This window comes from Phlebotomus papatasi, chromosome 4, assembly GCF_024763615.1.
Source record: "Phlebotomus papatasi isolate M1 chromosome 4, Ppap_2.1, whole genome shotgun sequence".
NCBI classification, from domain to species: Eukaryota; Metazoa; Arthropoda; class Insecta; order Diptera; family Psychodidae; genus Phlebotomus; species Phlebotomus papatasi.
In genome coordinates, this window is record NC_077225.1 from 59,273 (window position 1) to 131,361 (window position 72,089).

Below are 72,089 nucleotides of genomic sequence, written 5' to 3' on the forward strand. Positions count from 1 at the left end.
TTGGCTGATTTGGAGCCGGTAGACTCAGTGGTCGGGGAGAAGGACTGGATCGCTACGGTCCCGGAAGTGGAGGGCTTTCAGGAACACTTGACAGAACTTCTTGTGGGAACAATGGATGTTCTAGATAAGAGTCAAGTTGAGAAAGTGCGCGCACTTCTTCAGAGCTATGCGGACGTGTTTTCGCGTGATTCTTGGGATATAGGACGCACTCAGATGGCCTTACACGAGATAGATACCGAAGACACGACCCCCATAAAGCAGCCAGCCCGTAGATTTCCTTTGGCCAAAGCAGAAGAAGTTGACAGGTTAGTGAACGACATGCTCCAGCAGGGGGTGATTGAGCCATCTAGTAGTCCTTGGGCCTCACCGGTAGTGCTGGTCAAGAAAAAAGATGGCAGCACTAGGTTCTGCGTGGACTATAGGCGCCTCAATTCTGTGACGAAGAAAGATTCCTTTCCGTTACCCCGTATCGATGATACTCTGGATGCCCTGTGGGGAGCAGCTTGGTTCTGCGTCCTGGATTTGTGCTCTGGTTACTGGCAGTGTGCCATGAGGCCTGCGGACAAAGAGAAGACGGCATTTACCACCGGCCGTGGCCTATATCAATGGGTGGTCATGAGCTTCGGCTTATGTAATGCTGTGGCCACATTTGAACGATTGATGACTGCCGCACTTGCCGGGCTCCAGTGGGATGTATGCCTAGTCTACCTAGACGATATTATCGTCCCCAGCCGTACTTTCGAAGAGGGAGTCAGTCGGTTGGGCCTAGTGCTGCAGCGGCTCCGAGCGGCCGGGTTGAAGGCGTCTCCACGCAAGTGCAAACTGTTTCGGCGTAAAGTGGAGTATCTTGGTCATGTGGTTTCGGGTGAAGGGATCCATGCTGCTCCTTCCAAAATAGAGGCTGTGTTAGGTTGGCCGGTGCCGCGTACGAAAACACATGTACGGCAATTTTTGGGGCTATGCTCCTATTATCGACGTTTTGTCCGAGGTTTTGCGGACATAGCTAGGCCTTTACATCGACTGACCGAAAAGGCCGCACGTTTTAGCTGGACCACCGAATGCCAGAATGGTTTTGACAGTCTCAAGAAAGCGTTAAGTACCGCTCCTGTACTAGCCTATCCTCGAGACGAGGGGGAGTATATTTTGGATTGCGATACGAGCGCTGTGGGGGTGGGAGCCGTACTCCAACAACGACAGGAAGGTGAGGAGAAGGTAATAGCCTACTACAGCCAGGCGTTATCCGGGGCAGAGAGAAACTATTGTGCGACCAGACGGGAGTTGTTAGCGGTGCTGAAGGCGATTAAGCACTTCCATCATTTCCTCTATGGGCGGAGATTTTTGGTACGTAGTGACCATGCTGCGCTGAGTTGGCTACTGACCATGAAGGGCCCTGAGGGACAGCTAGCGAGGTGGATGGAAAAGCTTAGTCAATACGACTTCGTGTTGCAGCACCGAGCTGGAAGGGTACACCAAAATGCGGATGCGCTATCTCGAAGACCCTGTGCGGTAACGGATTGTAATCATTGCGACAAGGTGGATGGCCGTCAGGAGTTGGAAGGGAGTGACGCTGAAGGGGGGCTTTCCGAGGAGACCGCTGCTTTGGTGCGTAGTGTGGCCGTCACCCCTACGATGTTACAAAATTTGGCTGAAGCTACCTGTCGGGATCCCGTGTTGGGTAGAGTAAAGACTTGGGTTGAGAGTGCGACCCGTCCTCCTTGGGAGGAAATATCCCATGAGAGTGGCCGACTGAAGAGGTTTTGGGGGCTATACGAATCTCTTAGTGTGAGTCAGGGCGTGTTGGCCTATAGATGGGAAACGGGTCACCCTGGGGATTCCCGGAGTCTGTGGGTACTTCCGGACTCTTGCATGGTAGAGGTATTACAAGAATTGCATTCTACACCATCTGGGGGCCACTTCGGCATCGCTCGAACACTAGAAAGACTAAAAGAGCGTTTCTACACTATCAATGGTCGCGCAGCTGTGGAAAGTTTCTGTCGCAGTTGTGATGCGTGTGCCTCTCGAAAGGGCCCTGGTCGGAGGATCATAGCCCCTTTGCGGCCCATGGTTTCAGGGGAACCATTTGAAAGAATAGCCACTGACGCATTAGGTCCCTTACCTACGACAAATAGAGGGAACCGGTACATAGTCCTTTTTGTTGATTATTTTGCAAAATGACCAGAAGCTGCGGCCGTGCCAGATCAGACGGCTCAAACTATCACGTCAGCTCTGATGGAACAGGTCGTGAGTCGGTACGGGGTGCCGCGGGAATTACACTCCGACCAAGGGCGAAATTATGAGTCCGAAGTATTCCGAAAGGCTTTGGATATACTGGGATCTGCGAAAACTCGCACCACACCGTTGCATCCGCAATCCGACGGTATGGTCGAGCGGCTAAATCAAACACTGCTGGATTACCTTGCTAAATTAGTTAATGACCATCAGAGTGACTGGGACGACTTGTTACCCTTGTTTTTGCTTGCCTATCGCAGCGCGATTCACAAGGCAACAGGCCACTCTCCAGCGCAAATGGTTCTAGGACGAGACTTGCGCTTATCCCTTGATCTTCGCTGCGGGAGGCCTCCAGATAATAGGTCAGAACTTCCCTATGTGGAGGATTTGCAAAGAAAATTGCAGAAAATTCACGAGGCGGGAAGAGGGCAACTACTGTTGGCATCAAAAACAGCTAAGGATTATTACGACCGACAGCAGCGTCTTCTGGTCTTCTCAGAGGGACAATCGGTGTGGTTGTATAACCCCCAAAGAAAAAAAGGGCGCTCACCAAAGTTGCAGAGTGATTGGGAGGGTCCCTATCAAGTGATGCAGCGGATCAATGATGTGGTATATCGTTTGAGAAAGGCGTCCCGCGGACGCCCAAGGATTGTTCGTGTCAACCGTTTGGCTCCGTACTTGGGGTCCGCTGTTGACCGGGACGGTCAACTCTAGGAGGAGGGCCGTGTTGTGCCCAATCCTTCTGGGGATGGGAGATTGGGCGCATACTTTGTGGAGGAAGTCTTGGCAGGGATCTTGTGGACGGGCCGGGATATACTTCGGGAGGACAACACATATGCCTGGGACCTAAAGCATTCGGTGATTGTTGAATGGGCAGCTTTTGTTGGCTAAAAACCGCTACAGCCATTCAGTCGCCTTGTGGATTGCGAGACCTGAAACCCAAAAGTAAGTTAAGGTCAAGCTATTTGGCGGGAAACTGAGTCGAGCGCAGCAACAGCCTTCCCAGACAAGCGCCGAGGCAATTTTGCCCCCTTCTCTGGTTGACTGGGCTAGCCAGTTGCGCACGCCCCTGAAGCGCTACTTACCCTTTTTGCCCTCCTGTATATTTGCAGTGACGGGGCAGAAGAAAGCAGCTCGGGATAGTTCCCTCTTCCCTCGGCCTCCGGAGCCACGGCAGTGGGCCAACTCATTTGAAGTACAGCTGGGCATTACTTCCCGCCTGAATTCCCTGCGCTTGGTCAGGGAATCCCTTCGCATCCGGAGACATCGCCTCACGCTCCCCAGAGGGGAACATCAGGAGGAAGTGCGGCGTCGTGTAGAGGGAGTGATAGCAGTCACTGTTCCGGGGGCTGTTCTTACCCCCTCCCTGTCCGCTTTGCTGAGCTGTGCACAGCCGGGGGTTATCGCGGCTACCATCGAGGCCTTGGACGTTATCCGGGCTACGGCTAGTGGGGTCCCTGAAGATCAAATCAGGGGATCTCAGAGTCCAAATACCCCGGAAAGGCCATCCAGGAGATCTCGTCGTCGTACCCGCCGGCAGCATCGATCCGGGAGACGTGTGCAGGCACGACGTCTCCGGCAAGAGAGTCTGGCCACCATTAGGGGCCAGGAGCCTTCGAACAAAGCCTCTGGATTGGGCAAACTCCCCGTTTATCTCGAACGCCTGCATCCTCCCTTGAGTACTCATCCCGTCGAGTAGTGAAGCCCCAGGCGCCTTCTCAAAGGAGGGTAGTCCTGAAAACGAAGTGACATCAATCCCGGCTGCTGCACCTGGCCCACTCACCTGCTTTGCACGTCCCAGTACCATCCGCCTGCCCAGGAAAACTGCCACTGAATCCCCACATCAAAAAATAAACAAACACTGACAACCCAATACAACTGTCATTGACCCCATAAATTCCCCAAATTAAGTCACCCCACACACGCGAGAAAAATATTGAAGAAAATATTGAAGAATTTATTATTTAATAAACAGAAGTATAAAGTGAATTAAAATTTGCCGAGTGTTTTCTTCGTCCTTCTTCTTCCTCCCTCTTCGTCTATCCACAACAATATCATTAGTTGAATTTTTTTTTGGAAAAATTCCCACCAAAAATCATCATGACCCCACCCTTGGGAGTTTTTTAATTTTATTTTTCAACAACGATTTATTTCTAAATAATATTGATAACATTACTGTGGAGAATTACCTGTGGTAAACAATAATTTCTCTGTGATAGGATTCTGTGATATCTAATACCCTCTTCTTCCTGCCCAGTTTACCTATAAATATATTGTGGTGTTATAAATCTGTCAGGGACTGTGTGTTTCTTGGGCTTCCTTCTACCGTTTGTGATATTCACGTACCTGGAAATATATATTCCTTTATTAAATATCTTCAACAGTGATCCGGAACGTAGGCGGCTGGATTTTCCAGAAGACGTTTCCTCGATGACTGCCAAATGCCCTTCACCAAATCCACTGAGGCAGTGAAACACACTTTTCACCTTCACCAATTATTTTATTTACAAATATTCTCCTCTTAGATTGAACTGAACACGTTTAACTCTACGTCACGTAAATTTTTCTGTAGTTTGAACTAATATTTAATTTATAATTCACAAAATAAACTAATAACTTTTCTCTCCTCACGTCTCTTTGCAAAAATCAAGTCTCTTACGTAACTCCCTGACTCGTTCCCCCTCATTCCCCTACTTTCTTTCCAGCTGATCTTATTCACCACTTTTTCCTCCTTCTCTCTCCCACCATGCATATTCAAAATCCAACCGTCTTTTGTCTCTTATTTTTAAGAGATCTCCAATCAATGGAAATTCTATACAATTACAAAATTTTTAACAATAAAATTAGTGTTCAGTGTTACTACACTTTTCAACTTTATACAATATTCAAAAGTTTTAACATGAATTTTACAAGATTTTATTTATAAAAATAGTGAAGAAGAAAATTAGGAATAAAAACTTCATAAACTGTATTCTTATAAGAATTAAGACGAGGTGGAGTCCATAACCATAAGATTTTGTATAATAGGGTGCGCACTACTGTGACATATTTCCTGAAAAGTCGTTGAAATTTTGACAACGAGATGATCAATAGTTTCGATTTTTGCTATTTCGTGTAGCCAATGTGTAGGAGTGAAAATAGGTAAATTTAGTATTAATCTCAAAAATTTGTTTTGTACAATTTGAAGTTTAGAGATGTGTGTCTTAGCACAATTTCCCCAAACTGGGCAACCATATAAGAGGAATGCTCTGACAATGGCTGTTAGAACAAGCATTTTATTTTTCTCTGAAAGTTTAGATTTTCTATGAATTAAAGGATAAAAAATTTTGATGCATTTTATCGCTTTTTCCTGGGAATGGTGGATATGCTCTTTCCAAGTTAAAGTTGGATCAAAAACAAGGCCAAGATATTTAAAACTACAGGACCATTGGATATTTTTATTTTGAAAAGTTATTGGGCGTTCTGGCTTAAATTTGGCAGATTTCCTTTTTGTAAAGAAGATTGACTGCGTTTTGTGGGCATTTAACTTTAGTTTCCACTTGCTGCAATAATCAGCAAATTTCTCAGCATTAAGGGTTAGCAAATTTATGATTTTGTTTGGATTCTTCGAAGAATATAAAATTGCCGTATCATCTGCGAAAAGAGAAACATGGCAATTCTTGAATATAGATGGTAAATCATGTACAAAAATGTTGAATAAGGTAAGACTGAGGGTACTCCCTTGAGGAACACCTGCTGGAATTAGTTGCTTAGACGATAGGGAATCTCGAACTTTAACTTGAAAAGAACGATCAATAAGAAAAGAATGGATAATTTTGATTAAATAAAAAGGAATTTTGAGCTTAGACATTTTATAGATCAGGCCTTCATGCCATATCGTGTCGAAACACTTTTCCAAATCGAATGACAACATTCCTGTAGACTTCTTATCTCGGAAAGATTTCGAAATTATATTTTTCACTCGAGTTAACTGGTGAACAGTGGAATGATTGGGCCTAAATCCAAACTGTTCCTTGGGAATAATATCTTTGCTATCAAGAATTAGCCTTAGGCGATTAAGTAAGACTTTTTCAAAGAGTTTACCTAAAGAACTTAACAAACTGATTGGTCTATAACTAGTTGGATTTGAAAGATCCTTCCCAGGCTTTGGGATAGGTACAACCCGAGCTTCTTTCCATGCTACTGGAAAATATCCCAATGAAATTCAAGAACAAAAAATTGAAGTTAGGAAATTTATGGCATTCAAAGGTAGATTTTTGATCATTTTGGGAAAAATACTGTCTGGACCTGGAGCTTTTCTGGGTTTAAGTTCCTTTATAAGTTCACGGAGCTCATTGGTGGTAGGTAAGTCAATTTCAGATGGATAAGATTTTATAAAATCTATCATTTTAGCATTCGCTTGGACCATATTTTCGAGCCCAGGATCAGTTTTGGAATTTGATGTTAAATTGTGTGCACTGGCGAACTGTTTACCTAAAATTTTGGCTTTATCTGCATCATCTAAAATGCAGGTGTTGTCAACTTTTAATGGCGCAATTTGAGAGTTCCGGTTCTTAAGAGATTTGGTAATTTTCCAGAAATCTCTGCTGTTGTTTTTAAGTTTGAACAATCGGTGGTTCCATTGCTTATTTCTATGTTCTCTAACTTCATTTTTGATAAAACAATTCCATTGATTTAATTGTTGCTTAAGAAAAGGATCACGAGTTCTTTGCCAACGAACACGCAAAGAATTTTTGTAAGAAATGTAATTTAAAATATGATTCGGCAAGGGTGAATGAAATGATTTACTATTATTAACAAAAGGAATGGTTTCTTTAGAAGCTGACAGGACTATATCAGTGAACGAATTATTTTTAAGGTTTATATCATTTTGCGTAGAGATAAGACCAATCTTAGAAGGAAACTTCTATTGAACTTCAGAACATATAATTTTACGAAATTTACGCCAATTGGCTTTATCGAAATTGAAGCTGTTAGTGCTGGTAGTTGGATTAGGGTTTAGTCCGTAGGAGTTTAGAAATATTACAGGACGATGATCAGATGATAAATCTTGAGCGGTTTGAATATTTTGGACAAGCTCTGGATTATTTGTTAGACATAGATCCAACGTAGAATTAGGATTTTTGTTAGCCTGGTGAGGAAAAAAGGTAGGGGTTGATGGAAATAAAATAAAGAAGTTCCGGTCAATCATCTCCTTGTACAAAATATTTCCAGCGTTATTAGCTCGAAAACAATTCCAATAGCAATGCTTAGAATTAAAGTCTCCGCATATAATATAATCCCCCCGAGTCGAGGTCAGTAATTGAATATATCTTTTAAAATCTGTCAATTTCTGAGGAGACAACTGAGTCCCAGGAAAATATGCAACATAAATTGTAAATATCTTATGCCCAAAAATTTGAATTCCAAGTACCTCTATAACTTTAGTGTTAGGCACAGGTAATACTTTATGTCTTATGCCTTCTTTAAGAATAGCAGCAACGCCACCACCAATCTTCAAATCTCTATCATTCCTATAAAGGGACAGATAATCCTAACCGGCTTATGTAGGTGAGATTCTTAACGTGAGCTAACTCGGAGTGCATGCAAATTCGATTTAGAGCTGAAGTTGGGAGACGCCATTCAGTTATCTTGAATAAAATTCGTGAAATTATACAAATTTTGTATTTAAACCAAAAACGTGAGCTAACTCGAAGTGCTTGCAAATTTGATTTGAAACTAAAGATGACAGATATTATACAGCAGTTTGGAATCAAATTTCTGAAAAACACCAAACTTTTTATTTAAATCAAAATCTATACAAATGTTCCATGGAAAATGACGCTGCATTCCATTGAATGTTCGAATTTCCATGGTATGCAACAATTCCAATGGAATTTCCTAGGAAAAATTCCATATAAGACTAAAGAAATTTTGCGTCAAATTCCATGGAATGATAGGGGAATTTTACGATAAATTTCCAATGTCATTTCCGCATCCGTTTGCTATGGGGTAACTTTAATTTTTGGCTTGTAAACGTCGTGCGTGAGTGAACAAGTTTCAATATCGTTTGGAGAAAATGGAGAGATGCATCGAGGATGAGATTCGCGAGACGCTTGAGGAATTGAAAATTGTGCATCAGAATTTGGCCGAAAAGGCGACAGCACTCCGGCTTGACTTACTGGAATTCCTGAGTAGGATTGACGAAAATCAATATCTCTCCGAGATATGTAAGTAAAAATTACAGTAGACTGTCAAATTCGGGCAATAGGCCGAAATGTCATACGGAATATAGAGAAATTCGGACGTGAAGCTATTTGAAATGCAACGCTTTTTTTTATTCATCTTCATATTATATTTATACATATTTAACTATTATGAATTCCACGAACAACACTCAATAATGAAAAATCACCACAAAATCAAGAAAAATCACAGCAAATTTGAGCTTTACTTCTTCATTCGACAATCACAATCAAAAACATATTAATGTCAATAAGCTTTCTCACATGTAACTGCTGCCCGAAGTTAAAAGAACTGAATTTGAGAGTCTACTGCACTTCAAATAACGTAATAATGGTTAATTTTTTTCCCTTACAGCTAAAAAAAAGCTGAAAAAGGAGACGAAAAGAAAAATACAGAAAGTAAAGAAGTCAATTTCTTAATTTACTTTGGGGAATAAAAATTAAAGAACTGAAAAAATTTATTTTCAATTCAAATCGATTTCTTTCTCCTCAAATTATGCTTGGCTGCGGCTGCCTACCAACTTCACTACCGATTCGCCTCCATGGCTGCAACTCCTGGAAAGAGATTAATAATTAAAAAAAATCAAATTTTAAGACTCTTTTCTCCTCACCTTCAGGAGCTCTTTCCACTTTTGCCTTCTTTATGATCTCCCTTTGTAGTAACTGCAACTGTTGATACTTGATGGAGTAGGCTTTAATTTCTCTCTCCATTTCTGCGTATTTTTTTTTTTTTTTTGGATTTCTTTGTGGGTTTTCCAGAACTCGTTTTGGTTGTCGTTATCCATGTCGCCTCTCTCGTAGCTGCAGCACAATTGAGAATTTATTCCACAAAATCTACCACTCACCCTGTAAAAAAATGTCTCTGAAATAGTCAAATTTATTCGTCTAAATTTAAACGAATTTAGACGAAAAAGTTTGATTATTTTTCAGACATTTTTTTATAGGGTGAGTGGTCGATTTTGTGGAATAAATACTCAATTCTGCTGCAGCTACAAGAGAGGCGACATCGGCGACATGGATAAGAACGACAACCAAAACGAGTTCTGGAAAACCTACAAAGAAATCCAAAAAAAATATGCAGAAATTGAGAGAGAAATTAAAGCCTACTCCATCAAGTATCAACAGTTGCAGTTACTACAAAGGGAGATCATAAAGAAGGCAAAAGTGGAAAGAGCTCCTGAAGGTGAGGAGAAAAGAGTCTTAAAATTTGATTTTTTTTTTTAATTATTAATCTTTTTCCAGAAGTGGCAGCCATGGAGGCGAAGTATAGGGGGATCCTCCATTTCTATGGAAAACTAATCCTAAAGGACTAGAAAAAAAGAATAAAAAATATCCAAGAATTTATTTTTATTTATTTATTTATTGTTCTTCCACTCGAGTCCTTAGGTATAGCTGAATTCCTTCGTCAGAAACTGCTCCTCATCCTCCGGAAAGTGGAGTAGTTATTCTCAGTCGAATCCACGATAAAGCTAGAGTCTCTGACAGCTCTTATGAGTGTACGTCTCATGCATAAGGAGTTTACTGGATGTATGACAAGGAACTGCAGATGCTATTGGCAATAAAGGATCACATGAATGACCTGAGATTTGATCAATTCGGCTGGATGCTCGCATGCAGCATACTTTATAGGCACAGCTGAATTCCTTCATTAGAAACTGCTCCTCATCCTCCGGAAAGTGGAGTAGTTATTCTCAGTCGAATCCACGGTAAAGCTAAAGTCTCTGACAGCTCTTATGAGTGTACGTCTCATGCATAAGGAGTTTACTGGATGTATGACAAGGAACTGCAGATGCTATTGGCAATAAAGGATCTCATGAATGACCTGAGATTTGATCAATTCGGCTGGATGCTCGCATGCAGCATACTTTACAGGCACAGCTGAATTCCTTCATTAGAAACTGCTCCTCATCCTCCGGAAAGTGGAGTAGTTATTCTCAGTCGAATCCACGGTAAAGCTAAAGTCTCTGACAGCTCTTATGAGTGTACGTCTCATGCATAAGGCGTTTACTGGATGTATGACAAGGAACTGCAGATGCTATTGGCAATAAAGGATCTCATGAATGACCTGAGATTTGATCAATTCGGCTGGATGCTCGCATGCAGCATACTTTACAGGCACAGCTGAATTCCTTCATTAGAAACTGCTCCTCATCCTCCGGAAAGTGGAGTAGTTATTCTCAGTCGAATCCACGGTAAAGCTAAAGTCTCTGACAGCTCTTATAAGTGTACGTCTCATGCATAAGGCGTTTACTGGATGTATGACAAGGAACTGCAGATGCTATTGGCAATAAAGGATCACATGAATGACCTGAGATTTGATCAATTCGGCTGGATGCTCGCATGCAGCATACTTTACAGGCACAGCTGAATTCCTTCATTAGAAACTGCTCCTCATCCTCCGGAAAGTGGAGTAGTTATTCTCAGTCGAATCCACGGTAAAGCTAAAGTCTCTGACAGCTCTTATGAGTGTACGTCTCATGCATAAGGCGTTTACTGGATGTATGACAAGGAACTGCAGATGCTATTGGCAATAAAGGATCACATGAATGACCTGAGATTTGATCAATTCGGCTGGATGCTCGCATGCAGCATACTTTATAGGCACAGCTGAATTCCTTCATTAGAAACTGCTCCTCATCCTCCGGAAAGTGGAGTAGTTATTCTCAGTCGAATCCACGATAAAGCTAGAGTCTCTGACAGCTCTTATGAGTGTACGTCTCATGCATAAGGAGTTTACTGGATGTATGACAAGGAACTGCAGGTGCTATTGGCAATAAAGGATCTCATGAATGACCTGAGATTTGATCAATTCGGCTGGATGCTCGCATGCAGCATACTTTACAGGCACAGCTGAATTCCTTCATCAGAAACTGCTCTTCATCCTCCGGAAAGTGGAGTAGTTATTCTCAGCCGAATCCACGGTAAAGCTAAAGTCTCTTAAACCCATTCAGTCAATGTGCCAGAAATACTTGAAATAGAATGTTCATTTTTTGGAATTATTTTCTTACGGATTAAGAGATGATTTTTTTGAAAAGTAAGCATTTTTATCTATTATGGGGGCCGGGGAAGCCCTTGTCAAACATGCACTGAATTTAAATTCTGTGCATTAATTAAATACAAACTTGATTGATTTAGATAGAGTAACCATCCAAGAACACAAATTGGCAACCAGAATTCAAATCAGGAAAGAGGATGAAGACCAATTTTAACAAATTCGACAGCATGTCAAATTTTCCATTCCCCATTTTGTGCAAAAATTTTGCATGACTTTCCGTGAAGCGAGAAAAGAACAACAAAACGTATTTTCATCTCTGTCTGACTATTTTTTCCAAGTAATTGAAGGACTAAAGTGACTATAAATCCATTCCCGACAGAAATTCGGATATCCATTGCCCAAGAATAAATCATCTGAAATTACTCAATTTGCGTATGATGTATAATACCACGGAAAGGAATGGGTTAATAACATCTCTTATGAGGTTACGTTTCATGCACAAGGAGTTTACAGTACGTATGACAGGAAAGAAGTGTCTAAAAGATCCGGACAAATTTCTTAGAGGAAAATCGTGCATTAAAATAGTTTTTATGGTTTTTTTTTATTTCAAATCTGTTTTAAATCATTGTTGAATTAATTAATTGTCGTCAGTTTTTGAATTTTCTTCATTATCTCTTTTTTTTATTGAAAGTTTTCCTGAAAAGAAATTAAAATTAATTAGATTTGATTTGTGTTTTGTAATATAAGGTGAGCTTCTTGATCATCTCACTATTTTTATTACCAAACTCCGACAGTGAAGCCTTTTCAATTTCTTCCAGAAATTCTGATAATTCCAGCCTAAGAACCGTGGCTCTTTCTGAGATCCTTGAGTGGAGCTCCTTAAGAGCTTCCAACTTTTGGAAAAACTCTTTCTCCATATCCTCCATGTTTTTCAGCGGTGTTGTCGATCCGTGGTTTATTTTCGGGAACTTCACGCAAAATTCAAGTTCTTAATTTGACGTCTACAATCTTGTAAGTAAAGTTGACTACAGATTGACAATAAACCAATTTCAAAGTGAAGTTGCTTTACGATCAATTTGTAGGCAACTTCACAAATATAATTTTAAATTTCAAATAATATTAACCCATTCAGTCAATGTACCAGAAATACTTCAGATAGAATATTCATATTTTGAAATTAGATTCATACAGATTAATAGATGATTTTTTTGAAAAGATTTTTTTTTATCTATTATTATTATCTTAAAAAATGAAATTAGTAGCAAGATTCATAAGTTGAGGAATCTTCGTATAGATTCTGTTTTCCTAATTTTTGTGTTTGTTCATTAAAAAAAAAATAGAATACCCCAAACATTTTTTTTAAATTAAAAAATTAAAAAATATTCATTTAACCAACACTGAAGCTAATTAGGCAAGCTATTGCAAAATTTAGAGCTTTCAGCCCTGTGGAGCAATAAGCGCAAAATTGTTAATCCAGAAATTTCGTTTCTATTGTTAATTTCTCCAAAAGATCCACTCCACACCATGACCGTTGGAAAACTCTTGTAGGAAAGATCTGTCAAATAATTTCTGTACCACATCCCAACTTAATTACTCTGATCTTAACATCCATTAACGCAAGCTGAGTCAAATTTTTCTATGACAATTGTTAGTATAACATTGAAGGCTCTATCTAATTACATGTCAGCTGTGAAATTGGAAATTGCCAACATTGTAATTTTCCAAGCGACCAAAAATTTTTTCTAGTCCTGAACCCATTTTAAATATTATGCGGGTTCTCGACGATGCTTTGATAGATGCTTTGACGATGCTGTTCTACTAATGTGATGCAGCAATCCCATATCATCTCAGATATCAGCATAATCATATCATCAACTATTTTTTTCAACAGATAAAAAACAGATAGGCACTAAGATTCACAAATTTAGGACAATTAACTCCCTCTAGATTCATCTTCCCTGATTTTTGTACTCAAACAAGAACACAATAAAAGTGAAAACATAATTATCTCAATAACATTTTTAAATATGAAATTTAGATTTATTCCAATTCTGTTTTTGCCAAGATATATACATTACGTTTGTCGTCTTTAGTCCTAAATATAATTTAAAGCTATTTCGATTTAGCTAAGAAACTAACATACAATAAAGTTATTTAGATTAAATGTTTTTGTCAAATTAATTCTTCGGTGTTGAAAATCACAGCTGCGTTGATATAGTCATGTAAGCGCTTATGTAAAGATTATCGAGACTTGCAAGTCATTATAATGGGTTGTCAGCCTTTTTAGGCGGACCTTGGAGAAGGTAGCTGTAGAAATATCCTAATCTTGTTTGAAATTGGATCCGAACACTTTCCTGAAGTACCAAAAGATCAAGATGTGTGGAAGATATCTCTAAGTTTCCTAAGCCCAAGATCTCATCCGGTATTAAGTGTTGAAAATCACTGAAATGAATGAATGGAATAAATAAAACTACTCAAGAAACAGTAAATGTTAATAAAATACTTTTTTTTTTTTTTGAAAGTGATTGAACAGAATTCTGTTCGCTTGGTACGTAATCCCAAGAATTGTGTTTATGCACAGAGAGCGACAATCAGAACAAGTGACTCCCAACCACAATTTTAACCAAAGTAGAGACTGGAAAAAATCCTGTCTCCACCCGGGATCGAACTGGGGTCTTTTCGCTGTCTGAGCATTCGCCTAGACAGCGAAAAGACCCCAGTTCGATCCCGGGTGGAGACAGGATTTTTTCCAGTCTCTACTTGGGTTAAAATTGTGGTTGGGAGTCACTTGTTCTGATTGTCGCTCTCTGTGCATAAACACAATTCTTGGGATTACGTACCAAGCGAACAGAATTCTGTTCAATCACTTTCAAAATAAATTAATTATCCATGGAAAACATGGGCTGCTGATTTAATTGTACGCATCCCAAGCGGCACAAAATAACCTTACCAAAATTTATCGTTGTATCAACGTTAAAAATTGGTTATTGGAATTTTTAAAATAACGTTAAGAGACAACTGAGAAATAACTTTGCGGCTTTAAGTGTTCATCGATATTACTTAAAAATAACTGAAAAATAACCATTTGACAACAATCAGGATGTTTATAACGCAAAAGAAGGCCAAAAAAAAGACAAATTTGTGTGAATTTAGGAAATAATTGTGTTTATTGATAAATTTCCAATGACTACAGAACTTACAGGTTATGTTTGCTCTGCGCGCTCCGCACTAGGGATCTCAAATGAATGCCGCGTGGATAATTTCATGAAGGGGCAACTAATTGGTAAAAAGTTGGTCCCATTAAAAAAAAATAATTTTAGATAGAGTATGCGCAGATATACTCAATGGAAAGTATTAAATAAAAATTAAGAATTCTTGAATTGCCTTGAAAAGCTGTTTATCTGACTATTATTGAATCTATCACTGCGCATTTAGATGTTTCATTGGCTAATTTTATTTTATTTCTATCCATTGACTGACTGCAAATTTAATGATTATTTAAATAAAGAAATTTCACTGTTGAGACAATCCCCGTCTGACCAAATAAGCGTGGATTATAACCTGAATTAACCCCTATTTTTCACACCTTACTTTTAAGAAGTTCTCACACAAAATACCTCTTTCCAAATATATGTGAAGAACACTGTTTTGCGCTCCTGGAAGTGAGGATTGGAACTACAAAAGATATGTTTCCAGCCGTTGTGTTCAGCTGTCAGTGACAAGATGGAATATTTTGCAAAATATTTTATTTGTTTTTAAACACAAAGATTCACAGTAATTATAGTATTTTTTCTTTAATAATAATAAGTGTGCGTATGTACTTTTCATATAGAGAAAAGTGTGGGGATAACTATAAACAAATTTCCAACCTTGAAATACGTGTTTTTATTTCCTTTGGGGGTATTTTTTATAAGACAATTGTTTACAATTAGTTTTTGCTTTTCTAAAGTGTTAAATCGTTCATCCTGGTTAAATAAAGCATATCCCTAACTTTGCAGCTTCTATCATTTGAATAAAATTCGAAGGTGAAAACAGGATGTTCAATTGTCAGTTTTATTCCACCGCTATGATGTACGTGGCGAGATTCAGTCCTTAATTTGTGCCTACCACTCAGATCTTGCAGATGAGGGCTAAAATGGTGCCTAAAGCTGTGTGTTAATTGATGGTTCAACGCTAGGTCCCCTTACGCTGTGTCAGATGAGTCTTTCCGATGGCATCATTTACTTTCGCTGTATTCAGTTTCACCCTAGAAAAGAAAACAAAACAAATCCAAAAAATTGAACTTAAATTGAATATTAATCTAATACTATCTATATCGATATATATTACTCTTCTGTCACACTAGGGTTTACCAATTTGTAAATTCATATCAATTTTCATATTAATTGCTTTTATGCGTTATTTTGAATTAAAAATCATTCGAAGTGATAGATTTTTACTAATTTATTGTAACATGGTGCTTGGTCCACAAAACAAGTTTAAATATACTAAAACGCATAATTATGGTTGCTCAAACTAATTTTAATTCAGTGTTTAAATTTTACATTTTCTAAATATTTTATTGCAGTTAAAGGGTAAGAGAATACGCGTTACCTTCGGACGTGTCAAGCTTCGAACAACTCACTTTTTCAATACGTTTTTAATGAATTTAACCCATTATAAAATTAATTTGAAATGCTTAGTTTCATGCCTCATATTTCCTGAAAAGCATGGGTCAAATCTATTAAGAACATAGAAAAGGAATTAAGTTGTCCGAAGCTTTAGCGGTCTGAGAGTAACGAGCTTTCCCCTCAATGTTAAAAATTTGAAAGGTATAGGGTCAAACATAATAAGTTTTTTTTTTCATAATTAATGTATTTAAGTATATAAAAATACAAGATTTTAACTATATTTTCTCAAATTTTCATTTAAAAATCTCAAAAATTTAGCCGTTGTGGTCTGATTTTCGGCAATCTTTTTTGAAAAAAAAAACTTTTCGGTGGACAAGATTTCTTAGATTATATTCATCGTGGCAAAAAACTAAATATTTCCTGTTAGCTAATGACTTTAACTCCAGCTTGAACATTTTTTAATGAAATTTAGATTTGTGGGAGAATTTTATATAAATAATACACGTTTCAAGGTTCCTTAGAAAAGCTATGCAAACTATTGTGAGGAGACCTTGACTTCGGGGCAGATCTAGGACAAGGTAGCTGAATCAAATTCAGGATATTGCCTTAGAGCGCCTTGGGATTTATTAAAAAGATTAAAAAAAAAAAAGAATTTTTTTAAAAAAAAGGTTATTTTGTAAAAATTTTATAAAGTTTTTTTTAATAAAAAATATTACTATTAAATATTACTATAAATACTATGCAAAAGTAGAAGAAAAACTATACACCAAATTAACTGATAATTTTTACCTGAGTATTTAGAATTCGCTGGACTGTTTTCTTCTAAGACGTCTGGTGTTCCCCAAATATTATTTTCCGTTCAGTGTCCCTTTGAAGGTTTTCTTTTCTTTCCAAAAAAAAAACATGATTATTAATTGTACAATATACTTTTTTTTTGCAATGTTTATGCCAAATGGTAAAAATTTAACTAAAAACAAAGTATATAAATATTCTTGTAGTTGCAGTTTTTATAAAAAAGACACCAATAGCAACCAAAATAAAAATTATGTATTGAATGAAAAAACTTACAGTGTTTTATAATAAAAAAAGAACAATAAATTAAATAAAATTTATTTCAAGTTCCACGATTTTTGCAATTATTAGCCCCTACAATGGTGGAAAGAGAGAGAGAAAGAGCTATGATTTTTTTTTCAGTGTGTTAAGACAACATTTATTTTCCTCTATTTTTCCTTCTACATCCACGAGTTCCACAATAACCAACCAAGGAGGTTCCTTTCCTATCCTTTCCTTTCCTTCTCCTTTATCCCGTTCTTCCTTCCTTCGATTCCAACGAGTGGGGGCGACGGGCGATGCCCATCCAGCCCCTGCGCTTCCGGATGGAGCGCTCCCACGGCGGTCGAGGTCTGGGATTTGGGAGAAGGTGCTGCGAAGATCTCTGGTGGCCTTTGAGGTAGTGGCAGAGGCTGTATTGCCGGGTGGCTGGTGGCACTGGGCTGGTGACTCTGGTGGTGATGGGTGAGTTGATGGGAAGCTGGTGGAGGTTGCCGAGAGTGATGTGCACTCTCCGACGGCCGGTGATGAAAGAGGCAGAGGTGATCTTGTCCTCTTATCAATTGCACCACTTTTCCCTCCAACTCCTCGTCGCCTCCAGCGACCTCATCGCCTCAACAGAGCACCACTTCCAATACACTCAGAAAAATGGTTGCACACGCAACACATACCCCGGGGTTGCCAAAAAAAAGAGAAAAAAAAGAGTTTCAACCCGCGAGGGGCGATAAGCCACAGAATCAAAACAAATAACAATAAAGTGGATAAACAATTAATAGATATTATAAATGCAAAAGAAAAATGAGTATTATCAGTGAGCAACTTTTGTTCAAGAGAAAAAAAAAATTAAAATTTTTAAATCTCTGAAAATTTTTGAGCATTAAGGATTTTGCAATAAAGGCCGACCTAATTTCTTAGCGCCTGCAAAATGGCTTAATAATAAATTTGTAATAAATAGAATTTTATAAGATATTCGAAAGTTTATCAAGGATCACCTAAATTCGATTATGAAGAAGGGATCTAATAAGGTCCTCAAAAAAAACTTTGAAAGCAATGGTCATGATTCTGTTCCCAATTATCCCGTCTCAGCACCATTATAGTTCGGACAGGCATTCAGCTATTTCGCCGAAAATTACACCGCGGGCCCGCTTCAAAGCGGAAAGGGGAGCCTCGGCCGAATTACAGTGTTGGGGAAAAAGAACGCCTGAAGGGCAAAGAAAAAACCCCTTTTTCCACCGACACTGCCCTAACTACCTCGAACAAAATTACAATTAGTACGATTTATTCGAAATTTACCACCTGTCCAAAAAAGTGTGGCTGCCTGCAACTGCGGATCCGGGAAACCAATCAAAACCGTTAAATTCATCATGATTGAAAATAAAATAAAAATAACAATCGAATAAAGGTGTCTTAATTATTACGTGACGTCAGATGACGAAGGAGGATAAGGAAATGAGTGTTGGCCGTAAAAAGTTGAAAGGCACTGTTCAACGGACAGTTACAATTCAAAATTGCTGTAGCATGAAGTGCTACTACAAGAAACTTCCCAAAGGACACTGCATGCAAGGTGTCAAAAAAAAATGGGATATAAATGGTGATAACCGAAATAGACGAACGATGTTCGATACAGCTTTAAGCTGATTCTATGTATAACGATTATCTTCGATCATGGCGAACACCTGAGAGGTGAATGATTCTACTTTGAAAGCAAATCAATCCGTTCTGATCGAAGGCCTACCCAACACATCCTCCATTCACGGAAAAGAAAAAAAATAATTGTTGAATTTTTAAAATAAAAATATCTCTGAACGTTACTCGCTAATATACCCTCACATATTTTAAACTACGTTACTTTACAAAAAGAATATCCGATGACATTGCCCAAGTCGTTACCATAAATCCATCCCGACACAAAAAATCCCTTCAACCAGGTTTGATGTCCTTCCTATGGAACACCGCCTTCCGCCCGGTGTTCAAGTCCTCAAGTTCATAGGTTTGACCTTGAACCGACACCACCTTACTTTTTACCCAGGGACAGAATTTTGCCTGGATTTTCCTATTGGCATCTGACAAGGCAAAGGAACGCCTGAACACTACATCGCCCACAGAGAACTTGCCCGGCTTCTTACGCAAGTCGTACCGTTTCTTAGAGGACTCGTGAGATTTTTTGGATCTCTCTAAAGCCTTTTGTCTAGCCAACTTTAAGGTTTTCAGCCTATCCTCAACAGATGGAGCCGTATTCGCATCCACATGCACATACTCTTCCCCGTGCGAAATCATATCCTGCCCAAAGTTTAGGTAATAGGGAGAGAATTGAGTGGTCTCATGCACTGAGGATCGCATGGCCATCCCAATCTCAGCCAAATGTTTCGGCCAATTGGTGTGTTTGGACCCTATATACGACCTAATAGCGGTGATTATCGTCCTGTTTGCCCTCTCAGTGGGATTTGCTTGAGGAGTGTACCCGGAGGTAAACCACTGAGTGACACCAAGGTTTTTCAGGAAGGACTGAAGTTGTGTGGCCTTAAAACCGCTACCGTTATCGGTCAATATAACACGGGGAACGCCGAATTGGGGAAAGACATTTTGGGACAGGACTTTAATAACCGAATTCGCAGTAGAATTCCGAAGGGGATACAGCAGAACATATTTGGTCAGCTTATCAATTATGACTAAGATGAAACGGTGACCCATAGTACTAGGTACCAAAGGTCCTATAAAGTCAGCGGACAAATGTTCCCAAGGACGTGTGGCTACTACATGACTGCCCATCGGGGGTGTTAGGTCATAGTTCGGGGCTTTAGACTTTTTACAGGTTTCGCATTTCCGGAGGTAATCGCGCACATCAGTACGAAGACGAGGCCAGTAAAAGAACTCCGTGATTTTGCGAAAGGTCTTGAAAAACCCGAAGTGAGCCGAAGTGGGGTCATCATGGTACTTTTGCAGTATGGCTTGACGTTCACCCTTAGGGACACAACATCTCCACCTAAAACTATACGAACCCAAGGGAGTTTTATAGCGGATGTATTTATAGAGCCGGCCGTCTTCTATTTTATACTCCGGAAGGGTGCTCGGGGATTTCGAGACTTGGTCATATAGGGACGCATACCATTTATCTTCCCGGGTCGAAATGGTATTAACGTTCCTTGAAAGGAAATCAGCTATCACATTACTTTTACCGGGACGGTGGACTATGTCAAAGTCAAATTGCTGAAATTCCAACAACCATCTTCCTATACGACCACGGGCTTGCTTCTGGGATAAGATCCACTGGAGTGCAGAATGATCTGTCTCCAAAGTGAACTTGGTGTGAAGCAAGAACTGCGAAAACCTTCGAAGACAAAAAAGACAGGCCAAGGCTTCTTTCTCTGTTGTGGAGTATTTCTGCTCAGCCGCCGTAAACTTTCGCGAAATGTAACATATCACACCCTCTTCATCACCCGCACCCTGAACAAGGACTCCCCCCGCCCCAACATCACTAGCGTCAGCACGCACTATGAAGGGTTGGGAGTAGTTAGGGAGTTTTAAGATAGGGGCAGATACGAGGAGATGTTTTAATTCCGCAAAGCCACGATCGGCTTCCTGTGACCATTCAATCCGTACAGGATTTCCTTTTAAGAGGTCGGTTAAAGGAGCCGAAATACTCGCGAAGTTAGGAATGAAACGTCTAAACCATCCCGCCATACCAAGGAATTGACGCAATGCCTTAGGGGTTTTGGGAACTGGGATGTTACATATGGCCTGGACTTTGCCATCATTAGTACTAAGACCCTGTGTACTTAAGGTATATCCTAAATAATCAAGTTCAGACATACAGAACTTTGATTTTTCTAGGTTAATGGAAAGATTGGCCTTCCTTAATCGACGCGCGACCTCATCTAAAACTTCTAAGTGGGATTTAAAATCTTGAGTAAGAATTATGATATCGTCCAAAAAGCAGAATACATGGGGTTCTAGGTCGCATCCAATTACCACATCCATAAGTCTCGCCATCGTCATTGGACTGTTAACAAGACCGAAAGGCATTCTTTTATAACAATACATTTTCCGTCCTGGGATGGCAAAACTTGTCTTGATTTGAGACTCTTCATCCAGCGGAATTTGAAGGAATGCGTCGCTCAAATCAATGGATGATAAATACTTGGAGCTTTCAATTCTGTTAATAATACTTTCAAGGTTTGGGATAGCATAAGCATCTCTAATAGTTACTTTATTAAGACCTCGAGCATCAATACAAATACGAATTTTGCCCGATTTTTTCATTTGGATATTGGGAGGCGAGTTCCATGGCGAAAATGAGACTTCCCGTAGTACTCCCATCCTAACCAATCTTTGGATTTCTTTATCCACTTCAGGAAGTAGATGGTAAGGAACGGGATAAGATGGCTTCCTAACGGGTGGGTTGTCTCCAGTATCAATCGTGTGCTTAAGAATATTAGTGCAACCGAAAAAGTCTTCAGTAGTGATCAAGAATTTTTGGATGGATTTGTCTAACTCCAGTCGTTCTGACTGGGAGAGCAGAATTTGATTTTCTTGAGTCTCAGGGACTGTTGAAAGTGCATTCAACAAAACGGGTTGTATGCCAAATGCATGCCAAAAATCCATCCCTAAGGTAAAGGGTATGGAAATTTCAGGGACCAATAAGGTGGGAATCAATTCTGTTCTACCATTGAAAGTTATCATTAGATCAACTACTTTGGTAGATAAATAAGTTGACCCATCGGCTACACGCACAACGATATTTGAGGTTCTTGGAACTAATTTTAAGAGCTTTACTAAATTCATGCAACCACATCCCAATATGCTCTGAGACGCTCCGCTATCCAAAAGACCCATGGCTTGCTCTATGTCAAAAATTTTTACGTTAACATACGGACGATTTTCCCCATTGGGATAAATAATAAGGGATTCCACCTCTGAAGGAGGATGAGAATCATAAAGATTTAAGGATTCGGTATCTGACTCAAAATTGATTAAATTGCCCACTGCTTGTGAATAATTATCTAAAACTATACTATCTGCAAATGAGATGAGATCACGGTCCTGGGAATCATCCACAGAGAGATTTTGTGAAGATCCCGCGACCTCAGACTCTCTAATAATTACTGGGTCGCAGGTGCTTCCCCCTGATTAGGGTTACACACCGGACAAAGGCCATAAATAGTTCCCACTTTACCGCATTTAAAACAAATGTACTTGGGCCTAGTAGGACAACTTCTCACGTTGTGAGAATTATTCTTACAATAAACGCAAGGTTTTTTACCAGATTGTGAGTTCGTGTCATTGGACTGGGAACCACCACCTGCACCATTGGGTGGATTACTCCCCCCTCCCTGGTCCTGATGGATCCTCTGATTTGCTGAGGAAGCGTTTGCACTTCTCCCCCCACGTCGCCCATTGCCCCTTGAAGAGGAGTTTCTCCCCCCACCCCTTCCAGAATGACTGGAATTAACCAAGGTAGAGGAAGATGTCCCCCCACTCTGCCCATCATGGTCAGATGTTCTGCCCCCTGATCCCGTATGGTCGGAGGATGCTTCCTGAGAGCCCACTGCATTGAATCTCGCGTTTTTAGGGCGATCCAGAAAAGCATAAGAACGATTTCTTTCAATGAGTTTGAGCTTCATTGAGAGTTCCGCCATGGTGGGAATTTCATAAAGGAGGAGAGCGTTGGAGAGAGAATAGTGAAGGTTCCTGCGGATTAGACGGACTTTTTCTGACTCCGAAATTTCCTCATCCAATTCCTCGAAGAGGGATAACATCGACGCCAAGAATACCTCCGCGTTCTCCCCCACCCCTTGCTTCCTGTCCTCAATTTTTTTCCTTATTGCGAAATCGCTTTCTAAATTGCAAAATGCACTAAGAAATTTTTCGCGAAACTCCTCCCACGAACAGCTTAGCAAATACTCGGAGAAAGAGTCGTACCATGTTTGGGCTCCATCGGTCAATAAAAGTCTCATCGACCAGACAACCTCCTGCAATGAAACACCCTGGATCATTGCCATCCTCTCCACATCCCGCAAGAAAATCTTAGCCTTTTTCCCCTTGCGGTCTCCAGAAAAGCTGACTCCCCAGTCCTTTAATTGCAGGGGTTTTAATCTGCGTGGTGCAGGTGTGGGAAAAGGGTTGGAACGTGGCAAATTTGGGGGTTGGGTATCCACAAACTGAACAGCGTCATCAGAATTTGATACACCTGGAACTTGGGACCTTCCTCCGGATTGAACGAGCTTTAATTGCTCCAAGGAGTCATTAATGTTTTTTAAAATGGACTCAAGACCTTTGATTTGAGCACTCTGGGCATTAAATTGCTCGATCGTGACAAACTGGGATCTATTATCCGATTGAGGCACCATGGATCCAGTATTTGGGATGCCAAAAGTTTGTCTACGATTTTGCGAAGATTCCAGGTGCGGAAAATCAAGGTTACGCGGAACAAACGGTTCACTCGCGGCGGAAAGTATAGGAATGGTCTTTTCTAATTGTGGTGGTGCTGTTCCCCCCTCCTGAACATAAATGTCCGAAAAAAGGGATTTCTTTGGACTTTTGGAACGTTTCGGATTTTGAGTGGGCGTAAGAGGACATGCAGAAGCACCCGATACCTTTCCAGAAGCTACATACTTCTTCAATTGCTCTTTAAATTGATGGCGAACTTTTTTCAATTCCGTAAGGGCGGATCCCAAAAGGGTATTTTTAGGGTCGCGAGGGTCCGAAGTATATCTCATTTTATTCTCTATGTGTTGGAAAATCGTAGAGATCTGAACTGACTTCGCATAAAATGCCTCACCTTCCCCTATTTGAGCTCTAAATTGCTTAATAATTTCTAGAGTCTCATCCCTAATTTGCGCGGAATCACCTTCTATAGGGAATAATGGGACACCATCACTAATAGCATTCTGCAAAATATCACGAGCCTTGTCTATAGTTGCTGGCCATTTGATTCCCCTGGCCATCAATTCCCAATCCAATTGCGCTTCAGCAAGAAATTTCGGATCAAAATCCTCCATTTATTAAAGAAACTTCCCCAAAAGGAGTAAAATTTGTCCAAAGAAATAAACAAAAAAAAATGGGAAAAAACAACGAAACTCACTCACTATTCTCGCCGAGGACTAAAAAAAACCCCGAAAAAAAGGATAAATTGAAACAAAAATCCTCAACGAGAAAAAAAACCAACGGAAAATTTAAATTAAATTACACAGATAAATTACGCAAAGAGAACACGTAAAAAAAAGCACTCTTATCACGGCGCCAATTTTTATCACCGCCACCGTTAATCCCTCCCAATCGTCTCGCCCAACTGCCTAATTTTGCACTAGTTTAAAGAGCCGGTCAATGAACTCTTGGGAAAATGAACTTGGATACTCACGGTTTCCATTTGCATCGGGCGCCAAAATGTTAAGACAACATTTATTTTCCTCTATTTTTCCTTCTACATCCACGAGTTCCACAATAACCAACCAAGGAGGTTCCTTTTCTATCCTTTCCTTTCCTTCTCTTTCCTTTTCCTTTCCTTTCCTTTCTTAGAGCGCCTTGGGATTTATTAAAAAGATTAAAAAAAAAAAAGAATTTTTTTAAAAAAAAGGTTATTTTGTAAAAATTTTATAAAGTTTTTTTTAATAAAAAATATTACTATTAAATATTACTATAAATACTATGCAAAAGTAGAAGAAAAACTATACACCAAATTAACTGATAATTTTTACCTGAGTATTTAGAATTCGCTGGACTGTTTTCTTCTAAGACGTCTGGTGTTCCCCAAATATTATTTTCCGTTCAGTGTCCCTTTGAAGGTTTTCTTTTCTTTCCAAAAAAAAAACATGATTATTAATTGTACAATATACTTTTTTTTTGCAATGTTTATGCCAAATGGTAAAAATTTAACTAAAAACAAAGTATATAAATATTCTTGTAGTTGCAGTTTTTATAAAAAAGACACCAATAGCAACCAAAATAAAAATTATGTATTGAATGAAAAAACTTACAGTGTTTTATAATAAAAAAAGAACAATAAATTAAATAAAATTTATTTCAAGTTCCACGATTTTTGCAATTATTAGCCCCTACAATGGTGGAAAGAGAGAGAGAAAGAGCTATGATTTTTTTTTCAGTGTCTCATATCGAAAATTTAACACTAAAGGGACAGATAATCCTAACCGGCTTATGTAGGTGAGATTCTTAACGTGAGCTAACTCGGAGTGCATGCAAATTCGATTTAGAGCTGAAGTTGGGAGACGCCATTCAGTTATCTTGAATAAAATTCGTGAAATTATACAAATTTTGTATTTAAACCAAAATATCAAGGATTTGGATGAACTGACAGAAAAGTGTTATATGGGTGAAATGTAGACCAGAATGTTCTCTATAATTTTTCCATAGAACATGATCTCATCGATTACTCAGAAGCCAAGATAAGCGAGGTTTTTTGTTTCTTAACTCGTTTTTTCATCCAGAGTGCCCCAAGTAGTCATTTGTTGAACTTCAACTATATCAAAGAATTGTTGTCTTTTGTGGGACTTTCCATTTAAAACCCTATTTTAAGTGTCTTGGTGGAGTAGAGGCAGTCAAATTGGCATCTGAGTGATTTCAAAGCGTTATTATGAGAAAAATCAATTTTTTCACACTTAAACGGCAAAATCTGAGTGATAGCTTAGTCTGAGTGGAAAATGATGTATGGACGAAATGTAGAGACAAATGTGCTCTACAATTATGTCGAAGTAATCATCAAAATCGGTTCAGCGACAGTCGAGATAATTGAGGTTATGTGATATTGAAATTGGTTTTTCGACTGTGGCGCCCCTGGTGTTGGTCCCACGAAGTTCAAATGTTCTAGAAAGTTGTAGTATTTGGTGAGATCTTTCGTTTAAGCCCTCATTCATCAAAATCGGTCACATAGAACCGGAGATATGATTTTTTAAATTTTGTGAACTTTGACCCCTCATATCTCCGGTTCTATTAAAACCACAGCGCACATACGCACCATTTTGGAAACGTCCTAGACTGGACTACAACATACTAAAATTTCATTAACTTGCACAATGCCGTTTTTGAGAAAAGTGACTTTGAATTTCGATGAATTTTGACGCTATCACAGCGCCACCTGTAGTGACTTTTTGAACTTCCATCTGAAAGTGCTCATCGAGACGAAACCAAAAAGGTAAAATTTATGTCGATATGTTAATTAGAACCGGAGATAGAGGCCGGTCAATGTTCGAACTTTGACCCCTTATAGCTCGGGTCAGGGGTTATGGATCGACTTAAGAGGATCGAAAAGCCAGAAAATGGCGTCTCCATACAAAAACCCAAAATTAAAAGTATATCAAGTCTTACAATTTTTGAGATATTTCCTTGAAAATTTAACTGAGGGTAGTTTTTTATATTATCTTTGAATTCCCTGTTTTAATTTTTTGAAAAACTGTTTTGCTTTCGTAATATAATTTTCCAAACATTCGTATACTCCTAAAACATGCCACAAAGAAGCTGCATTATCTCCTAGAATATGAAAGATAGAGAGGTATATTTTTTTTTAATTTTGTTCCTAAAGACATGCTCTACAAAATGCCTGTTTCACTTCTTTCACTTTTCATACAAATTTTCCAAGTATTTTTCAATTGAAAATTGTCCAAAAAATGACAGTTTTCATTGCATCTTTGTACCGAGAATATCATTTTTTCCGAATTAATAATTATTTTTGTACCAATTTACATTTCATTAGCTTTCAAATGGTACATTAGAATTGGAGAAACTCCTAATAGTTTTTTTCAAGGGGAAAACAACTGACCAAAATTACATGTCGTAGAATCAATATTCACAAAATATTCACAATTTTATATGGGAAGAAGAAAATATTCGAATATTTTTCAAAATATTCGCAATATTCAGAACTTTTAGCAAATATTCGCGATATTCACAAATTTTGAAAAATATTCGCGATATTCACAAATTCTTAAAAATATTCATATTACTAAAACATTACTTGTAATGGGTTTGTGTATTGTATTACATGTTTTAATTACAATCAAACTCCGTTTCAAGTAATCGCTTTGTTGATAATAGTGAAGTAATTACATTAAATAGATCGCCAACCAATAATAATAATGTTGTTTAGGAAAAATGATTTTTTAAATAATTTTTTTTATTGTACAAAGTGTTAATTCGTTATTGCTGGTTTAGTAGAACATATTGTAATCCTCGTAATCTTTGCTATTTCTTTAATATTCGGAAGTAAAATCATGAGGTGCATGTGACAGCTTCATTTTTTCTCCATTTTATTTTGGTGGAAAAATCCACATAAATTACACGAGAATTTCCATGGATGTATTCTATATGAAAAAAAATCCAGCATAAATCCATTAAATTTTCCTTGGAATGTATTATGGAAAATTCCTATGGAATTTTTTTTAAGGAAAATAGTGGAAAATTCTGAGGATTTTTCGCTTGTTATTCCTATTCCGCTCTTTTGCTATGGGGTTGTTTTCGTATTTTCTTGTCAAATTTGTCCCACTTTCAAATAGTGTCACACGTCACACCAAGCAGGCTCAAATAAAAAATGTCAGCAGCAGCGTGAGCAGCAAGTGGAATGCCAAAAAAAAAAACGCGAAGAAAGGTAAAAATTCTATGATTAAATTCCCATTATTTTTCCCAGTTTTCTCATGCGAATGTCTTCCACAGAAAAATGTCTGAGATGTCTCAACTGGTCGTTGAAGAAGTCCCTGCTGGGGCCGAAGCCGAGCCGGTAAGTTTTCTATTTCCTTCAATTGACATTTAAGTTTCATTTAAGTTTGAAATTTAAATAAATTGTTCAATTTCTATTTTAGGTGCTTGAGTTCAACTTTGAGATGATGGTGTCCAATCCATACGTGAAAAATCGCGATTTTGTAGAATTACTGAAGAGCATGGAATCCAGCGTGGGACCCATACCAAGGCACGTGAAAAACATCTTTCACTTGTGCGGATTCACCACAACATCCATTATTAGTAGCATTGGAGAAAAAGAACTCAGGGAGTGCCAGGAGTATATAATACAGGCGGACAGAGAATTGGCTCCAGCAGTAGAGGAGATATACTCTACGTATTATGCATGTCCGGAGAAATTTCGATTCACGCCTGGGGATATCATTATTATAAACAAAATGATCCAGTACTCCAAGGAAGGTTTCAGGCCCGAAACAAAACCTTACACTCCTCGGGATTGTTTGAAAGCTAGTACCAATGAGACACAAGATATGCTTCGACAAAAAATAGTGTCTTGGTTGAAGGAACATGAATTCCATTTCACAGACGTGATAGTTACTATATCTAAAAATGCCAATACTGATTCAGGAGCTACAGGACTAATAGTTTGTCCAATATGTGGCAAAACAATAAAACTTTCCTCATCAACTGGAAAAAAAAAGAGATGGATTATTTCAAATTTTACGAAACATATTCTCAGCCTACACATGAACCCAGAAGTCAATTCTTGTGAAGATGAAAATGAAGTTGATGATTGTGGCAACATTGTTGAGAAAAAGAAAACTATGATCCAACCAACGTTGAAGCAATGCATCTCCAAGCAGAATAATACTAGTGAAGACAATATGATGTGATTTTTCCTTTACATTTATTAAAAGTGTAAAATATGAAAATAATGGTCCTAGTTGAAATCCCAGAACTATTTTTGTGATACTTTAATGTGAGTTAGTTTATAATTTAATTTTCCTTATCTTGATTTTTTAAGGAAATGAACATGACTGATGAATAATTTAATAATACAGTTAGTGATAAAAATAAAAAGAATTATTTGAGAAAAAAATAAAGGAATTTCAATGAAAAATCAATGGCAGTAAAAGAGGTCAGAAAGTGACTTAAAAAGGGAAAATTGGTACATTTTGAAAAAAAAGGTTGATTCGTGTAATAGCCAACTTGTTAACTTTTAGCCTTCACTGATTAAAAAGCGGCCAGGCACCAAGACCACTTTTTAACACTGTTCCATAAGGAGTTCTTTCCTTTGGACCTCCAAATTACAGTAGAGTCTTCCAAATTCGAACGCTTGGGAGGGGGCTATTTTTTTGATATTCCTCATCTCCCAAATTCGAACGATATTTTCAAAAGTAATACAATTTATGTGAGATTAAATTCTACTTTGAATCAAATGCCCGTATTTTCTGACAAATATTCGTAGTGACGAACTTCCTTTTAATTTTATTCACTCATATTGCACCAATTCACAAATCACTCAATAGATGACAACGATAACAATAAAATAATATATTATTATTATTAACAAAAAAATAAAATTTGTTGCAAGTTAAGAAGCTAAATCGTGTCCCGTATTTAAGTCCAAGTTTTCTACAATTAAGTTAGTCACAATAGCAATGGAGTTTTGTTTTGAATATTTTTTGCCGTTTCAAGAGAATTTCGTCATCTTTTTATTTCTGAAAAAAAAAAAAATTGAAAAAGGTTGTGTTTTGACTGAGAAAAGTGATAAAAATGGAGAACCTGCGCAAATTGATCGTGGACAAGTATCTAAAGAATTCAAAAGCGAGCTATTCTTAAATCGGAAGGATCACCGGATAGTGTCCATCTATGGTGTGAAGGGTTATATTACGCTTCAAGGAACTCAAGACTTTTTCGAAAGCCAGGATGTGGCAGAAAACCTGAAGCTGTAGACAAGATGATTGAGAAGAGAGTGTTGGCGCTTTTACAGAAGCAATCTTGCCTTGCAGTCAGAAATGTTGGCAAAAAGCTGGGTATCTCTAAAAGCTTAGTGTAGAGAATCAAAGAGAATAACAGATTGATAACGTACAAAGCTCAATCTGCTCCCCATCGCAAGGACAAGCAGAGGCAAAAAGCAGAGAAATCTGAGGAATCGAGTTTTGAAAGGCTTTCAAGGATGCATTTTGATGGACGACGAAACTGTCGTAAAAGGTGATTTTACTCAGTTGCCCGGCCAACAGTTTTACACGGCGAAGACTCGTACGGGTGTAGCCAGCAAGTACAGGCTCAAAGAGTACAACAAGTTCCCGAAAAAATATGTGGTTTGGATGGCAATCTGATCTTGTAAAAATAATCTATAAAATATAAATAATTTAATTTAATAATTTAATAAATATAAAATAATTAATAAAAATATCCGAAAGTGCAAAATCTCTAAGAATAATCTGTTTTGTGATATATCTCTCATGTGAATAAGTTTAAGAATAATTTTTTTCGTATATTGAAAGAAGAAAAAGAGGAAATCATTTTTTAAATTCAGTTTATTTCCCCAGTACTTTTTTAGGAGTGATTCTTACATAATCATACCTATTCTATTCCAACTATAATTTTTCTTTTTTATCGCATAGTGGCATAAACAAGGAGTAATAGAGGATTTTTCGAATATTACAAAATTAAACAGAAAATTTCATGTACTTTTTAAATTCAGTTTTATCTTAAAAATTTTTTGTACTGAAGATTTTTTTCAATTTAAAATTTTCCACACCCTTGTTTACTGCATACATGGCATTATCCCATTAAAAAAAAAAATCTACTTTAACGCCGCTGTGTGATGTGGAATCTTTGCAGTCTGTCGCAACTGATATGCTTATGCCCATCGGTACATAGCCATACAAACGAACTCTTTTTAATGAGCATATTTTTGCCATTAACAACAACTTTGAAGAAGGATTTGCCAATTCGATTGTCACCTATAAGAATTAACCTTTGTTGATATTAGATCATTTAAAATTGCTGAACTTCAACTTTTACCTTTAATACTGGAAAAATCTGTTAGGCACAAAGTTGTGCCCACTGTCTTCATTATTTTTCGGATATCATTTTCAGATTCTTGGTCGTCCTCATTTGCAAGTTCCAAAATTTGGTCACCTGTGCTCTCATCATCTTCGTCATCAACTCCTGTCTCGACATTGCTCTTACTTGGTAACAGGCGGTCCATTTTAAAATTTATAGTTTGCATACCCAGTTCTGATAATTTCTTTAGAGCGTCTTGCCTGCTAATACAAATAATTTTCTCAATGACATCATTTGATGGTAGAACGTCGATTTGCGGAGTTTGTGGTTGATCTTTCATTCGTGGAAGTATAATTTGATTTTTAATTTTGAATGAGAGGATTTCCTGTGTGTTAATTCTCTTGGCTTTTTGCAGGAAATCCCTCATTGTAAAGTTAATTACTGTGCTCTGCGTCGTCGAAAGTGATCGTGCTGTCCTAAAATAACTTTCGCAGGATTGCGAATTGTGATATTCGGGCAAAAAATATTTGCCCTCGTACTGGTCCCGGCAGTTTATGAGAGCCGCAATATATGAGTGAGCATTCAGTTCGATACATTCATAAGTGTTACTACTTATGAAGTGTTTGAGAGGTTTTTTGATTTTAATTAACCAGTTTCGCCAACCTCTAACAAAGAAACATATAAACCACCACTTTCTTAATCGCTCTGTTGATGTGAGACTACTCTCACACAACTCATATAACTGTTGCATTATTTCGACATACGCAATAGTTCCAGCAGAGTTTTCGACATTTTGTTTAAGGCAAGTAGACACTTTCGGAGATGAAATTCTCTTTCCAGCTTTGTAGTTCATTGTGCTCGACGGATCTAGGTCACTTGAGGTCAGGCAATGTTGATCTTTCGATATTTTTGCAGTCATTTCGAGAAGATGTTCTCTCGTCGCAACAAATTTGCCTTAAAAATATATACATAAAATGAAATATTTCACATCCTTTGACATATTTAAAGAAACTTATTTAACTTACCGATAATTATATCAGATGGAGGGTAATTCGGTTTAGTTCTCATTAGACGATTTTTGAGTTTATTTGTAATATGTAAACAATCTTGCACACATGGGGTTCCAGATATGTTAGCTCTCTACCATTCAGACCAATGTTTGGGAATTTTCGTCATTGATTTCCTTTTACGTTCTTCAAACAATTCTGTTTTAATTTTCATACTTTTCAATAAGCGTGGGTCACCGTCTGACGAAAATCCACAAATCGTTATTCCCTGATCTTGCAGTAATTTTTCAGTTTGACTCCATCGTGCCAGTATATCTTCACAACTAAAGCGATTATCTGTTCCAAACAGCATCAAAAGAAAAGGTGCAGCATTTCTTTTCATCGGTGTAGCAAGAACTATATAGACATAGTCTGATTTTTCTTCATTATTTATCCATTCCTTAACTGTTTTTGGATCTTTGCATGCATATTTACCAATTTTCGGCAAACCATTGTTCAATGGTGGTACCAAACCTGAAAGAGTAGTGTAGAAGAATTTTCTTACTTTTGTTGTTCAATATCACATTCTATCGATAGAATGACAACACGTAAACAGCAGAACGCTGTGACGCTCGCCTTTATGAAACTCACAGCTTTATGAAATGCTTAAATGTTATGGTACGAAGGCCAACATGAGGAAAGGAATTCACTAAAGACTTCAAATATCTATTTCTAATCGTTCGAGACTTACCAGTAAGTTGATCTTCTTTCGCATAATATTGTATTTTGGGGACAACTCTTGTTGCATCCTCGGATATCCATACAAATAACGGGTAGTTGTGTTTTAACAAATACGTTTTCAACTCTTGTGCCATAATAACACTTTCGGTAATGCTTGGCATTTGTTCCAAGTGATTGTGAATTGTCGATGGGGAAGGAAGATCGAGATTTTTTGAAAGTATCTCGTATCCGTAAAGCCCGCAAATAATATAAAGGTATGATGCAATGTTTTTCACTTTCTCATCATATCGCCTGGCATGTTTATTAAGTGAACTATTTTGCTCTGCCAAATCCACCAACATTTGAAGTAATTGGAGAATATTTTGCTGGAGATGGTCACATGTAGCCTCTTCTGGGATTCCAGCGAAAGTTTGAACGTGGTGTAGAATTTCTGGCTCCTCGCGAATAAACGCAGAGGCTTTGTTTGTTAAAGTGTTAAAGAACTCTTTTACAGACTTTTGTGCCAAGTCTACAACGCAAGCATTTTGCAATCTGTAGTTAATCGCACGGTCTATGACATTCGCCTTTGTTTCTACACTTTGACATATCTTCTTTGTCGTTTGTGTACGCAAATCATGCAAAAACATCATGCATGTGCATATTTTTAAAATGCTTCGTAACATTTCTCATAACCCATTTCAAGGTTTCAAAATGCTTAAGGTTGCTTTTCTTTACAGATAATTTTATATCTTTTGAACAGAATCCACATGTGTAGGACCCAATCCATGTTTCATCTAATTTTTCAACGTGTACCTTTAGAAAAAATAGAGAGAGTTAAACATGAGAAACCCTTCTATCATATTCTATAAGAAAACATTAAATAAAAATCGATGATGAACCCATATAAGCTTATGGTAGCTGAGATTCTTTACAAGCGACATCGGAATGTCTAAAGCTTTTAATGCGTGCAAAAATGATTATGGGTTGATTTTTGATGGTAATGAAACACATTTAGCAAACTGTATTGAATTTATAATTTCTTAACGGATTGAATTGAAAACAACAAAACACAATTTGAGATTTTTTACAATTTTCAATAGTTATTATTAGAGAATTTAATGTACTTTTTCTGAATCTTGTGTTAACTTGATAAGTTTGTATTGAAGATTTTAGATTTTTTTTTAGAATTTTTATTTCATCTCTTCCTTTTCTTTTAACCTACCCCAAGTGCGGCCATCGCCGTCTTAGCGTGGACATTTTCCACTATTTTAAATTTTTCAAATCCTTATACCGATTCCAATCGAGCTGACCACAATTTACATAACGATAATTTGCTAATAAAGAACAAAAAATAATTTTCTTTTAATTATAATATTATATATAAAAAGTGTTCTTGAACTAATATATTCAATTTTCACTTTTGTTAAAATCTAAGTTAAATCCCAAGAAGTTTTAAGTATTAAAGGACATTTTATAAGAATAAGAGTGGGCATAAGAGAGCATACTTTTACTCAAAATCTTAAAGGTTTTACTAAAATTTCTTTTTATTGCATAGAGAATAAAAATCGATTTTTTGATTAACCGGTACTTCTATAAATATTTATATTTGAACGTGAGAAGAACATAGAGCAAATCAGAAAAGCGAATGATAAGCCTAGATCAGCTTATAGTAGGTGAGATTCTTAGCATGAACTAACTCGGAATGTACGCAAATTCGATTTAGAGCTGAAGTTGGGGTATGCCATTCAGTTATCTTGAATCAAATTCGTGAAATTATACAAATTTTGTATTTAAACCAAAATATCAAGGATTTGGATGGAGTGACAGAAAAGTGATATATGGGTGAAATGTAGAACAGAATGTTCTCTATAATTTTGCCGTAGAACTTGATCTCATTGATTAATCAGAAGCCAAGATAAGCGAGGTTTTTCGTTTCTGAACTCGTTTTTTTCATCCAGAGCGCCCCAAGTAGTCATTTGATGAACTTCAGCTATATCAAAGAATTGTTGTATTTTGTGAGACTTTCCGTTTAAAACCTTATTTTAAGTGTTTTGGTGGAGTAGAAGCAGTCAAATTGGCACCTGAGTGGTTTCAAGCGCTATTATGGGGAAAGTCATTTTTTAACATTTAAGCGGCAAAATCGGACATATCGCATTATTTGCTCAAAAAACGATGTATGGACGAAATGTAGAGACAAATGTCCTCTACAATTATGTCGAAGTAATCATCAAAATCGGTTCAGCGACAGTCATGATAATTGAGGATGTGTGATATTGAAATTGGTTTTTCGACTGTGGCGCCCTTGGTGTTGGTCCCACGAAGTTCAAATATTCTAGAAAGTTATAGCATTTGGTGAGATCTTTCGTTTAAGCCCTCACGCATCAAAATCGGTCACAAAGAACCGGAGATATGATTTTTTGAATTTCGTGAACTTTGACCCCTCACATCTCCGGTTCTATTAAAACCACAGCGCACTTACGCACCATTTTGGAAACGTCCTAGAGTGGACAATAACACTCTATAATATCACTCTTATAACTCGGGTCAGGGTGGTCTGGGAACCTTAAGTTTGGTATTGATGGAAAGCTCTAAGGCTCAGCTATAACATACTAAAATTTGAGCCCGATCGATGCCATAGGGGCGGAGCTATTGAGAAAACAAAAAAAAGGGGGGTCTTGAAAATGGCGGAAGGAGGGGTGGGGGGGTGGGGGGTCAATGCACCAAGTTGCAATTTGTATACGATAACCTTTGCCGAAAACCGCAAGTCGATATCTCTTTTAGTTTAGGAGCTATTAAGCTCCAAAGAGCGGACGGACGGACGGGAACGGTTTTTAGCCATCCATATATTCGTGATCAGGAAGTGTCAAAACACATTCTGGCAAATTTTGGGACCGATCGGAGGACATGAGATTTTGTTAGGATTATAGTAGGTGAGATTGTTAGGAATCTCACCTAATATGCTCAGAATGTGATATTTCACTAACTTGTGAGTCAAATTAAGTGTAAAAATGAAACTTTAGATATAACACAGTAGAAATTATATAATGAATGCATCATTAGTAAAAGGTTCGACTTGAAAAAAAATATTCTTAAGTTGATATGTGAAAAAAAATAAGTTAATGTTTGAGCTCCTATCTCTAAACAAACAAATCCTCATATTGCGATATATAAATAAGAAAACTTGTTTCTATACTTACATTGAAGTTCTTTTGCACATCCATTCTGTTTTCATAAGAAATGTGAAGTTGCATCCAAGAAACTACAGCTGCTTTCAGTGATCTTACAGCAGTAGAGTTTTCTTCACACTTTGCTTCCTCACGTGGAATCTGTGGCTCTGATTTGCACAATTGGACCATTTTGTTTATAATAATGATATCCCCAGGCGTGAATCGAAATTTCTCCGGACATGCATAATACGTAGAGTATATCTCCTCTACTGCTGGAGCCAATTCTCTGTCCGCCTGTATTATATACTCCTGGCACTCCCTGAGTTCTTTTTCTCCAATGCTACTAATAATGGATGTTGTGGTGAATCCGCACAAGTGAAAGATGTTTTTCACGTGCCTTGGTATGGGTCCCACGCTGGATTCCATGCTCTTCAGTAATTCTACAAAATCGCGATTTTTCACGTATGGATTGGACACCATCATCTCAAAGTTGAACTCAAGCACCTAAAATAGAAATTGAACAATTTATTTAAATTTCAAACTTAAATGAAACTTAAATGTCAATTGAAGGAAATAGAAAACTTACCGGCTCGGCTTCGGCCCCAGCAGGGACTTCTTCAACGACCAGTTGAGACATCTCAGACATTTTTCTGTGGAAGACATTCGCATGAGAAAACTGGGAAAAATAATGGGAATTTAATCATAGAATTTTTACCTTTCTTCGCGTTTTTTTTTTGGCATTCCACTTGCTGCTCACGCTGCTGCTGACATTTTTTATTTGAGCCTGCTTGGTGTGACGTGTGACACTATTTGAAAGTGGGACAAATTTGACAAGAAAATACGAAAACAACCCCATAGCAAAAGAGCGGAATAGGAATAACAAGCGAAAAATCCTCAGAATTTTCCACTATTTTCCTTAAAAAAAATTCCATAGGAATTTTCCATAATACATTCCAAGGAAAATTTAATGGATTTATGCTGGATTTTTTTTCATATAGAATACATCCATGGAAATTCTCGTGTAATTTATGTGGATTTTTCCACCAAAATAAAATGGAGAAAAAATGAAGCTGTCACATGCACCTCATGATTTTACTTCCGAATATTAAAGAAATAGCAAAGATTACGAGGATTACAATATGTTCTACTAAACCAGCAATAACGAATTAACACTTTGTACAATAAAAAAAAAATTATTAAAAAAAATCATTTTTCCTAAACAACATTATTATTATTGGTTGGCGATCTATTTAATGTAATCACTTCACTATTATCTACACGAAACGCAGTGTCTCATAATTTATTATATTATAGTAATTGCCACATGAATCACTAAAAATGTTTGCGGCAGGATACTTCGGTAATAATTCTATCGATACGGCATGATCGTGCCACTGTTGTGGCTTTTGAGATTCCCTAAAATTCCGCCATAAAGGGATGTGCTTCTAAACTTCTTTTACTATTTTTATCATGAGAGAGCACAACTATCCTCAGAAATGGAAATTTTCTCCTACCATAAAATCACTTAAAGTCCTCAAAATTCCACGTAAATCGCATCACATCAATCAGCTCAACACACAATCTCGGAAGTTATTATTAAGTGCAAATTGTATTGAGAGTTTTTGAAATGAAAATATTATGTATGAGTATTGTAGTTTCAATGCCCAAAAGAGTTTTGTTTTTAAAAAAAAATTGTAATATTTTTTTTTAATACGGGCATTGTGAGCTGAAGATAGATTAGAACTTCGTTCAGATAGTTCTCCAAACCAGCTTTTTTCTTCTTCACAATGGCAGGAGTACTATTCATTGACAAAGGACGTGTTACACAGGTCCGGCAAAAAATAAATTGTTAAAAATAATGGAAAGGCCTAAGAAAGATAATGAAGTCAAAGAAATAGTTGAAGCATGGTATTTTTATTTGACATTTTCCAAAAAATATTCATAATATTCGCGAAATATTCGCAATATTCACGATATTCGCAATATTCAGGGATTATTCGCGATATTCGCAGTATTCAGGAATTATTCGCGATATTCGCAATATTCATAAAAAAATGCCAATATTCGCGATATTCACGTTGGTAGATGTCGTAGACTCGCGAGTTGTTTTCCCCTTGGTTTTTTTGCAATTAAATTTTAAACAACATGCTCCAAATTGAAAATTTTCATGAGCTTTTGATAGCTTTCCGAGCTTCCGAGAAATTCTACTCAAAATTGTTCAGCAATTCGCCACAAGATTACGCGTCGCATTTTTCACCATGTCTTTCCTTTTCTCTCTGACCTTCAGCACGCCTGCAGTTTTTTGCGATCAGGCGGAGGAGAAAAAAGAATACAAAACAACAAAACTCATCCCCTGTGTGAGAAATCTTATGAATTACAGCTGAGCGAATTTTTATGATTTTCACGATCAATCTCGTTGTTTCAAAAAATTGTAGAAAATCGTAAAAATTATGAATCGTCAATCGTCATGGGCATTTCACAAAACCAGCTAATATCGGTCACTACATAATATGCGGATATAATTTTTCTCTGAGAAGAAAAAAGTCAGTGATAAGCCTAAATGGGCTTATGCTATGTGTGATTCTTTCATTGCAGATTCGAATTGGGGGCAAAATCGAAGTCCAGATGACCTTATGCTAGCTGAGATTTATTACAGTAAACCTCGAAATGCGTGCAACTCGAGGTCGTTGAAAATTGAAAAGTGCAAATTCGATTGTTAGAAATGCACAAAAATACATGTAAAACTTTAATGCCGAAATGGCTCAAAAACTATTCCGCAATCCGCGAGTAATACTGCGATCTTCAAAAATCCGCGAAAAAATCCACGGTCCGGGAAAATCCACAATAAATTCTGCCGGCTGCGTAAATCCATCAGAAATTCTTCGGTCCGCAAAAGATTCCGCGATCCGCGAGAAATTTCTCGGTTCGCGAAAATTCGTGAACGATTCCGCGATCCGAGAAAATCCGGGAGCAACACCGCGATCCACGCAAATACACGAAAAATTCCGCGGCCCACTAAAATCCACGAACACACCGCGATCCGCGAAGTTACAAAATAAACCTAAAAGTAGCGAAAAAGCATAACATGATTTCGAGATTACAATAGAAGAAAACCCGATTTTGAAATGGAACTTTTGTGAAGGAGAGAAAAAATGAGACATGCATGTTTTACGTATATCTTTGTCTCTAAAAATTGATAAAAAAAAAATTAAATTTTCAAGTGACAAAATTTCTATTTTTGTTTTCTTCATAGTCCAAAATTTCTATTTCTTCAAAGAACACGTGCATTTGACACATTTAAAAGATAGGGGGAAACAGGTTTATTTTTTGGCCTTTTTTGGTACGGGAAAGTACTCTCCTTTCGAATGTTCATGCCTTGGAATAATGGGAATTTTCTTTTATTTTTCGTATGAGACTTATACACATTTCTATTAAATATTAGTTAGCTTATCATCAATATTTATGATTATGTGATAATTATTTATAAGTCTCTTAGGAAAAATAAAAGAAAAATCACGCTATTCGCAGGCATGAACGTTCGAAAGGACAGTTCTTTCCCCTAACCCTTACGATTCGAAATTTAAAAACTTTACAATCTTGGCAGGTCAAACTAATAAATAATTAAAATGACCTTTATTTTTCCTCCATTCTTTCCAAAAATTATGTTCTTCTTGGGAATCTTTAAAAACGCATCCTGCGATTTTTTTTATTTTTAAATATGTTTTAGAGGCCGACTCGATGATAATTTCATATAAGAAAATACTGTTGAATCAAAGATTTTTCAAGGTCAAAGGTTAAAAATGCTCTAGAGAGCGTATTTTTAAACCGAATAGGGTGACATTTGGTATAGTTCCAATGATTATGCAATTTCTTACAATTCTGAAAAGGGTATAATTTTTTATGAATCCATATAATAAACCAGTTTGTACCCTCAAGGAGTAACAAAAAGATTTTCAATATTAGTGACTAATTTGTTCCGAAAGTCACCATCGCAGCAAGAAGGACGTTAAATTTGTGGCATTTTTCAAGCTATAATATTTACGGTTTCACTTTTTTTTTAATTCGAGATTGGCGATATTTTTCTCCTCCTGCTACCAGCACTGGCACCTTAACTATAGACCTTAACTGTTAGACGAAACGGACGAGATCTTTAAAATTGTATTAATTTGTTCCCGATAATTGGAACAAAATGTCTATATTTCGTCGGTTGCCTCAGCAACTGTGCTAACTGCATTTGCTTTGTGTCAGCATTCGTTGTAAGCAACGCATCGCTGCGCGGCGTTTGCAATGAATACAGACACAAAGCAGATGTAGTTAGCACAGTTGCTGAGGCAACTGACGATTTGGTTCCGACTTTTAGCAACAAATTTGTACTTTTTAAGAGAGGCAAAAGGATTCCCCATATTAGTAACGATTTTTGTTCCAAAAATTAAATCGTCCACGGATACCGAAAATTTTTGAAACGAATATGTTACAAATGTAGGGATAGTATTTTTATAAAAAAAATCTACAAATTTGTTCCTGACAGTGGGAACAAAACAGTAGAGCGCAACAAAATTCTATTCCAACTCACAGATCAAATTTGTATAAAACGAAATCTACTGAAATTTGTAGGTATTCCACCGTATCGAAACGGTTCTAAAAGAAAACTTTTACACAAGTGTCACTATTCTTAACAAAACCGTAAAGAAAAAAAAATATTGGAACGAATAAATATCTTTTTTAGGTACATATTTGTTCTGTAACAAATTGTTCTAAAGAAAATTTTTACCAATATTTTGGTCAGTGTCCAAAAGTTTTTACTGTGATTGTGCAATTTGCTAACAATACTACAATTGGACTTCAGATTAAAATTAGTTATAGTTTCATAACTGGTTTATTATATGGATTCATAAAAAATTATACCCTTTTCAGAATTGTAAAAAATTGCATGACCTTTGGAACTATACCAAATGTCACCCTATTCGGTTTAAAAATACGCTCTCTATAGAGCATTTTTAACCTTTGACCTTGAAAAATCTTTGATTCAACAGTATTTTCTTATATGAAATTATCACCGAGTCGGCCTCTAAATCATATTTAAAAATAAAAAAATCGCAGGATGCGTTTTTAAAGATTCCCAAGAAGAACATGTTTTTTGGAAAGAATGGAGGAAAAATAAAGGTCACGTTAATTATTTATTAGTTTGACTTTCCCGTACCAAAAAAAAGGCCAAAAAACAAACCTGTTTCCCCCTATCTTTCAAATGTGTCAAATGCACGTGTCCTTTTTGAAGAAATAGAAATTTTGTCACTTGAAAATTTAATTTTTTTTATCAATTTTTAGAGACAAAGATATGCGTAAAACATGCATGTCTCATTTTTTCTTTCCTTCACAAAATCTCATAATGCATCGCAAGGCTAAAAATCTGCCTTTGGGTTTTCAACCTTTTCAATGAGTTTTTTGTGTGCTCTGGGTCTGGGGAGCGCTTCGGAGAAAAATAGACAGACGATGAGCGTGAACAAAAAACAGTAGAAAAAACGAGACAGCTGATGGCGGGTGATGACTCTTTTCACCACCAGGGGACATCACGGATGCTTTGAGTAGCTCCGCGAGAGCTTGAATCTGGAGCTTTTTTTTCCTTGACGATCCTCTTAAGGTTTTTTTTGTTTGATAGGTATAATCAACGGCTACAACATACTAAAATTTCAGCCCGATTGCATAAGGAATTTTTGAGTTATTTAACTTTTAAGATTTAAAATTTTTCTTTTTAATAATAGCGCCCCTAGCGGTGGTTTTATAAACTTGCGATGTTAGAAGGAGAAGTGGAATTTCACGAGAGCTTTCCAAAAAGCCCTCATTTTTTAAATTCTGACAATTAGAACCGGAGTTATGGCCATTTTAAGAAAATTTTTTTGGACCCTTATAGCTCGGGTCAGGGGGGTCGGGGGACCTTAAGTTTGGTATTGATGGAAAGCTCTAAGGCCCAGCTATAACATACTAAAATTTGAGCCCGCTCGATGCCATAGGGCCGGAGCTATTGAGAAAACAAAAAAAGGGGGGTTTTCAAAATGGCGGAAGGAGGGGTGGGGGGTGGGGGGTCAATGCACCATGTTGCAATTTTCATACGATATTTAACCTTTACCGAAAACCGCAAGTCGATATCTTTTTTAGTTTAGGAGCTATTAAGCTCCAAAGAGCGGCCGGCCGGCCGGCCGGGAACGTAACTTAGCCCCCCATATATTCGTGATCAGGAAGTGGCGAAACACATTTTGGCCAAGTTTGAGCGCGATCGGAGGACATGAAATTTTGTTAGGATTATAGTAGGTGAGATTGTTAAGAATCTCACCTAATATCTTTCTAAACACAGTCTCCACAGATTAATTATTGATTTTTTAGGGTATTTTGAAAATAATCAATTACTTTGATGGACATAAATTTGCAAATATTGTCGCACTACTGAAAAAATTCACAAGAATATTAACAATATTTGTGTATTTTGCAACGGGAAACTATTCTTTAAATGCGCCGGTGAATTCTCTACACGACCGGCACTTTGGCATAAACATTTTACACGAGGAAACTAAAGAAAACTCACCAAATACGCACAATGAATTATCAATTGGTTTTGTCACCACACTTTTGTCACTTAATGCACCATTCACTAAACACAATTCGCCGGGCGTTTGACAATTTGCCCATCGCGCCACACAACGGTGGCGAAAAGAAAATTCTCTTTTTCGTGAATTCGAACAGTTTAATCGGAAGTTATCGTTTGGTTATTTTAAGGTTATTTCGCAAAGTTATTTGTAAGTATATTTCAATGCTCCATTACTCCCTCACAACCAAGTTTTGGGTCTTCGGGCAACGTTTTTACAACTCCATGTTACATTTTGCGAAGTTATCGAACGGTTATCCAACAGTTAAATAACCAAGGTGTGCTGCTTGGGATGATACCGTTGGCAAGACTTGTGGTACGAGTCGAAAACGAGTTGAAATGCACATTGGCAATTAATCAAGATCAGTAGCAAAAAGATAGTCAGAGCCAGTGTGTCCCCATAGCTCAGTTGGTAGAGCATTCGCCTAGACAGCGAAAAGACCCCAGTTCGATCCCGGGTGGAGACAGGATTTTTTCCAGTCTCTACTTGGGTTAAAATTGTGGTTGGGAGTCACTTGTTCTGATTGTCGCTCTCTGTTAATAAAGTACACTGAGTTATAGCCTCTTTTATACACTTGGGAGCAATACTTGTAAAAAAAAAAGCTTTTTTTAAGAAATTTTTTTTTTACCGTTATAGGCAGAAACGTGTAATTAAAAAAAAGCATTTTAAAAGTTATAGACGTGTAATCAGTTGTAGACGTCATTAATCTTCTCTAAATTTAAATAATAATAATAATAATATTTTTTTTATTCAAAAGAAATTCAAACCCATAAACCAGTAAACGATGTCTATTCATGGGTTTTAACATCGGCAAAAAAGTATATTGGCTTATGGTCCGAAAAATATGATTCATATATTCCTGCTTTAATATCGTATTTTGTTTTACTAAATATTATATCTAACTGATTTCCATGTTTCGTAGTTATTTCTGCAGGGTTTAGTTCGTTATTCATATTGTAAGCTTTTAAGAATTTCATAAATTGAGTTTGTTCAAATCCTTGAAGAACATTAAAATTAAAATCTCCCATGAGTATTACACTGTGATCATTTGATATTTGAGAGTATATTTTTTCAAATGTTATTTTAAATTTTTCAAATGGAACCTGTGGTGATTTATAACCAGTAATAACAGATATTTTGTTGTTTATTTCAATAACAAATAGATTAATACTAAATTTATTGTGAATATCATATTGGCTTTCTTCAAAACTTACTCTAATTTCAAAATTATGTTTATTTTTAACATAAGATAGTAGTCCTCCTATATTCTCAAATTCATTATCTTTCCTGTACAATATACTATAGTTATTTATACAAGGAATATTATTGTTTTCCTTCTTTGTCTTTGTTTCTGAAAGTATGATTACGTCATAATTTTTGTACCATACATCTGCATCTATATCTACAAAATGTTTATTTAGTGACAAAATATTGTGATAACAAATTTTTATATTGTGCTTGTTGTTTTCGAATAATTCATTCATGGGTAATTTAAGATATTTTTGAGTTTTTAACTTATCAATTTCTAAATCAACTTGATCTAAAACTGCTGGTGGTTTTGGTGGTTTAAATTGACCAATGATATATAATCCAGATAGTGATGTAACTCTACTTATAGCAACATATAATAGTTTCCTACTAAGAAATTCGCCTTTCCTGAAGTCCAGACAAAGTGAAGTATAGGTTTGGCCTTGAACTTTATGTATTGTAGCAGACTCTGCTGGTCGCAACGGAAATTGTTTCCTCGATATTTGCCTGGGGTTTCTTGCACTGAGATAAAATAGAATTTTTGTTTTTTTCTATTGGTGTTAGATTATTTTCTAATTTTTTTCCCGGTTATATTTTTGATGTCGTGCTTCGTTCCTTAATTTTCGTCCTACTCTTTCTTCTGGAAATTCTAACCAAGCGATTGTTACAGTATTTGTTTCATCATATGTTAAATGGCGGAGAGTGCCAGTAGCCCCGTTTACAAGTCCATCTTCTATGTCTATATTATTAGTAATCATGTATCTAATTCCTAGTTTTAATTTCAATTCATATGGACATCCACCTGTATCTCTGACATTTTTAGATTGAACTTGATTCATTATATCAATATGTTGCTGTTCTGAAACTTTATCAATAATTCGATCTTCTGCAATGACACTATAAAATTCTCCAGAACTGTTTGTAATCCTTTCTTCATTGTAATTTTCAACATTTTTGTTATATGCATAGAGTCTCATAGCATTTATAGGAATGTGATCACCGTTATTAACAGTCCTTGACTTTATTAAATTGATGTCAATTTCAGTCATTTTTCCTTTAACTAAGTTATTAAGTGCTATAGTGAATGATAAATCATCTCTTTGTCGCATTATTTCCGTTAATTCATAGTATTTGAATTCCTCCCATAGCGGATTGTCATCTAATATTGGTGCTAGTTCACTTGATGTTGGTGAACGGAAAATGTGCCTGTCTTTTACAGGTGGTAGTTGGTTTAAATCTCCGACCACTATTACGGATTTTCCAGCAAGACTTTTGTTTTCACCAAAGATCTGATTCATTCTTGCATCAATCTTGGCAAATGCATTTGCTCCCACCATAGATATTTCGTCTATTATAATTAACTTGACATCCAATAATTTAGCTCGAATTGTATTCGCAATATCATCTGAGAGGCGATCTGATTTTGTATGCTGCATGATTGGGAGACAAAACGCTGAATGTATGGTCATTCCTCTTATCAAAAATGCTGCCATTCCTGATGGTGCACAAAGCAACACTTTTATGGATTCAGGATTACTGCCAGGTAAATTATCATAATAATGTGTAACTAATTGATATATGCAACTTATGACACGTGATTTTCCTACTCCAGCTGAACCAGATATGAATATTCTAAGTGGCAAATTTTTTTCAGTCTTCAAGCTCTGATAAATGTATATTACTATTTCTCGTTGTTTTTCGTTTAATGTTTTCATATTTTCACAAATTTCATCTTTTGTAATTCTTACTGGACAAGTATATTTCTTAGAATTATTATTTTCAATGTTGTCCTCTATGTCTGAAAATATATCTACTTCTTGTTCCCTATCAACTGGATCATTTTGATTTGAATTTTCGTTATCCCTCCTGTCCTCATCATCTACTTGAAGTTCTTTAATTGCTCGATGTATAGCGTCTTCAACGTCTTCAGTTAAAAATGTAAATTTATTTTTAACCTTACTTATATCATGTACATTATTCAAGTACTTTTGTACGTGGTTACAATTTTCTACTTCATCTTCTTCATTGCGCCACGGTAGGAAAAGCATAAGATGCTCACGATAGAAATTGTCTGGGTCTTGTTCTTCCTTGTATCTGCTATAACGTACAATTTTTGATCTCTTCCTTTTTGATAACTCGTGATCTTTTTCGCCATCGTTAATGCCATCTTCATCATTAGCATCATCGTCATCATTTGTAGTATTTTTTGTATAATAGTCTGCTGCAAATTCAATCAAAGTTAGCCTTTCCCATTCTTCCTTGCGGTTACTATACTTTACCATAATATTTTCCGCAAATATGTCCGTTGAATCAATCGGCAGTTTTTGAAGTTGTTTCTTAGTTTTCAACATTCTGACACGTTCATTAATAGGACGGGTATTAATATAAAAGGACAGATAATCCTAACCGGCTTATGTAGGTGATATTCTTAACGTGAGCTAACTCGGAGTGCATGCAAATTCGATTTGGAGCTGAAGTTGGGAGACGCCATTCAGTTATCTTGAATCAAATTCGTGAAATTGTACAAATTTTGTATTTAAACCAAAATATCAAGGATTTGGATGAACTGGCACAAAAGTGATATATGGGTGAAATGTAGACCAGAATGTTCTCTATAATTTTCCCATAGAACATGATCTCATCGATTACTCAGAAGCCAAGATAAGCGAGGTTTTTTGTTTCTTAACTCGTTTTTTCATCCAGAGTGCCCCAAGTAGTCATTTGTTGAACTTCAACTATATCGAAGTATTGTTGTATTTTGTGGGACTTTCCATTTAAACCCCTATTTTAAGTGTCTCGGTGGAGTAGAGGCAGTCAAATTGGCATCTGAGTGATTTCAAAGCGTTATTATTGGAAAAATCAATTTTTTCACACTTAAACGGCAAAATCGGAGTGATAGCGTAGTCTGAGCGGAAAATGATGTATGGACGAAATGTAGAGATAAATGTGCTCTACAATTATGTCGAAGTAATCATCAAAATCGGTTCAGCGACAGTCGAGATAATTGAGGTTATGTGATATTGAAATTGGTTTTTCGACTGTGGCGCCCCTGGTGTTGGTCCCACGAAGTTCAAATATTCTAGAAAGCTATAGCATTTGGTGAGATCTTTCGTTTAAGCCCTCATTCATCAAAATCGGTCACATAGAACCGGAGATATGAGGGGTCAAAGTTCACGAAATTCAAAAAAATCATATCTCCGGTTCTATGTGACCGATTTTGATGAATGAGGGCTTAAACGAAAGATCTCACCAAATGCTATAGCTTTCTAGAATATTTGAACTTCGTGGGACCAACACCAGGGGCGCCACAGTCGAAAAACCAATTTCAATATCACATAACTTCAATTATCTCGACTGTCGCTGAACCGATTTTAATGATTACTTCAACATAATTGTAGAGCACATTTGTCTCTATATTTCGTCCATACATCATTTTCCACTCAGACTACGCTATCACTCCGATTTTGCCGTTTAAGTGTGAAAAAATTGATTTTTCCCATAATAACGCTTTGAAACCACTCAGATGCCAATTTGACTGCCTCTACTCCACAAAGACACTTAAAATATGGTTTTAAATGGAAAGTCCCACAAAACACAACAATTCTTTGATATAGTTGAAGTTCATCAAATGAACACTTGGGGCGCTCTGGTCAAAAAAACGAGTTCAGAAACAAACAACCTCGCTTATCTTGGCTTCTGAGTAATCGATGAGATCAAGTTCTACGGCAAAATTATAGAGTACATTCTGGTCTACATTACACCCATATATCACTTTTGTGCCAGTTCATCCAAATCCTTGATATTTTGGTTTAAATACAAAATTTGTATAATTTCACGAATTTGATTCAAGATAACTGAATGGCGACTCACAACTTCAGCTCTAAATCGAATTTGCATGCACTCCGAGTTAGCTCACGTTAAGAATCTCACCTACATAAGCCGGTTAGGATTATCTGTCCCTTTCCTCTGCTGCATTGTGATAGCGGTAGTTGCAAACCGTAATATGCTGCTTCCGGTGCTGTTACTAATTTACTATTCAGAAAACCATTACAATATTTACGCATTTTCTGATGTAATGTGAAATCACCTTTTACACTCATTTCTTGCATGATATCTTTTAGAATTCTAGACACTCCCCGACATTTACCTCCCGCTTCGAGGTAAATGGAACTCTATTTGCACAAAAAGTCGTTGAAGTTCGAAGAATTCAAATTCAATTTAGAATTTTCATACTAAATTTTCGAACAAGTTGGGGAAAATTTATCAAATATCACACTAAAAAGCTGGCAAAAGAGTTACATAGTGACTATGGAGTGATTAAATACTGGGGTAAGAACAGTAAACGTCGTTGTTCTGCTTTTTTCCTCACAACGATGTGAAGACCGTCACATTTTGACACTTGAGCACTTCGAAGTTCGAACAGGATGTATCTCAGACACCTTGCGGAATTATCAAGAAGTAAGAAAGTCTCTTTTTTGGAACTTCAAATAGATTTTCGAATTTTTCAAGATCTACTTCTGTACGGAAAGATTATATGCGTTGATATTTACTTCCAAGCTACTGCGTTTGAGAAACATTTTCGTGCGTTTGATATGATACCTCAGTGCCATTATATATTCTTCTCTGGTCATTTCTAATTTTTGCAAAATTTCATCAAAAGTCATATCAACATATTTTTTAGAAAAATATTTTGTTAAGTTCATAATCTTAATGTAATAGTTCTCCATTTTGATAGACATTGTTGGACTCTTATCCTCATTTGCAACTGGTCTTAGAATTTCGGTTTTGTCTAGCGATGGCATTGGGAAATTAAATCGACATTTTTCCTTCTTTCCTTTATAACACGTGCTTGAATGAACATGCATTTGTTTTTTGATATATGGATATTCATCTGGGTCTTTATATTGACATGTAATGAAGCTATCAATAATTTCAATAACTTTTTCGAAAGATGTAGGATCGTCTTCGTTTAATATGGGAAAATTGTTGAGCCATAAAAGAATGTGTTGATGGGGACTACCTCTCATTTGAAATTCTGTTCTTTGGAAAGAGTCAATTACCAAAAAATGTGGTCCAAAAGGAGCACATTTTCCAGGATTAGTGATTGGGTCAATTCTTAGCATTTTCATTAAATTGTTAACCCTATTCTCAAAATATCTGACACAAGTGACTGGATCATTTTGCACAAGGCGTGTTTTGGTTCCTTTATCTAATAACATACTTTCTTCAATTGATAGGTTCTTGCCTTCATTTTTAACAAGTTCTTGAATTAATTCTGGCCAATATATTTCTGAACAAGTCAATGTTAAAAATATTGCCGGCCTTCCTAATTGTCTAAACATCGTCATTAAGAGATTTTGTTTTTCTGCCCAGTATGCGGGAGTGAGTTGATTTGTTTTCAAAAATCTATAACCGTCATCATGTTCTATCAATTTACTCAGTTTTGCATCACTAACAACATCAGCTGCAGTTAAATTATTTACATTTTTAGATTTTCTTAAACAAGTGTTTGCAATACTATAAATTGATCGTTGTAATTTTTGATTGGCCATGTACAGAACTTTTATGGGTGTACTACATCTCCTATCTCTTCGTCTTAATTCAGATTTTACACGTTGCGCATATGAACGACTTTCATTTTCAATTTTATGACCACAGTAAATTTTAGGAAATGAGAGTTCCTCTAAATATTTTTGAGAGTGAGCATACACAGGACGTTTTCCTTGCCCAGGCGCAAATATTTGAATTTTTGTTTGTTCAGCTTCAATTTGATTTAGATTTAACAGCATAACATCTTCATTTTGTACGTTATTTTCTTCGTCAAAAATGTCTTCGAGTTTATTTAAGACAAAATCATTACGTGAATCACTTTGAGAATTTTGCATAGTTTTGTATTCTTCGTCTTCCCAAATATTTGAGTTGGTGCAATAATTGCTATTTTGTATTAAAGGAAACATAGTAATTATTCCACTTGTGAGTATATTGTATAAATGTTTACGCATTTCATTTTTATTATAAACGATATTACTGGGATTTATATTTTGTAAAAGACTTACACTATTAGCTATAGCATGTAAGCCACATGAGATTTTATCAATTTGCTGGTCAGTTTTCTCAAAACTAATATTTACATGACCTGCTTCCATTGTTTTTGGGTAAATTTTTGTTAAAAAGCTAATGCAATCCTCATCAAGATGGTTGAGATGCAAAGAGTCATACACATAAATTTTACCTCCCTCATGTAATGTTGTAACCCAGTGACCAATTTTTAAACCTTTTTGTCGTTTCAAAAAAAGTAATTGTATGTTTCTATTATTTTCCGATATATTCTTTACACGATTAACGCCATTTGCAGTTCGCATATATAAAGTACTTTGCATTATATTATTGTTAAATTGTCTGTTTGCAATATAATTAAATTGATCCACGTGAAAATCATTAATATACTCCATAGGATTTAAAATTACTTTCAAATTTTCATTATTTTTGATTGAAATTTCGTTTGAGTCATCATAAATACTATTTTCAATATTACTTACATCCATATAAATAATTTCTTCGTTGCTATTATGTTTATTAGGTACTGTCGTTGGAAACATAGTTATTCTACCACTATTAAATATGTTGTACAAGTGTCTGCGTAGTTTTGTATTTTCATAAATGATATTACTAGGATTTATATTATTTAAAAGAGTTATACTGTTTGCTATAGCGTGAATTCCGCAAGAGGTACCGTCGATTTGCTGATTAGTTTTTGGAAATGTTATACGACCAGCTTTCATTGCTTCTGGGTATAATTTTGATAAAAATCTTGTAGATTTTTCGTCCAGTCTATTCCAACCTAGAGAATCATACACATATATATTACCCTCATCGTACAAAGTGGTTATCCAATGACCAATCTCTGAAAGTCCTTTTGGTTCCAAAAAGACTATTTGAACACATCTACTTGATTCATCAATTTGAATAACGTGTTCTAATAAATCTTCTGAAAGCATAAGTAAAACACTCTGCATGAAATTTGGAAAAGTTTTATTCGCCATTTCCATAAATAAATTTATATGTATATCTTGAAGATATTCCGAAGGATCAAGAATTTCTTTAAAAATTCCGTTATATTCAATACTATATTGTTCAGATAAACATATTTTTGGAATTTTTGGAAATTGGAATCATTTGAGCATACTTGTTTGAAACATTATTATTTTTAGTTTGAATTTGTAGTTGTGAATCTATACTGTTTGAGCATATAATTTCATTATTCTGGGGATCTCCTTCATCGTTATGAAGTTTTGTATCCGTATCAACTATATTATAAATTTCATTTTGTATTTTATTTTCTAATGGCATATCAGTAATACTGTTGATATGATTTTTAAATTGAATATCAACCTGTGTATCCTTACTATAAATGGATTGAATTTTTTGGTCAATTTCGCTACCTTTTATCTCTTGGGTTTGTGTATCAATTTCATGATGTTTGATATCATAATTGGCAACTGGAATATTTTTTTCAATGTTGATATCTAATTGTGTATCTGTGCTATGTATATCTTTGACATGATTATAAAGATGTTTGTCAATTTGTGTTTCCACACTATATACTGATTTAATTTTGTCATTATCATCTTGGTCAACGATGAATTCAATTTCTTCAGTATTTTTCATATAATTGATATAATTTTTGTCAATTTTAATTTTAAATAGTTTATATAATGGTATATGCTCCAAATATTGTAAAGCCTCTATTACAACGGCTGGTCTTACAGTTTCAAACATATAATGTGACTTGTGATCAGTGTGTCTTTTTAATTTTACTTGAACTGTTGACATGTTGTCAAATGTTCTCGGTAAAACACTTGTCATATTATTCACTTCAACGGGGATATGTACTACGCTGCCTTTCAAACCTTTCTGAGGATTTAATACATATTTTTTTAATTCGCGTATTTCCATAAAATTTATAAATGGTGCAACCATTCTTTCCTCAAGGTCAGTTAATTTGCTAATGCATTCTGGAATTTCTGGAAATGAGAGACCATTTGCTATTGCTAAAGGTGGTAATATGTTTTTATTTAGGGAATTTAGACAAGTTGTACAACAATATTCAGATATAAGTAAAATATTATTAAGATAATTTTTATCGGAATATTTACATTTTTCAACGTTTAATTTCTTAACTGAACGTTCGAAGAACAAGCCTTCGCAACATCCACAAATATATTCTGGTACATCTTTTTTTGCCTCAAGAAAATCTAAAATAGTATTATTTTTTGACCTATTCGTGTCTTTAATATTTTTTTAAGTTTATTTTTTAGTTTGTCTCTGAAATTAAGTACTTGATATTCATATGAATTATTCTTATCTTTAGCATTATATTAGGTGAGATTCTTAACAATCTCACCTACTATAATCCTAACAAAATCTCATGTCCTCCGATTGGCCCCAAACTTTGCCAGAATGTGTTTTGACACTTCCTGATCACGAATATATGGATGGCTAAAAACCGTTCCCGTCCGTCCGTCCGTCCGTCCGTCCGTCCGTCCGTCCGGCCGCTCTTTGGAGCTTAATAGCTCCTAAACTAAAAGAGATATCGACTTGCGGTTTTCGGCAAAGGTTATATATCGTATGAAAATTGCAACTTGGTGCATTGACCCCCCACCCCCCACCCCTCCTTCCGCCATTTTGAAGACCCCCCTTTTTTTGTTTTCTTAATAGCTCCGCCCCTATGGCATCAAGCGGGCTCAAATTTTAGTATGTTATAGCTGGGCCTTAGAGCTTTCCATCAATACTAAACTTAAGGTCCCCCGACCCCCCTGACCCGAGCTATAAGGGTCCAAAAAAATTCTTAAAATGGCCATAACTCCGGCTCTAATTGTCAGAATTTAAAAATTGAGGGCTTTTTGGAAAGCTCTCATGAAATGCCACTTTTCCTTCTAACATCTCAAGTTCGTGAAACAGTCGAAAAACCAATTTCAATATCACATAACCTCAATTATCTCGACTGTCGCTTAACCGATTTTGATGATTACTTCGACATAATTGTAGAGCACATTTGTCTCTACATTTTGTCCATACATCATTTTCCACTCAGACTACGCTATCACTCAGATTTTGCCGTTTAAGTGTGAAAAAATTGATTTTTCCAATAATAACGCTTTGAAATCACTCAGATGCCAATTTGACTGCCTCTACTCCACCAAGACACTTAAAATAGGGTTTTAAATGGAAAGTCCCACAAAATACAACAATTCTTTGATATAGTTGAAGTTCAACAAATGACTACTTGGGGAACTCTGGATGAAAAAACGAGTTAAGAAACAAAAAACCTCGCTTATCTTGGCTTCTGAGTAATCGATGAGATCATGTTCTATGGGAAAATTATAGAGAACATTCTGGTCTACATTACACCCATATATCACTTTTGTGCCAGTTCATCCAAATCCTTGATATTTTGGTTTAAATACAAAATTTGTATAATTTCACGAATTTGATTCAAGATAACTGAATGGCGTCTCCCAACTTCAGCTCTAAATCGAATTTGCATGCACTCCGAGTTAGCTCACTTTAAGAATCTCACCTACATAAGCCGGTTAGGATTATATGTCCCTTTTTGTATATATCCCTTCGCTTTGTTCTACGTATTCTTTTAAATGACTGTAGTCTCACTGATATACACCTAACTTTTTTGTTTTTAAATTGCTTGTTAATCATTAAAGTAAAAGATTTAGGAACTGTGTTTACGGTGGCATGCAATGCTTTTTCATACCTAATTTTTCTGAGAATATTTTCAGGCTTACTTACTTTTGGATTCCTTCGTTCAGTTTGATGTCTTTTCCTCCTATCAGAATTCTCTAATGCTCTCTTTTCGGGGTTCTTTTCTCGTTCCAGCTGATGTTTTCTTTTTCGAATGTCGTTTTCTTTCCTTTTTTTCTTAGGATTTCTCTCCCGTTCCTCCTTATGCATTAATTTTCTCTTTTCGTTTTCCAGTTTTTTTTTCTTTGGATCTCTTTCCCGTTCCTCTTTATGCATTAATTTTCTCCTTTCGTTTTCCATTTTTTTTTTATTTGAATCTCTTTCCCGTTCCTCTTTATGCATTTTTTTTCTCCTCCGGTTTCCAGTTTTTTTTTATTTGAATCTCTTTCCCGTTCCTCTTTATGCATTTTTTTCTCCTTTCATTTTCCAGTTTTTTTTTATTTGAATCTGTTCCGGTCGTTAAAGATTCGAAAGTGAGCAATTCCGCGCAATCTTTGACTGCGGCTCACAGCTCAAATTCCCGGTTTACCCGAATCGCCGAAATCAGCTGCTCGTCTCAAACTGGTCTTTTCTGACCATCCTTCTTATCGTTTTGGAGTTCATGGAGTGTGCATCAAATTCAAGTGATTGTGAACATTTTTAAAGTAAAGTGGAAATTAAAATTATCAAAGTGAATAAATTGTTGAGAAAAAGTAGGAGAAAAGAATTGAGCTAAAATCTGTGAAGTTTGTTAAAAATTAAATAAAGAAGAATTGAGTTAATTGGTTAAGGGAAAAAAGTGCTTTTTTTTCTGGAGAGACAACGGGACTTGGCGAGACAAAGACTTGTCCACGAGGTTCATCATAGTCGATACCACGTTTTTTCCTCCTGCTGGACAAGACGATATCTCATCATATTTTCCCTGGGAACCTGGCATCGAGATCTGGAACCCAGGAGGAATAAAAAATTTGTTCCTCCCTCGCCAGATAGGCCGAAGATATTCATTCTTTTCTCAATTATATTCCCAGGTGAGGCTAATCATTCTGAAGTTCCCCTTCATCCTCCTGCCTTTCTGAGGGTTTATCTAATACAATATTTCGTGCATTTATTTGAAGGTGAGTGTCCAATTGGTGACCGCATCCAAGCCCCCAATATAGGGAAGGGACCCATTGTTGACACAAGGCAATTGTTTACATCATTCTTTACATTTTCTATTTGAAGGTTTGTGTGACCACCCACAAATTTGGTCCTTCGAGACCCACCGAGGGATTTTCTCCACGCTTGAATTCCAATTTGGGGAAGAATCCTGAACTAGGAACCAGTTCCAGTTTTTCCAATCCAATTCGGTCAGCACCAGCTTTCACCATGGTCATCAAGAAAAGAGGAGGAGTCATTTCCGCAGTGACCCGTGTGGAAAAGTACATCAGTGAGCTTTCCGAGTCTGAGCTCCCGCTGATGGTCAACCGAACTATGCTACAGGGACAGATGGACTTAGTGAAGTCCATGAAGGAGAAGTATGCTGGACTGCAACAACAACTCGTGGCAGAGATGTCTGACGATGAACTCATCGATCAAGAGCTTGAGGCTCAAACAGCGTTCTTCCAAAGATGCGACAACATTGTCAGCAAAATTGGCCAGATTTTGGAAGCTCTCCCGGAAGATGTCAAATTTCCAGAGCCCTCCAAGCCTTCAACCTCCAGTTCATCATCATCTGGTGAGTTACTTGAAATGATGAAGTTGATGCTAGCTCACTCCGATCGCCAGAACAAGTTGCAGAATCAGCGCCTGCAAGAGCTATTCTCCGCCCAAAATGGAAATGGAGGTAGGATCCAACCAATTATTAACCCCTCTGTAACAAAATTGCCACATCTGAATACCCCCACATTTGATGGCCGCTTTGCTGAATGGTACTCATTCAGAGATCGTTTCACATCCAGTATTTCAAATCACCCGTCACTTAGTGATGTGCAAAAACTTGAATACTTACAATCCTCCTTAAAGGGATATGCCTCCTCACTTGTCAAAAACTTACCCACCACTGAGGCCAATTATACAGTTGCTTGGGAAATTCTGACAGATCATTTTGAAATCAAAAACGAAATTCTTGCTGACCACATTCGTACCTTCTACAACTTGCCTCATATGAATACACTCAATACGCAATCACTTGAACGAATTTATCAAACCATGTCTGAAACTATAATGGCTGTTGATACTATGGGATACAAAAATCGCGATCCATGGCTGATTCAATTCGTTTTGGACCGACTTGATTCGGAATCAAAGGTTTTATGGGGTCGGGAATGTAAGGACAAAGATCCAGATCTGAATCAATTCCGCGAATTCCTAAATCAGCGGCGTATAGACGCCAAAAATCAGTCCCAATCTGCTGCCAAACCTTCCCAGACACCCGCCAAGCCATCTTCTGCTGATCGCTCCACTCCAAAACGTCAAGTATCTGCGTTCCACAATTCTACAGGCTCATCAAACTGCCGATGTTGCCAAGAACAGTTCCATCCATTATACAAATGTCCAAAATTTCTGGAACAAAATCCTACCGAGAGATACGAGACTGTTCGTAATCTCAGCCTATGTAGAAATTGCCTAGGGCCACACCTCACCAACTCCTGCACATTTCACAAGTGCAGAAAATGCCAGGCAAAACACAATGTCTTATTGCATGACAAATTTACTGAATTGACCACGCCTAAAAATCCTCCATCAAGCTCCAACCCAACTCAGGACACTACCACCAAAGAGGTTCCACCATCTGCCAGAAAAACCGATACAATACCACCCTTCGCATTTGCCGCCTCCACTTTACCTACCTGCGGCACTACTTCAACATCATCGAAGGTGTTTCTCGCCACTGCGGTTGTGGATATCCTCACTAAAGATAATACGAAAATTCCGTGTCGTGTCTTACTTGATGGAGGTGCGCAAGTTTCAATCATGACCACAACTCTCTATCAAAAATTGAAACTTCCAAAGCTCCAATCCGATATTTCCATCTTAGGCGTAGGCAATCAGCCAACTCCAGTGAGACATCACGTTCAAGCCACTATATTCTCACAAATAACTGGAGATCCATTCCTCGTGGACTGTTATATAATGACAAAGATCACCGGCAGCATTCCCAATTGGCCAGTCAATGAAAACGACTTCCAAATTCTGACCAATGGCTGACCCTAATTGGGCAAATCCACAACCCGTGGATCTTCTCATTTGCGGAGATGTTTATTGGGCGAGTTTCCTAAATCGAACAATTCAGTTAGGCCCAGGTCTACCCCACCTCCGAGAAACGGTATTTGGATATGTGATTGTGGGCGAACACCGTCCGCCTGCCACTGACATCCGCCATGTTTGCCACAATCAAGCCACCGCGCTCGACGACATTTTACGTAGATTCTGGGAAGTTGAAGAATTTTCAACCGAACCTCCACTAACTGATGAACAAAGACTTGCCGAGGAACACTTCGTGAAAAATCATAAGCGTACACCTGAGGGTCGCTTTCAAGTCCAGTTACCCTTCAAAGAAGATCCAAACTGTCTAGGTGATTCGCGACCACTTGCAATACGCCAATTCATAGCAGTCGAGCGAAAATTTGACAAGAATCCAACACTGAAAACGCTATACTGTGAAGTCATTCACGATTATCTTACGAAAGGCTGGATTGAACCAGTACCTTTAGATTGCCTTTCCTCCGCCTCGTACTACATGCCCCACCATGGGGTTTTGAAGAACTCCTTAACGACGAAATTAAGAGTCGTTTACAATGCGAGCACGGCTACCACCACGGGACTCAGTTTAAACGATCTACTCCTAACTGGACCCACCGTTCAACCGGAACTCATTATGATCTTGTTAAGATTTCGACGCTTCCAATATGCTATGACAGCTGATATTAGCAAGATGTACTTGCAATTAGTCATGGACCCAAAGGATGTTGATTATCAAAGGCTAGTTTGGAGAGATAATCGTAATGAGCCAATTCGCGACTTCCGTATTACCAGGGTGTGTTTCGGGGTGGCCTCTTCACCATTTTTTGCCACTCGAGCTCTGATCGAGTTAGCCAACCTTCATGAAACCACCCATCCATATGCTGCCGCTGCACTTCGTGAGTCTTTTTACGTGGATGATGGGATTTTGTCAACTCCCTCACTCGCACAAGCAATTCAAACACAATCCGAATTGATGGAAGTCCTAAATAGTGCAGGTTTTGTCCTAACCAAATGGTCTGCTAACCACTCATCCTTGATCCCTAAGATTGATACTGACTCAAAACCAGAAGACGTCCAAGTCACAGATTCCGTAATCGGAGCCCTCGGAATCGATTGGGATTATAGGACGGATACTTTCCAATATACATCTCCCATTGAACCATCAGACAACCCTCTAACTATGAGAAAATTGGCCTCGTCTATTGCCAAATTGTTTGACCCTATGGGTCTGATAGGCCCAGTCGTGATCGAGGCCAAGATGTTGCTGCAGGAAACTCATAAGTTAAAGCTAAAGTGGGATGATGTTTTGCCAAATGAAATCGTCCTGAAATGGAAAGAATTAACAAACAAGCTGATATTTCTCAAGGATGTCCGAATTCCACGGTGGATTTCTACAATCCCCGACCCTTCCAAAACTGAAATTCATGCGTTTTGTGATGCCAGCCTGCGTGCGTACGGAACAGCAATATACATCGTTACCTACAATACCTCTGGAAGGATCTCTTCTCGCTTGCTGTTAGCAAAATGTAGAGTGTCTCCCATTAAGCCTCTGACGATTCCGCGTTTAGAACTTTGTGGTGCCCTGCTTGCTGCAGACACAGTATCAAAATTCCAAGACCTCTACAAACCCAATGCAGTGCACTTTTGGACGGACTCCACCATTGTCCTTTACTGGCTCAATAGTCCTCCGGAAGTCTATAAAATTTTTGTAACCCATCGAGTCCGAAAGATTCTACAGTCATCCACGGTTGATCAGTGGCGTCACGTCCCCACTTTAGAAAATTCAGCAGATCTAATTTCTCGAGGCTGCTCTCCACAAGCTCTGGCAGGTTGTCATTTATGGTGGAATGGTCCCCAATGGCTGTCCGATTCCTCTGTGTCATGGCCTCCTCCATTTATACCATCCTCGCATGTTACCGAAGAAGCACGGTGCCTTGTCTTATCTACCAAGGATAATGGTCAGAAAGAGTCACTGTTAGATTATCTGTTATCAAGATGTTCTTCACTTCCGAAAATCCTGCGGATAGTAGCTTATTGCACACGCTTCGGGAAAAAACTCAAGGCGCTTCGAGACAATAGCCCTTTAGATCATCCCTCAGGGCCGATTTCTGCTTGTGAAATGGAAAATTCCTTGCTACAATTAATCCATTTGGACCAACAACACCATTTCCATGAGTTCATTTCTCATCTGAAGAAAGCAAACCAAATTCCGTTTAAATGGAGATTTCTCTTGAGCCTCAATCCATTTCTCGATGACAGTGATACCTTAAGAGTGGGAGGAAGAATTCAGCGATCTCAAGAAGACTTTGATGTGAAGCACCCAATTTTGCTTCCCAAATCCAAATTGACAGTGATGATTGCGCGCAGGGAACACGTGAAACAGCTCCACGCACCACCTACTCTTCTTCTCGCCACTCTTCGCCAAAAATATTGGCCACTATCGGGACGCAATATTACCAGGAAAGTGTATCATGAATGTTACACGTGTTTTCGGGCCAAACCGATTCCAACCGAGCAAATAATGGGAGACTTACCCTCATCGAGAGTGAATTTTACTCGCCCATTTCATTCAACCGGTATGGATTTTGCAGGTCCCGACTCCATGCTTTCCGCCGCAACCCGGGGAGTGCGTTCACGTCGAACTGGTAGTCAGAAAGCGTATATAGCCATTTTCATCTGCATGGCTACCAAGGCCTGTCATTTATAAATTGTAACCTCACTGTCAACCGAGGCATTCTTCGCGTGTCTTCGTCGTTTTTCCGCAAGACGTTTAACACCTAGATATATCTTCAGTGATTGCGGAAAAAAACTTCCAAGGGGCATCAAACGAACTCACCAAGCTCTTGTCTCAGAGCTCGCTCAACGCGAGATTGTCTCATCCACCAACGAAGAAGGAATCGTTTGGAATTTCAACCCACCATTATCACCACACCACGGAGGTATTTGGGAGGCTTCTGTAAAGTCCACCAAATACCATCTACAACGAATCACCAACTCCTCACCACTTTCTTATGAGGAGTTGACCACCATATTGTGCCAAATAGAGAGTGTTCTCAACAGTCGTCCCATTTGCACTCTCAGCAACGACCCATGTGACCTAAACTTTCTAACTCCAGGTCACTTCTTAGTTGGGGCATCAGGGAATGCTCCCCCAGATCCTCAAGTAATTCACATACCCGGAAATCGACAGTCAGCTTGGCAAACTTGTCAAGCAAGAGCGCAAGAATTTGCTCATCGTTGGCGCCTTCATTACTTAAACACCTTGCAACAGCGCTCTAAGTGGAGAGTCACGAAGGAGAACTTGGCTCCGGATCAAGTGGTTTTGCTTTTGGACGAAACCAATCGTGAAGGTTCGAAATGGACTCTGGGGAAAATTGAATCCACTCATCCAGGAGCCGACGGCTATGTTCGAGTCGTCACAGTTCGCATGGCAAAGGGAGTTTACAAGCGTCCTGTGACAAAAATCGCCTGCTTACCAACAACGGATGGAGATCCTGCTCCTGCAACCAGAGAGCAGCCCGGGGAGGATGTTCCGGCCGTTAAAGATTCGAAAGTGAGCAATTCCGCGCAATCTTTGACTGCGGCTCACAGCTCAAATTCCCGGTTTACCCGAATCGCCGAAATCAGCTGCTCGTCTCAAACTGGTCTTTTCTGACCATCCTTCTTATCGTTTTGGAGTTCATGGAGTGTGCATCAAATTCAAGTGATTGTGAACATTTTTAAAGTAAAGTGGATATTAAAATTATCAAAGTGAATAAATTGTTGAGAAAAAGTAGGAGAAAAGAATTGAGCTAAAATCTGTGAAGTTTGTTAAAAATTAAATTAAGATGAATTGAGTTAATTGGTTAAGGGAAAAAAGTGCTTTTTTTTCTGGAGAGACAACGGGACTTGGCGAGACAAAGACTTGTCCACGAGGTTCATCATAGTCGATACCACGTTTTTTCCTCCTGCTGGACAAGACGATATCTCATCATATTTTCCCTGGGAACCTGGCATCGAGATCTGGAACCCAGGAGGAATAAAAAATTTGTTCCTCCCTCGCCAGATAGGCCGAAGATATTCATTCTTTTCTCAATTATATTCCCAGGTGAGGCTAATCATTCCGAAGTTCCCCTTCATCCTCCTGCCTTTCTGAGGGTTTATCTAATACAATATTTCGTGCATTTATTTGAAGGTGAGTGTCCAATTGGTGACCGCATCCAAGCCCCCAATATAGGGAAGGGACCCATTGTTGACACAAGGCAATTGTTTACATCATTCTTTACATTTTCTATTTGAAGGTTTGTGTGACCACCCACAGAATCTCTTTCCCGTTCCTCTTTATGCATTTTTTTTCTCCTTTCATTTTCCATTTTTTTTTTATTTGGATCTCTTTCCCGTTCCTCTTTATGCATTTTTTTTCTCATTTCATTTTCCAGTTTTTTTTTATTTGAATCTCTTTCCCGTTCCTCTCTATGCATTTTTTTCTCCTTTCATTTTCCAGTGTTTTTTTATTTGAATCTCTTTCCCGTTCCTCTTTATGCATTAATTTTCTCCTTTCGTTTTCCAGTTTTTTTTATTTGAATCTCTTTCCTGTTCCTCTTTAAGCATTAATTTCCTCCTCTTGTTTTCCATTTCCTTTTTTTAAATTTTATTTTCTTTCTTTTGAATGTTGCTGTTTTCGTCTTTCATTGTCTCTCTTCTGGAGTTATGCGCTTTTTTTTGCAATTTTTAACTGTTTTTTTGAATTTTTTTTGCAAGTTTTCTTTTTTTTTATCTGAAATTTCATTTGAATTTTTTATTTCGTAATTGTTTTGAGATATCATTTCTGTATTTTGGGTATCCATACAAATTCTGTTTTGTAAACTTGAATTGTGATTTGTTGATGTATAAGGCAAGATATTTGTTTTAGAACTACTTGAATAAACTGAAATCACCGAACAAGGCGTAATTATAAAACAAAATTCTTCCTTATACTCAAAGTTCCCATAACAAAAATTATATATCAAAATATTACATAATTTATTGGGATCTTCATAGCCACATAAAACCGATTTTCCATTTCTTGTAACAAATTGACCAAATTTACCTCTTCCATGACTATCAAAAAAGTAATATAATTTCTCAATTTTAAAAATTGAAATACATATATCATTACAAGTAATAACTCCATAGTCATAAGTTTTGAAAAAAATAATAAAGCAAACAACAAAGATTGGTTTTCCGATTTTCCTAGAATCTCTCCCTGAAGTTCATTTTTGTTTAGAATAGTATTCAAAACAAATTTTTTATTAAATACTGTTAGATTTTTAGGCATTTTTTCAATATTTAAGTAATCACATGTTTCATTTTTCATTAATTCTAAATAAATTTTATTACCCTCAATAAGTATATTGTCTAATGTATGATTTGACCAACTATTTAATTTTGTTTCGAATGCCCAAATCATACTTGCAACTGCATTGGCACAACATTGTTTATTATTCGAAATTTCACTAAATAATTTTGTATTGTCCTGAGTAAAATTTCCAGTAATAAAAATTATAGGGTATTCTATTCCTATTGATGCGAAAAAATGAGAATTTTGTGGTATTTTTTTACCTTTTCCACCTTTTTTTTGTGCACCTCCATTTAATGTCTCCACATAATTGTGAACATTTAGTTTGGCCGGAGCCTTTTCTCCCGATTGTAAACCATAATTTTTGGTTTCAACCGGGGCGACCTCGCCTCCTGGAACAAGCCAGGGAGCGGAAATATCTCTATCTTCTTCAGCAATGCTTTATCTGAAACAAAGGTTAATAAAATCATTAGAGAGTTTTCATTTCTAGTCTAAAACATTTATTAGTATCATCTAATACAATCAAATTTTAGCGTCAAATTCCGCGTATTATTGCAATTTGGACACTTTGTTTGCTATTGTTTGAATTTTGCTATGGGGATATTATATTGCATAGTGTAACGTAATAAGTAAATATTTACCTTTGGAAGATATAAATCGACGTACTTTCACAAGCACTTTTCACTACTCAATAAAATTAAACACTTGAGGTTCTTTAATTTTCACAGTTTTTAATTTTTGTTTTGCCAGACGTGGCGACTCGATCTCAACAATGACGTGACGCTTATGAATGAATGAAGTTTGCTACAATTTGATAACTAGTTGACAATCATTCGCCCATACCCAGTGGTCATCCACACATTACAGTATGCTTGACTGATGCATGACATGAATGCTTACCCTATCACTGTCTCTTATGGGAAATTTGTACATAAACCTTACACTTGTTCGTCATCAGAAATGCATACATGTAAAGTATATGTATAACTACCCAATATGCATATTTTTAAACCTTGAATGTAGTCAATAAATAAATAAAGGAAAAGGACAGATAATCCTAACTGGCTTATGTAGGTGAGATTCTTAACGTGAGCTAACTCGGAGTGCATGCAAATTCGATTTAGAGCTGAAATTGTGAGTCGCCATTCAGTTATCTTGAATCAAATTCGTGAAATTATACAAATTTTGCATTTAAACCAAAATATCAAGGATTGGGATGAACTGACAGAAAAGTGTTATATGGGTGAAATGTAGAACAGAATGTACTCTATAATTTTCCCATAGAACATGATCTCATCGATTACTCAGAAGCCAAGATAAGAGAGGTTTCTTGTTTCTTAACTCGTTTTTTCATCCAGAGTGCCCCAAGTAGTCATTTGTTGAAGTTCAACTATATCAAAGAATTGTTGTATTTTGTGGGACTTTCCATTTAAAACCCTATTTTAAGTGTCTTGGTGGAGTAGAGGCAGTCAAATTGGCATCTGAGTGATTTCAAAGCGTTATTATAGGAAAAATCAATTTTTTCACACTTAAACGGCAAAATCGGAGTGATAGCGTAGTCTGAGCGGAAAATGATGTATGGACGAAATGTAGAGATAAATGTGCTCTACAATTATGTCGAAGTAATCATCAAAATCGGTTCAGCGACAGTCGAGATAGTTGAGGTTATGTGATATTGAAATTGGTTTTTCGACTGTGGCGCCCCTGGTGTTGCTCCCACGAAGTTCAAATATTTTAGAAAGTTGTAGCATTTGGTGAGATCTTTCGTTTAAGCCCTCATTCATCAAAATCGGTCACATAGAACCGGAGATATGATTTTTTGAATTTCGTGAACTTTGACCCCTCATATCTCCGGTTCTATTGAAACCACAGCGTACTTACGCATCATTTTGGAAACGTCCTAGACTGGACTACAACATACTAAAATTTCATTAACTTGCACAATGCCGTTTTTGAGAAAAATGTCTTTGAATTTCGATGAATTTTGACGCTATCACAGTGCCACCTGTGGTGACTTTTTGAACTTCCATCTGAAAGTGCTCATCGAGACGAAACCAAAAAGGTAAAATTTAGATCGCTATGTGAGTTAGAACCGGAGATAGAGGCCGGTCAACGTTCGAACTTTGACCCCTTATAGCTCGGGTCAGGGGTTATGGATCGACTTAAGGTTTTTTTTGTTTGATAGGTATAATCAACGACTACAACATACTAAAACTTCAGCCCGATTGCATAAGGAATTTTTGAGTTATTTAACTTTTAAGATTTAAAAATTTTCTTTTTAATAATAGCGCCCCTAGCGGTGGTTTTATGAACTTGCGATGTTAGAAGGGGAAGTGGAATTTCATGAGAGCTTTCCAAAAAGCCCTCATTTTTTAAATTCTGACAATTAGAACCGGAGTTATGGCCATTTTAAGAAATTTTTTTTGACCCTTATAGCTCGGGTAAGGGGGGTCGGGGGACCTTAAGTTTGGTACTGATGAAAGCTCTAAGGCCCAGCTATAACATACTAAAATTTGAGCCCGCTCGATGCCATAGGGGCGGAGCTATTGAGAAAACAAAAAAAGGGGGGTCTTCAAAATGGCGGAAGGAGGGGTGGGGGGTCCATGCACCATGTTGCAATTTTCATACGATATATAACCTTTGCCGAAAACCGCAAGTCGATATCTTTTTTAGTTTAGGAGCTATTAAGCTCCAAAGAGCGGCCAGACGGCCGGCCGGCCGGCCGGCCGGGAACGTAACTTAGCCCCCCATGCCCATATATTCGTGATCAGGAAGTGGCGAAACACATTTTGGCCAAGTTTGAGCGCGATCGGTCGACATGAAATTTTGTTAGGATTATAGTAGGTGAGATTGTTAAGAATCTCACCTAATATTGATATACATTTTAAGTTCTCACAACACATGGGGAAGTCAAAATGTCAATGTCACACCCGACGACAGCCAACTTGTCAGTCCAAATGTCATCTATTACTTGCATATCTTACAAATGCATTACAAATTAGTGTGGATTATGCCTTACAATTTGTCAGGCATGACAAAGACAGTTGTGGATTGACCACTGGGTAGATGAAGTTAACTATAAATCGATTTAATTGACATTAAGTTGACAATCAATCGCCCATAGATGAAGTTTTTTTTTCGTTTTTAATAATTTTAGCAAATATTCCAATGTTTTTATTTTTATTATCTCGCTTTCTAAGTATTAATTAGATAAAGGATGTTCAGATATTCACACCTTCAACCAGGCAGTGGTGTAATATCAGTTCTTGTCAAGAATATCTTCAAAATTGTGAATGCTTCTATGGAATGAGACATAAAATAAAATTAAGAAGATGACAATGGGAATTGCTGAATTGGCGAAGGTTAGATGAATTTCTTTTTATCTCAAAGAAGCTTGAGAGGTGACTACAAATTTTCTACTACAAAAATTCCACAAATTTTATATTTAAATCAAAACATCAAGGATTTGGATGGACTGATAGGAAAGTGATATATGGGTGAAATGTAGACCAGAATGTACTAGTAGTGTAAATCGAGGTTGAATACAATAAGTGTGTGTAGTAGTGTTAGTGAGGCACTCACACACATAAACCCTACTCTGGCGTCACGGCTCCGAAAAGTTACAATCGGTGACGTATTATGGTGTGTGTATGGAACTAATACAAACTGACGAGCAGGTTCTTATCATGACGTCATTACCGTGGGGTCCATAACCTTAGATTGACGTTATATAAAATATGTTGTCACCTCCATCCCTCTTGAAACATGAAGCGACATTATTGTTGATGCAATAATTTAATGCTGATGTGTGTGTGTGTGTGTGTATATTTCTGAATTGAAATTCCTATGGCCGTTTTTAATAACCGACTATCACCTATTATGTAAAATGTAAAATGTAAAAGATTTTCGCGAATGTTCTATCTATTTTAATTTGCATGCTTCTCTTTCTCTGAAGTCATTTTTCTTATAATGTATGCATAAAGATTTTCCGTGTAGTTGGTATGAATCCCTGTTGCTTATGTTTGATGATCAATCATGCTTGGCCGGAGATATTACAGGGTGGGGGTATACTTGACTGATAGTTACTAATATGAATACTCCTGACTACTTATCGTAAAAATGTTTGCCTCTAATGAGGGACGTGTAAGTGTGGAAAAGAGTGAGAGAGTTTAAGGTGGAGTTGGGAGAATTTGTCAACGAGTGCAATTTTTATGCGCTGTGGCATTATTCATTCTGCCTGTTGAATTCAAGGAAGATCAGGTGGGAAAAGTGATATTCTTCGGTCGTCCTCACGATCCCTCGAGAGTTAAAAACAAAAATGTTATTTCATTTCACATAAATTCTTCTTTTCGCATAATTTTGATGAAAGAATCTGCATGCATATTTTAATGATCGATATGATTTTATATTAGTCTTTTAAATAGTTTATTGAGTCGAAAAATTAAATTTACTAACACATGTTTAGCTCGATCAGATCTACAATCGATGACGTAAAGTGGTGTTCACCAAACATTTCTCCATATCGTGGAGAGATACAATCGACGCCTTGTGGGAGTATGAGATTTGTACTTATACTCATGTTTTCATTCAAGGGATTCCATATGATCACTGACGTCATATTCAGTGCAATATTCCACTGCAATGTTGGCTCTAATTTCTTCACTATCACCCATCAAGAAAATATTTCACAGGGAGAAAAAATGTTGGGCTATGAGACATACTCACACCAAACAATTCTACACATCGTGCACACAAACATTTAAATTACCAATTTACCACTATATGGGAAATGAGGAAAAAGAGTCATTCTATAATTTTATTTTATAATGTTGTTGATATAGATTAAAGAGTATAGTGGATTTTACAACTATTAACATTTTGAAGGCTCGGACAAAGAAATTTTTTCAACATCTGTCTAGTTCGAGCAAAATTACAATTGATCCTCCAAAGTGGTGTTCTCCAACATTTCTCCAGGTCGAGGAGAGATACAATCGATGACGTGTGGGAGTATGTGGTTTATACTCATACTTACGTTTTCATTCTGATTGTTCCGTATGATCATCGACGTCATAATCAATGCAAAACCCGTCTGCAAAATCTGCTCTAATTTCTTCTTCAGGTCTAGACAGCAAAAACAGACAATTCTACTCATCATGCGCGCAAAGATTTGAATTACAATTTTAACACTGAATGGTAAACGATGAAAATGCACCGCACACAGTTTTGTTTCATATGGAGATTAATACCACTTGAAATTATAGTCGAGTCTCCAAGTGTTAACAGTTCCTAGGCAAAGTATATTTCTCCACCATCCAGAAATGCAACAGTTTACATATGCGTATTACATAACAGTTTAATCTGTAAATCTGTGTAGAGGTGGGACAGTATCAATGATTTTTGATATTCAATTGTTTAATATCTACAGTGAAAATTAAAAAATGATCTTCCAATCAATTAATGAATAAATGTGAATTTTTCACAATGATGATATTAACCTCTCCCTAATATTTCATCCCAAAATCTTGATTGAATTTCTCTATTGAGGAAAATTCACAATCTAAAAATCGCTTAAGCTTGCATTTAACGTTTCCCACAGGATATCTGAGAGCATGTGGTGACGTTATTTGATAAAGATTTTGATACTTGACCATTTATGCATATGACAACTGTATAGAATTTCCATTCTATAAGACCTCTTAAAAATAAGAGACAAAAGACGGTTGGATTTTGAATATGCATGGAGGGAGAGAGAAGGAGGAAAAAGTGGTGAATAAGATCAGCTGGAAAGAAAGTAGGGGAAGAGCGGGAACCAGTCTGGGAGTTACGTAAGACTTGATTTTTGCAAAGAGACGTGAGGAGAAAAGTGTATAAATTTATTTGTGAATTATAAATTAAATATTAGTTCAAACTACAGAAAAATTTACGTGACGTAGAGTTAAACGTGTTCAGTTCAATCTAAGAGGAGAATATTTGTAAATAAAATAATTGGTGAAGGTGAAAAGTGTGTTTCACTGCCTCAGTGGATTTGGAAAAGGGCATTTGGCGGTCATCGAGGAAACGTCTTCTGGAAAATCCAGCCGCCTACGTTCCGGATCACTGTTGAAGATATTTAATAAAGGAATATATATTTCCAGGTACGTGAATATCACAAACGGTAGAAGGAAGCCCAAGAAACACACAGTCCCTGACAGATTTATAACACCACAATATATTTATAGGTAAACTGGGCAGGAAGAAGAGGGTATTAGATATCACAGAATCCTATCACAGAGAAATTATTGTTTACCACAGGTAATTCTCCACATCAGTGGTCCTTCGAGCCGGATCACTGTTGAAGATATTTAATAAAGGAATATATATTTCCAGGTACGTGAATATCACAAACGGTAGAAGGAAGCCCAAGAAACACACAGTCCCTGACAGATTTATAACACCACAATATATTTATAGGTAAACTGGGCAGGAAGAAGAGGGTATTAGATATCACAGAATCCTATCACAGAGAAATTATTGTTTACCACAGGTAATTCTCCACATCAGTGGTCCTTCGAAGGAAAAGAGACCCCAACGAGGAGGCTTCAGTCACACGGCATCAGCCACGAGAACCTCGCAGTTTCGCTTGTTGACATTCGCACTCTGAAGACAATTGCCTTGTAGAAAAATCTTGGATATCTGCAGAAAATCTTTGGCCATTCACTGGGTATCCAGCAGAATTGGAAAGGAACTCCACGAAGAAGAGGACAAAGAAGCAGCTCCAAAGATGGCGAGTATCAAGAGTCGAAGCGCATATAAAGGGCAACTTACCAGTGTAAAGACAGCCATATCCCGCTACCATGAAGATGAAAGTCTGTTGAGTAGAGACGGTGCTCGAGCGTATCTTGAGACGAATTTGGAGATTTGTGACAGAATCAGGGTTCGATACAATAGGGTACAGGATGAAATCATTAACCAAGCTGAATCAGAAGAAGAGCGCGAAAGGGAAATTGAGGAGCAAAATAATTTCCTATTGGAAATTGATGAAGCGGAAGAGAAACTGACTGAACTGATTGTCAATATCAAAGTCAATGAATCTGCAAAGAAAGATCTTTTCCATTCAACCGTCATTGAAGATGAACGAATTGACAAACTTCTCGATGGCTTCTCAAAACTCGTAGAGCGTATGGATGGTAGTGAGAATTCCAAGTATTCGAAACTCGAACCAGTGAAAATCCCCACATTTAACGGAGAGCATGCGCAGTGGCGTTCATTCAAAGAGATGTTCATCAATCTGGTGGACAGCAACAAGAAACTGTCAAAGACGCAAAAGCTGTACCATCTCAAGACGAAGTTGACAGGAAAGGCCTTTGACGCCATTGATCATCTCGACATGTGTGATGAAAGCTACGACATAGCGTGGGAAACCATCACAAACCGATTTGAGTGCAAGAAAAAGGTCATAAACGGTCACATCGAACGCATCAAGAGCCTACCTACTCTGAAGAATCCTATCGTCGATGATCTCAGGAATATCTACGATGTCTCCACGACGACTATCAACGCAATGGACGCTTTGAAGGTCAACACTCGAGATCCGTGGATCATCTACGAAGTCCTGAGCAAACTCGATCACGAGACACAGACGCTATGGTCGCAGGAGCAGTCAGACGTGCCAACATGGGACGAGTTTAAGGTATTTCTAAATAAACGTTGTAAAGCTTTAGATTTATGTCCATCCACGTACACTAGTAATGTAAACAGTTCAGGTTCAAAAGTTCAAAATCAGAAACCAAAAATTGTAAAGTCCCTCACGATCTCTAAAGAAAATTCAAGTCAAAAGCATGAGTCATGTAGCGTTTGCAAGAAATCCGCACATAAGTTGTGGAAATGCGGTAAATTCAAGTCATTTCCTGCAGCCAAAAGGCTCGAAACTGTTAACAATTTAAATCTTTGCATGAATTGTATATCAGAAAGTAGATCCCAGCATGCTGTAGACAAATGCCCTTATCCTCCTTGCAAGCATTGCAATAAGTCTCATAATTATTGGGTTCACGATGCTCTCTCCAACCCCCCGTCAAAGGTTACTCAAGACAATCCTCAATCAGTTTCCGAGGATCAGAAGAAACCAGCCGTGCTGAGTAGCTTTCTTCCGTCAAACAAGAGTGCCAATGGTGAGATTCATCGCTCTATTTTGAAGACAGCATGTGTAAGAATTCTGGATTCCCAACAAAATGTCCATGTGTGTCGCGCCCTTTTGGATTTTGGATCCGAGATTTCTGTGATGACAACCGAATTGTGCCAGAGATTGAGATTGAAGTTGCAAAAGTCCCCTTACACTCAAGTTGAAGGATTTCAAGGACAAGTAAGCAGCCTCAAGCATCAAGTGAATGCAATCCTCATCCCTCAGGAAGGAACGCAAATTTCTTTGCAATGTCAGGTTTCACAAAAGATCTCCACCAATTTGCCTACATCTCAGATAAACCCTCGGGATGTAAGGGTTCCCACAGGATTCGTGCTCGCTGACCCAGAGTGGCATGTGTCTAGGCCAATTGACCTACTCATCGGAGCAGCACACGAAGACGAAATTATGCTGGACGAAGTTTACAAGATGGGCCCAGGAATTCCATCACTCAGAAATACCGTCTTCGGTTGGGTAGTTTACGGAAAATGGCAGCCTAATGGCGCACAATCAGCAGACACTCCCCCCGTTTGCCACACAATATCCCTGAACACCATCGATGAGACCCTCAGGAAATTCTGGGAACTCGAAGAACTCTCAGAAGAATGTCCACAAACGGTCGAGTATAGGGAAGTGGAAGAATTATATTCAAGTACGACAAAAAGATCGGAAAACGGTCAGTACAATGTTCGTCTACCTTTGAAGGGAAACTTCGGTGAACTCGGATCTAACCGAAAGCGAGCTTCAAGGCAACTGAACTTCCTAGAGAGAAGGCTCTCACAGAATCCTCAACTATACAAGGAGTACTCTAATATCTTTGAAGAGTATCTGAGTTTGGGAATCATAGAGAGAGTGCCTCTGATCGAGCCTCAAGCTAAGTCATATTACATGACACATCACTGTGTTGTTCGAGAAAACGCGTCATCCACCAAAGTCAGGATCGTTTTCAACTGCGGATCTGTTTCTGAGACCGGCATAAGTCTCAACGATGTTATCAAAGTGGGGCCTGTCGTTCAACCGGAGTTGATAGAGATCTTGTGGAGATTTAGACGATTCCCGATTGCACTATCCTGTGACATTGTCAAAATGTATTTGCAGGTACAACTCAATGAGGATCACAGAGATTTGCAACGTTTTCCTTGGCGAACATCACCAAGTGAACCAATCATGGACTACAGGTTCAAGACCTTGTGTTTTGGCAATGCTGCGTCACCCTATCTTGCCACAAAGACGTTGATCAAACTTGCAGAAGATGAAGGAGAAAGTTACCCACGAGCAGCAGAAGTTCTTCGGAACAATTTTTACGTGGATGACTGTCTATTGTCAGTGGAGACCACAAAGGAAGCGATCGAGGTGCAGAAAGATCTCATTAGTCTTCTCGGCAAAGCTCAAATGAAGCTATCCAAGTGGCAATCCAACTCTCCGACAGTACTTCAAACATTGCAAGAAAGCAACACAGAGGCAAAGGAAGTCTCAATCTCTGATGGCTGTGTGAAAGCACTAGGATTGATGTGGAATCCGTCAAACGACACCTTTTCATTTCAAGTCGATACAATGGTCGAGAATTTAGTTCCAACCAAGAGAAATATCCTGAGAGTGGTGGCAAGGATTTATGATCCGCTAGGACTACTAGCCCCCATCACAATCAACGCGAAATTAATCTTGCAGAATCTTTGGAAGAATGAGATTGACTGGGATACCGAGGTTGAGGGAGATATTTTGCGAGAGTGGAAAAAATTTATTGCCTCACTACAACACATTCCGTCTATGAGAATATCTCGATGGACATCGAAAAACGAAAATGTTTGTGAAGAGCAGCTCCACATGTTCTCGGATGCCTCCAACCTAACCTACGGAGCCGCAGTGTACCATGTCACCAAGGATGTCTCAGGACGAATTTCAAGTCAGATGTTGACGGCGAAGTCGAAAGTTGCGCCAATCAAAACTAAGACAATCCCTAAGCTAGAACTTTGTGCAGCAACACTTGGGGCCAAACTGTTAGCAAAGGTCGCAAAAAGTCTGAAAATCAGCAAGGTTTATTGTTGGGTAGACGCCAAGGTAGTTCTTGCGCAAATTGCATCCGCTTCAAACAAAC

The 72,089-nt window shown here is 37.5% G+C and overlaps 4 protein-coding genes across 4 annotated transcripts in view; 2 read left to right on the plus strand and 2 right to left on the minus strand.

Moving 5' to 3' along the window:
• The first annotated feature begins 27,771 nt into the window (after positions 1–27,771).
• LOC129808426 (uncharacterized) lies at positions 27,772–28,885 on the plus strand. The gene is made up of 2 exons (XM_055858200.1): positions 27,772–27,831; positions 27,914–28,885. The coding sequence occupies exons 1-2, from the start codon at positions 27,772–27,774 to the stop codon at positions 28,682–28,684; spliced, it is 831 nt and encodes a 276-aa protein (XP_055714175.1). The 3' UTR covers positions 28,685–28,885.
• A 1,526-nt stretch (positions 28,886–30,411) lies between these two features.
• On the minus strand, positions 30,412–32,027 carry LOC129808425 (uncharacterized). Its single transcript, XM_055858199.1, has 3 exons — positions 31,832–32,027; positions 30,825–31,760; positions 30,412–30,763 (listed from the first exon to the last, which is right to left on the minus strand). The coding sequence occupies exons 1-3, from the start codon at positions 31,872–31,874 to the stop codon at positions 30,609–30,611; spliced, it is 1,134 nt and encodes a 377-aa protein (XP_055714174.1). The 5' UTR covers positions 31,875–32,027; the 3' UTR covers positions 30,412–30,608.
• A 3,616-nt stretch (positions 32,028–35,643) lies between these two features.
• On the minus strand, positions 35,644–45,001 carry LOC129808427 (ATP-dependent DNA helicase PIF1-like). Its single transcript, XM_055858201.1, has 5 exons — positions 44,198–45,001; positions 43,706–44,116; positions 36,266–36,355; positions 35,710–36,183; positions 35,644–35,649 (listed from the first exon to the last, which is right to left on the minus strand). Exons 1-5 carry the CDS (start codon positions 44,999–45,001, stop codon positions 35,644–35,646), a joined length of 1,785 nt encoding a protein of 594 aa, XP_055714176.1.
• Positions 45,002–65,171: 20,170 nt separating this feature from the next.
• Positions 65,172–72,089, plus strand: part of LOC129808428 (uncharacterized) — a 9,087-nt gene continuing 2,169 nt past the window's right edge. Inside the window, exons 1-4 of the mRNA XM_055858202.1 lie at positions 65,172–65,201; positions 68,363–68,460; positions 68,518–69,508; positions 69,896–72,052. Coding sequence (XP_055714177.1) covers positions 65,172–65,201; positions 68,363–68,460; positions 68,518–69,508; positions 69,896–72,052 — 3,276 coding nt within the window. The remainder of the gene's footprint in view (positions 65,202–68,362; positions 68,461–68,517; positions 69,509–69,895; positions 72,053–72,089) is intronic.

Coding starts and splice junctions, on each gene's coding strand:
- LOC129808427 (XM_055858201.1), bottom strand. CDS start 45,001: ATGCAGCATACAAAATCAGATCGCCTCTCAGATGATATTGCGAATACA. Junction 36,356..43,705: donor TTGTAGATATAGATGCAGAT/GTATGGTACAAA, acceptor TATTTTTCCCAG/TTTTCTCATGCGAATGTCTT. Junction 36,184..36,265: donor CTGGGGCCGAAGCCGAGCCG/GTAAGTTTTCTA, acceptor TTTCTATTTTAG/GTGCTTGAGTTCAACTTTGA.
- LOC129808425 (XM_055858199.1), bottom strand. CDS start 31,874: ATGAGAACTAAACCGAATTACCCTCCATCTGATATAATTATCG. Junction 31,761..31,831: donor TCCATCTGATATAATTATCG/GTAAGTTAAATA, acceptor TATATTTTTAAG/GCAAATTTGTTGCGACGAGA. Junction 30,764..30,824: donor AGATTTTTCCAGTATTAAAG/GTAAAAGTTGAA, acceptor TAATTCTTATAG/GTGACAATCGAATTGGCAAA.
- LOC129808426 (XM_055858200.1), top strand. CDS start 27,772: ATGTCTGAGATGTCTCAACTGGTCGTTGAAGAAGTCCCTGCTGGGGCC. Junction 27,832..27,913: donor CTGGGGCCGAAGCCGAGCCG/GTAAGTTTTCTA, acceptor TTTCTATTTTAG/GTGCTTGAGTTCAACTTTGA.